This window comes from Botryllus schlosseri, chromosome 1 (genome assembly GCF_051294905.1).
Source record: "Botryllus schlosseri isolate E-star chromosome 1, Bs_hap1, whole genome shotgun sequence".
Taxonomy (NCBI): domain Eukaryota; kingdom Metazoa; phylum Chordata; class Ascidiacea; order Stolidobranchia; family Styelidae; genus Botryllus; species Botryllus schlosseri.
In genome coordinates, this window is record NC_137236.1 from 13,555,980 (window position 1) to 13,628,068 (window position 72,089).

Consider the following 72,089-nt stretch of genomic DNA (forward strand, 5'->3'; position numbering starts at 1 on the left):
GTGTACCTTCTGTAGTTGCGACGAAATTGTATAACTTAATACGACCCACCACATATCGTAGCTCTCGCAAGCCGTAGTTAATTAATATTCCCGCACTATAATTATTACGTAACCAAACGCCAGGTTTGGAAGCTGGTTTAGTGGCAGTATAGAGATCTCTACAATCTCTATAGTGCCAGGCATACAATATATCAGCCCGTCTGAGCCTGCGACAGGCTGGAAAAATGACTTCAAATTGACTTTCTGTACTCTCTTTCGATAAACAATCATCATATTTTCGTAATAGCTGTTCGATAAGCGCGAGGCACGAGGATAGTAAATACCATCATTACACACTCACATTTGCAATTTACTGTAATGCAAATTTTTACCCCTTCAAAGGTTATCAAAGTATGAACCGCAAAGGGTATATTTTGGGTCGACATGGTGCTATCTGTTAATATATATGTAATATTTATTGAATTTATTGCAAAAAATCCTGCGATAGTTTTTACATATTCAAAGTCACTGTGTTGGATACTGTAGCCAATAAGCGAGACACGCAGAAAATATAGCTTTGCTATGAGAATTCATGATATGATTTGTCCGATTGTTTTTTCTGGAAAACATGGTCGAAGACCGTTGGGATGAACTAATGTAGGGGTGAGCAACGAGCAAGCTCAGGCTTATGAATTTTATTCATTTCGAGGCTAACCCCTTCGGCGTCGGGGCACTTGAAGACGTAAAGTTTTGGCGAACAATCCGCTGGTAAAAGGCGGAGCCAAAAACAAAAGCTGCGCAAAACCTCAGTCTAAAAATGACCGATGCTGGATGGCCGAACCTTTCGAAATGGATTGGATATGCTCCGTTGTCGGCACAGAATGGTCCCGTTCTTGCAATCTGAGTAGACAGTAGTACAACCGCGATACGCAGAGGAATTTAATTCGCCCTAATTTTGAATCGCGTGCGTCATACATGTTTTGTAGAGTTGTCGTGGGTAGAATTGTGGTGTACGAGTTCTGTATGTCACACATGCCCCTAAAATCGTAGCACACAACTGTAATATCAAAAATTAATTCCTTTTCATGGGTGAGGCACGGGTCGCTAGATGCCACAAAAACTCAAATTTTGGTGGCCGTCTAAAAGCAACTTTACCGTTTTTTAACTGTTATGAATTCTCAAGTTAGATTTAGCTAATGAGTAAAACACACAGTATATCGTGAGTTATTTGCTCTTCTCATAAACTCGCGAGACAGAAGTTGGAGCAAAGTATCATAAGGTAGCGAGCTCTAATGTGCCTTGATCGTTTTGCACCATATGTTCCAAAGGCGGAAGGCAAAAGTCTCAACAGAAACATGTGGGTTTTCCATCCTTTCGACAAACTGGAGCCTCGCGGGATCTTTGTGTCAGCTCTCAAAAACGATTTCTGCCAGCAAGCATTTTTCACTCGCGAAAAATACGCTGTATGTTGGATAGGAGGGCAAAACAGATCATAAGACCTGGTCATCCAAGCACTAGTACACGTTCTTGTACAAATTCCCAACAACATTGTTTGGCTGAGAAGGGTTTTAGTGAAATAGTTGAAAGCAAAACTAGCGAATAAAGTTGCCTTTTTAATGAGACACTTGATAGCGTAAGCTATATAGTAGTCAATTCACTACACATCTGAACAAAATGTTGTTAAGTAGGCCTATCTTCATCTTCTTTATTTATAACAATTTTCGATTAGTTTGTGCGAATGAAATTAATTGTACAAAAAAAGTGCGAATGGAGTTCAAAAAGATTGAAAAGCACTGCGTTAGATGATTAAATTCCGAGACTTTATAGTAACTTGCTTTCGAAAAATAAATATAATTCAGATGTTACATAAGTTCCGAAAACTATGCAAGGCTATATTCGCCAGATAATATTATTATGTGTATTTGGACTTTGTATTTTAGCGGATAACATGAGCTCTCAGATAATATTCATCAACGTTGAACTATAGCCGCGGTTTTATGATGATTACGTTAGATCAGAGGTCTCAAACACGCGGCTCGCGGGCCACATGCGGCCCGCGAGAGCATTTTGTGCGGCCGCGACGGCATTTCGGAATTTCAAGTAATCAACAATATATTAAAGTGCCATATATCTTTTTTAGATATAAGAACTTAAAGTTCACGCAAAAACTACTATAAAAATCACTGAAATCCCAACAAACATCACTATCACATCACTTTTAAAAGCTACCATGCGGTAGAAGATCAGCTATTACGTCACATTTCTAGTTCATGATGATAAAACATGACCCGTTGATGATTCGCGACTGAAAATTGTGATTTGGTTTGGCGCGACCTTCTCGTAAAATTATTTGATTTCGGATTGACTGGGTGATTAAATAAAAATGACTCGAGTTAAGTCGGGTCAAACGCTGAAATCGGAGAAGGACTTGCGACTCGGAATGGTGACTTGGTAATCCTACGGACGCATCAATCTATGCAACTTTTATGGGGAATAGTAATATATCAAAAGGTCGTAGCTTGCGTTGCGTAGGGTATATAGATATTTAATCAGGTCAGTATGGCAACCATGGGTATTCTGTTACCCCAGTGACGTATATAGTTGGTTACATGTTGTTTTTTCTCTTCATCCATGTTATTATCGGTGGCGAGTAAGGTAGTACGCTCTACAGCTGTAGCACCAACGAATTCTTCGCCGATTGAACATTTATATTCCAGGGGTTCTTAACCAGGGTCCGTAGACCCCATCGGGGTACGAAGCACCATATCAGGGAGTAAGAGATGCATTGTAGAATTTGTAGGCCCATATGCTGTGGAATGTTTTCTTAGCCAATTTATTCAACTGGAAAATAGTATTCGCGCTGCGCGCGATTTTGTGAATGGGCTTTCTGATTTAAATAGGTACCATCAGAAATTGTGTTGAAAATGGACAGGGGCTACGAGAAATCTGGAAAGATGGAAGCACAAGGGGTACGATCACTAAAAAGGTTAAGAAGCAATGCTATTACTATGGCTCAATAATGAGTGTTTTTAAGTTGTTATTGATATATCTAAGGCAAAATCTTACGCTTATATAATTTGTGTTTGGCAATGACAGTAACAATAGCCTATACTTACCACGACGATATCAAAACCATAGGATTACAGGCTACACCGCTCGAATGCTCTGGTATCAGGTCAATCTTCAGTAGATTTTAAAATAGTCTACATAAAGTTGTTGCTCGTCATAGGTCCACTAGTTACAATATTATAACCCGACAGTTTTACGATGTCATGATGCATCCTCTCACATGATGTCTATAACTCGTTGATTAAAAAAATTCTGCCCGGCACAAAAATAATTTTATTCAAATATTTGAAAATGTGATTTTTTCCGTGTCAGGCGTTAATAGTACAATAGTAAATTACACTTCCACGATGTTTGTGGAATGCCTGTCTGCAAGGTCCCGTCAAATAAGGCCAATAAATATCCCTATCATTGATGTTGCGGCCCGCGGCGTCATCAAAACTAGGAAATTGGCCCGCGAGCACATTTGAATTTGAGACCTCTGCGTTAGATGATTAAATTCCGAAACATGATGATATATGAAAATTCTACGCCTCATCACTAATTAATTAATATAAAATGCGATTTTGAGCGCAGACAGATCGCGGTATCAATTGCCGAGGTCTCCGCATTTCACGACCTAATATGAACGCGCACTACAACTGAATGGGGGTGGCGAGATAGCGCAGTGGTATAATCCGCGGCTGCAACACCAATGGGTGCGGGTTCGAGTCCGACCGAGGTGCACTTCCGAATTCCGATACCTAAGTGTTGGAGGTTCACCTAGGTTCCTCCTCGCCACCTCATCCGCGTCAGCGGTGTCTTACAAAAGCCTAGAGGTCGGCCGTGCTATAAGTCGGCAGTTACGGAAACTGAGAAGAATATATTGGCCTGGTGTAAATGACCATAGTAGTCGACAAACACCATGAATACCCCTAAACAAACAACCTGAATAGGGCTTCATTCGAATACCTGCAAATTTACTTTGCATGTCGAGTATAAGGATAATTTAATCAGCACTAAAACGCTAACGGACTAGCCGCAGGCGCACAATTCTCGGCGTTATAACTAAACAAAGTTTTCGCTGCAGGTACGCGATTCCTAACTCGCAGTTACGGTTTCTACAGTTTCCACATTTTACGACGTATTTTCATTAGACGCATACAAGCGATTCCCAAGGTCGGGGCTATGGAAACAAATCAAGCATGAGTACGTGATTCTAAGGTCGTACCATCTCCAACCCCTGAGGCTATTACGTTCATCGCTCACCGCCAGACTATCGCCGTGGGTGTTTTATGTTCATCGCTCACCGCTAGACTATTGCCGTTTATATTTATGAGCAAATTTCGAGAACTATGATGTCTACGCAAGACTATATTCGCAAGATATTCTATTATGTGTATTTAGTGCTGTGTATTTTCATAATAAATCGCTTCCGAGAAATAAAAACACGACGTTTTTTGTAAGATGAATATCAATTTTAATGAAACAATAAAAAAGTAAAAAAGCGCGAAAAAATAATTTGTAAAGTAGATAGAAAATTACTTATTCATGACATAATAATAATTCTACTTGTACACATTTTCCACATTTTATACACTTTTAGTAGTACCCAACAGTCTCAGTTGTGAATAAAATTCGGAATATAAACTAATTGAATAATTCACGAAGTCCTGATACGCTATATCGGAGTTTAAAATATTACTCATCCACATGAGTCGAGATGTTAATTAACTCATGTTTTCAATACAACTGAGGTCCTATTCCATTATTCCATGCAACACTATGTTGGCAACAGGTCTGATTTGAACACACTAATTTCCCGAATTAACTTATCGCCCACCACGGACACTCAATGAAGAACACCCTGGAGCATTCTCATAAATGCTATTCAATTCTTGACATATAATATACTGAGCATATAATAAGCTGACAAAACTTATACTTGAGTACTCCGAAATGTGCAAGTACTTTACCTTTACACGACGTTTTTTTGTAAAATGAATACTAATTTTATTGAAAAGTAAAAAAACGCAAAAAACAATTTGTAAAGTAAATAGAGAAACTACTTATTCATGACATAATAAAAATTTTACTTGTATACTTTTCACATTTTATAACACTTTTAGTAGTACTTAACAGTTTCAGCTTTAAATAAAATTCGGAATATAAACTAATCGGAAAATTCGGTAATCAATTCCGCGTAGGATGCATACAAACGAGGAAAGTTACATCAACGAGTGTTAACTATGTGTATTATGTAGCTTGTAATTCATGCAAGTAAGTCGGACAAATTCGTCGCATGAACATAACGACATGAAAATTTTGTCGAGTAGATCTTTTTTCGGTATACTAAATTTGATATTGTTCCATACCGATTTGGAAGAGAGCACACTTAATTTCGTAATGTATCTAGATAACTACTTTTATTAAACTAATCGAAACATTCATGAAGTTCCGATACACTATATTTGAGCTTTTAAAAATTATTCATCACAATGAGTAGAGATGTAGTTAAGTAAATCATGTTTTCGATTTTAATCATTACCTCACTTCCAAAAACCAACAAAATAGATTACTTTTACTAGTACTTGAAAGTTTAATTTTTAGATAAAATTCGGAATATAAACTATTTGAAAAGTTCACGAAGTCCTGATAGGCTATATTTTAGTGTAAAAAATTATTCATCTTCATGATTCGAGATGTTAAGTAACTCATGTTTTCAACATGAGGTAAGCGCGAAGTACGCAAAATTCGATAACATACAAATACCAAAAATTGCGCTATCCTTCAGAGTTGATAATTTTAATTCTTGTAACAAAGATTTCTGTGCACAATTTATGTTTATCGTAAGTCCTGCACGTTCATGATTTCATCCGAGTTTGAGTTTCAGAAAATATTATACCGACATCGCGACATCTTTCAAAAACAAAACCACGGTCACTGCTTGAGAGACCTATCAATGTGATCACAATAATTTAGTTACTTCCACAGAAGAGTAGATATGTATTTGACTTACGTTCCACAAAGCTAACGCGAAAACAATTTACTTTACTAACTAGAAGTGGTGAGTTATCGAATGATTTCTCCTTACATCAAAACAACTAGAATGTGGAACTATATTAAGAAAACGTTCCTAACCCTTTGTACACCGCTGATAAATCGCACAAGCTACGAGTTTCGAGAATCGAGATATACATAGTCAATTTTAATAATAGAATTAGCATGCTAAACATTTAATTCTCACATTGAAAGTTGATACGCAGTGGTAGGACATAATAACAATGCACCATACCAAATTTCATCACACATTTCATGATGTAACACTTTTAAAACTAACGCATTTCTATACCAACTTTTGCGCAAATCTGTTTTTCGGTAGCGCAGCACGTACCTATACATAGTAAGCTTTTATAACGGTATTACCATGCTAATAATCAAATCCCCACCCTGAAACTTGGTACGTAGTTGTAGGACAATATGACAATGCACCATACCAAATTTCGTCAAACATTTTATGATGGAGCAACTATAAAATTAACGCAGTTCCATACCAATTTTGCCTTAATCTGTTTTTCGCTAGCGTGTACCTATACATAGTCAGCTTTAATAACGGAATTACCATCCTAATATGTGACTCCTCACCTTGAAACTTGGTACGTAGTTGTAGGACATTGCGCTTATGCAGCATACCAAATTTCGTCACACATTTCATAATGAAACAACTTTAAAACTAACGCAGTTCTATACCAACTTTTGCGTAAATCTGTTTTTCGGTAGCGTGTACCTATACATAGTCAGTTTTAATAACGGAATAACCATGCTAATATGTGACTCCTCACCTTGGAACTTGCTACGTAGTTGTGGGACATTGCGATTATGCAGCATACCAAATTTCGTCACACATTTCATGATGGAACAGCTTTAAAACTAACGCAGTTCTATACCAACTTTTGCGTAAATCTGTTTTCGGTAGCGTGGCACGTACCTATACATAGTAAGCTTTAATAACGGAATTACCATGCTAAGAATCAAATCCCCACCCTGAAACTTGGTACGCAGTTGTAGGACATTATGAAAATACACCATACCGAATTTCGTCAGACATTTCATGATGTAACACCTTTAAAACCAACGCAGTTCTCTACCGACTTTTGGCTGAATCTGTTTTTCCGTAGCGCAGCACGTACCTATACATAGTCAACTTTAATAACGGAATTACCATGTTAATAATCGACTCCCCGCCTTGATACACGGTACGCAGTTGTAAGACATTATGACAATGCACCATGTCAAATTTTGTTACCCATTTCATGATTGAACAACTTTAAAACTAACGCAGTTCTATATACCGACTTTTTCGTAAATCTCTTTTGCGGGAGCGTAGCACGTACCTATGCATAGTCAACTTTAATAACAGAATTACCATGCTAAACATTGAATGCGCAACTGTGTAGGACATCATGACAATGGACCAAATCAAATTTCATCACACATTTCATGATGGAACACCTTCAAAACTAACGCAGTTCTATACCGACTTCGCGTGAATCTGTTTTGCGGGAGCGTAACACGAACCTATGCGTAGTCAATTTTAATGACGGGATTATTGATTTAATTAAGTTTCAACACCTTTACAATGATTCGTCTTGCTTCCTATAACATCCCACTCGAAGCCCTCGTTATGAGGCTGTGATCTCGGTCTGAGCTATGTCTTGAAGCCCACCCGAATCTGCAAATTGTTTCGATTTATTCTGCCCGTTTTAATTTAAGATAAGGAAGCCCATTTCACTCAATGTATCGATGCCTACGGTACTCTACAAAATTTTCTGATTAATTCTCCCCATATTAATTTATCACAAGATAGATGATTTGACTCCTAAAGTACGAAATACTTGTTTGCTTGAGCTAAGCCGCAGCGCTTGGAGTGGGATTTTACGAGGTATGTGGACTCATTTCGAAGGGTTCTATGCCATAGGAGCTTACTTTACGCTCAAATTCGATTCCCACACATTCCATATAACTACTAACAGAACCATTGAGTACCAGCCTTGAAATTTTGTGTAGTACTAGATGGCATGTATACAATTTCATGCCATCCGACAGTACGACGGAGACTATCCAAATATCGAAAGAAGTCCTCTATTCTTTTTTGAAATATTCAAGGTTTCATCAGGACTTCCCTTTATATAAACTCCAGCAGAATCACTAATAACCTCTCAAGTTTACTCAATTTACTCTAATTTAATACTCGAGTACTAAATCCCTATTCTCCGCAAGTATGATAGAGGCTATCGCTCGATACTCAACGATTCGTAATTTTGCTGGAATACAAGTACAATTAGGGATTTAAAAGTAACTAATATAGGTGGTTATGTTTGTAGATTATTTACACTACTACATATCGGTTTTTCAGGAGAAACTACCTACTTTTAGGACTTTATATTTTAAAGTAGTTTGAGGTTACTTTTGTATCACCTTGACAAGTGCTATTATCAAAAACTGGTTTTACTAAACTCTTACACTTTCACTAAACTTCTACACTGAATCTTGTAAAGTAGATAGAAAAGGAAAATTATTAACACAAGGTAAGCGAGAAGCACGCAAATTTCGATTTCATACAAATACCATAAATTGCGCTAACTTTCAGAGTTGTTAAGTATAGAAGTACTCGTACTTCCTGAGAATACCCAAGTAGGTTTTTTGCCTACATGCACCAAATACTCTCAAGTCCTTATGATATTGGAGTACATCAACTTCGTGATAGCTACAGTATTAAACAGAAATAGACCTAGAGTACTAACGTTTTACTTACTCGGAAATGACTACTTCTACCTTATTCCTCGCTCGGAGCGAAATTTCATGTGGTTTTGGATAATATCCAAGAAGTAGGCTCACTTTGAAGCGTACTTCGTAAAACTCAAATATTGCGCAGTGAGAGTTCGCAAATTCTCGAAGTATTTTTGTTATTTTTATTGCGATAAGTCATTCTGCAGCGCGAAAATGCGTAGTAGGATATAGATGAAACTAGCACCACTCATCAAGACCACTGAAAACAGTACATTTCAACATTTAGTAGCAGTAAATTTCTAGTAAAGTACAAGAAGTGATGATTTCCGAGTGAGTTAAAAAGTAAGTATTGAAGGTATAGTTTACCCGAAAACCGAAGAAAACTCTGAAATAGAAGTAGCAGTGTAAATAGTTAATCACTCGATAAAGTATAGTGCAAGCAGATAAAACCTATACTTGAGTACTAAAAATGCACGAGTACTTCGCTATCGACTCCCTGCACGTAAAAAGTGACTACGGTTTAAGACTAGATTTACCGATACTCGGCGATTTCAGTTTTAGATAAAATTCGGAAACCAAGTAATTTCATAAACATAAGCTAATTAAATGAATTTACGCGAATGTACTATGCCGCGCTGATAAGCTTATTTATAATATACTCATCATGTTACAGTGATTTTTCTAGCGGAGAAAATCTTTTTAATGTAGTAAGCAGGCCAAAATGAAGATATTTGTTGAGCTGAATAAACATAAATAATACTCTAGACCAGTGGTTCTCAACCTTTTTCACCTCGCGGACCGGTAAAATTTCGAAATATATTATGCGGACCGGTAGACCTTACAAAATTGAAATCAACCAAAAATGTAATGTAGGCAACCGTTTTTCCGCAAGTGTGGTACTAGAGCACGGTGGCCAACCGTTTTGCTATTCACGGCCGCATTTTGATTACGTATTTGGCCTACGTCCGCATTCCAGGAAATAGTCATAAGGAACGCGAAATGCCCATTTTAAACTGATCATGTCCATTTCTGGTGAACTCCGGACTAATCTACTTGTTCACATCGTCATACTATACGCACCGAAATCACGACATAGTGATAATGTTAAGAATAAGCACTGGGAACGGTCGTGGTCGCGCGAAGCGCGAAAACTTTTAACGATTCACGAATGAATTTCGTCATTAATATTCGTAGTTCCACATGTTACTATCAAATATTTATCCTTTCTCAGCCAATGCGATCAGATTCATCGGTAGAGTGCATGGAGGGAGTGATTTTGAAAATTTAGGGCACAAATAAACGATGATGCATCTTCGAGTGGGCCAATTGTTATTGTAGTAGGGTTGCCATATTTTGGAATTCTTAAAAGAGGACACTTTTCCAAAATTTTCAGGCTTACAATACCGGAAAAAAATTGGTTACTTTACTCCGAATTTGTAGTTGGTTGATAAAAAAAGGTCATCACTTCCATTCGACTTCAATTTCACCCACTTTTACTTGAGTTTAGTGGTCTTGACTAAAACGAAAAAGAGGTCGTCTTTCTGGCTCAACTCCCGAACGACCAGCCTTAGCGTTACTTGAGTACTTATTTCCTATATCTCAGTCCAATTATCACATACATTTAATCAAAATTTTAAAAAAGATGGCATTTGGGCGTCCTCCGAGGACACTTTCAAAAAACTTCGAAAAGGAGGAGGACGTATGATAACCCTATGTCACTTTGTTGCGTGTTGTTATTTCTTGACCTCCTATCAGAATTGTCGGTATAGTGGAAAGATATTGGAATCTTTCAAACGACCAGAAACAAATTTCTTTCGTGAGGAGCGCACGATTCCAAGTTGGTATTTCTATATGGAGTGCATCATTTTCCTCCGCGGTTCGCATCTGTTTTGTGGTGCTCAGATTGCAAAGGGCGCTACAACTATATTAAAATCGAAAAAAGAATTCACATTGAATCGTGCGTAGCGTGAAGAAAATTTCAAGATTAAATAAAATATCTCAAAAAGGTAAGAGTTAATTCGTAATTTTAATTTTCTTGTCGACGGCCGCCAACACCTACTAATTGAATTGCGTGTCCACGGCCGCAAAAATTTATATTTCTACGGTCGCAGGTTACCCCCTCTGTACCAGAGAGCGACATTTTCAGGGTTTTTTTCGTAATTAAATATGTTTATGATGGTATTCATGTGATTTTACGGTGCTGAGTCGAGGTAAAATTGACTTGCCCAGATAAGCACAGGCTATAATTACGCGCCGAATGCCGTGGATTGTAACCGACCGCACCAACTCGAATAATATTATTCTCTTCGACAATATCCAGAGATGAAGCGTTTTGGAGTAGGACCAATCACCTTGTCCAGCTATGTTGTTCATCTCCCACTACTACCAGCCATAGCCTACTACGAGTGAAATGCGCCACACGAAACCACCCGGCAACGGCGATACCTGGCCTTCCACAAAATTATGGAATCGAAAACGAACGATTGTACGAATTATGTGGTTTAGCGAGTCACCGGAGACAGCTTGGACTTGGACAAGTCAAATCGATCATGTTTCCGGGCCTATAATCCTACCTCACGAAGTTCTGCATCAGTTCGAAATTTGACGTTTTATTATTTTACCAATGGACAAGCCTTCAACATCTTGCATCTTGAAATTAAGTTATAAAATCCTAATTTACCTTGCGGACCGGCAGAAATGTCGTCGCGGACCGGCACCGGTCCGCGGACCGGCGGTTGAGAACCACTGCTCTAGACTACTTTATCGGTACTTTACAGTTTCAGTTTTAGATAACATTTTCCCCTTTCACCTATTATTACAACTCCTCGCTATCTAAACATGTTTAGAATATATTATTTGCGATGATATGAACCCGTAAAGTACTCAACTAGCTTTTCGTAGAATATAGATGAAACTGACAACAGTCACCAAGACCACTGGCCCACTGAAAAAAGTACATTCAACATTTTAGTAGCAGTAAAGTCCAACTAAAGTACATGAAGTGATGATTTCCGAGTGAGTTAAAAAGTAAGTATTGAAGGTATAGTTTGCTCGAATACCGATAAACTCTGAAATAGAAGTAGATGCAGTGTAAATAGTTAATCACTTCATTAAATATAGCGCAAGCAGGCCAAACCTATACTTGAGTACTCCGAAAATGTACAAGTACTTCGCTATGTACCCCCTCCACGTAAAAAGTGACTAGGTTTTAGACTACTTTATCGGTACTTGACAGTTTAAGTTTTAGATAAAATTTGGTAAGACTTTAAATTTTCTAGTAGTTTTAGCTTGCGTTTGTATCACCTTGAAAAGTAACATTATCAGACATGAAAATGATATTATCACCTAATACAGAAGTTAACACACGTCAATGTTCTTCGGAATTCACGAGAAATTGCTTACTAAGAGAAGTATATTCTTGTATACACAATAGTGGAGAGAATATTTAAAATGTAGTAAGCAGCCCGATGGGTATTCGTTGAGTTGTATAAGCATAAAAAACATTCCCGCGCGCTCCTAAATCTAACTCTTCCTAACCCTATACTATAGTAAGACGCGCGCGGGTGACGGGGCAATGGGCGTCCTAGAAGCGTGGCAATTAAGGCAACATGGTGAAACTTGATTGGTGCGTACCAATTTGACCAACCCCTACTACTAATGTAGCCTACTAAACTAAAAGTTCACACGATTTCAAATTGGTATTTCTTCACTGCCATATTATTTTTCCGTGTGGGATGGTATTTGTCTTATGCGCCGTTGGACAATTAAACCTGTGTGTATTTTGTAGGACTATATATAACGAAGTTTTCGGTCATTATAAGGGAAGTGCCTTTAGGCCAAGGTTTTCTCGTCGCCGATCGTTCTGGCACACGTCTTAGAGTTGCATATTACATGGCCTAAAACTTTATGCATTGGTGCGTCGTGACGCGGTAATGACCAACGCCGATATGCCCATTTCTTTAAATGTTGTGTATTTTTTCTTGGGGGGTAAGAGTACCCAATAGTAAAGATATTTGCCACGTTGAAATCGCGCACAGCGCGAATTTTTTTCAGAAAGTTCCACAAATTGCCAAAAAATACTCTATAATTTATGCTAATTCACCAAATAATTTTGGGCCCCTTCGAGCTCGCCCCCCCTAATTGGGGGGTTTGGGGCGCGGTAGTTACGGCCCTGATTCTGCCATCGAAAAAAAACTTGATTGATAATCCTATTTGCGTGGAAAATTACCAGACCGATAGATTTCAACCGATGTGGTTCATTCCTTCATTTATGTACTTTGGAGTATAGTTTAATCAAAATCTGACCACCCAATTTGTGCCAACAGAACGAGTTTGTGTATAATCTACAATAGTACATTTTTCGCAAACCGTCTTTTCGCCATGATAGATTGTATTTTCATGGCGCTGATGCCATATTTGGTGATACGATTGTTGATATAGAATATTCTTTTCAATTCTCTAATACTTGCCGACGATTTCCGACGAGTGTTAACCGAAAATATTTTGGTTTGTTTCAGTATGAATATATTATATTATATACCGAAATTCTTGACGTCTAAGAGTCTTTGGCAATTTATCTTCTACCTCCAGGTTATTATTTACTCATGGTAAAAGCTGATCATGGCTGAAGGGGGTAAGGATGTCGCTTATTTGGTGTTTTTACACTTAATTTATACGAGGTAAAAATTTCATTCCAGCCTCTTGTATTCAAGGCACGGGTCGCGATGTCAACGTGACAGTGAGAGATCAAGCAACAATACAAGTGACTTTTAATCCAAGTACGTCAGATCCCAAAGGTGAGTTGGGTTAATGACTGGCGGCTCGTGTCAATAACGGGTAGTGGGGCAAGGGATCCACCCGATGTTTGTTGTCTAAATGTGGTCACCATGGTGTATTCCGACGTGGAAATGTGACTTCGTGGTGGTCATACACAGTTTATATGGGGTATAGACACTGGGCATGGTTACCTAGGCTAATGTATTTGAAATTATTCTGAAGAAAATATAGTACAGTATAGTCCACCTGCATACTTTAACGTTTGTATGAGTAGGCCAATTGTGCGCGTGTGGCGTGATTTAATAGTTGCAAAATGTTTAATGACGAGTTCATTGAAATCCGGAATATCCAGAATAACGACGTTGTGAATCGAGACCCCAGCTAAAGCATCGAGTCTATCTTTACACATCCAAATTCTAAGAAAAGTCTCGATGTGTTTCAATGTGCTGAAACCACGCTCAGGCTTCATGTTGTGATATGCGTAACCGCTATTCCGGAATAACTTCAATATGAGCCTGTAGAATCTATAAATAGAAATGACAAGGCTGGACGTTATTTTTTCATTAAATATTTCTTACTAAATTTTGGTACCAGATATTAAGATCATACCCTATGGCAGGGATTCTCAACTTCCCATGCACCGCGGGCCGCATTTGAGCAATAATAGATGCAACGGGCCGCAGATCATTTTTATCACGCATTTGTATTATTTGGTTCCCCGTCGGCTTGTTTCACCTGTCCTATCCTGATGTCTAATTCATTCTTATGAATTTAAAAAAAATAAGTGGACATACTTGGACAGTGTTCGTAATTCTGCATTTGTAATCACGTTCTAGAGCGAATTATACCAAACAACAAGTGTCTGTTCCTTCACATGCAATCTATAAAACAGAGTACAATTGTTGACTTAGTGAGAGTTTTGAGTCTGCATTTTGTTTACAAGCACTTTAGAATCCGGTTGCAGCTCCGTTGTAGCAGCTCTCATGTAATCTTCCAAATGTATGTCAGTTATACGGGTGCGCTCTTTTGATTTTATCATTCCCATGGCAGAGAAAGAGGCTTCACATAAATAAGTGGATCCGAAACAACAGAGAATCTTATGAGCACACAAAATCAATGCTATTAAATAGTATATTCATATTGAAATGAACCCGAATATTTTCGGCTGACACTCGCCCAGATTTATCAGAACACGTGCGTAACGCGATGTGAAAAGCTCACCCTTAACTCATCCACTTAAGATTGATGCTGATCGATCAAAGGCCATTAATTCTGCCATCGGCAAACATCTGTTGGATAATACGATTTGTGCGAATAATTATCGAGACGACGGATTTCGAATCGTAGGTCGAGGCCGTTCACAATTCCATTTGTGTGCCTTGGAATCAACTTTTATCAAAATACACCAACCAAAACTCTGTCAACAAAAGGAGTTAGTGTATCACCTAAAAATAGTACATTGAACGCTCTCTCATTCGAAATTTCATGTCGGTGACGTCATATTTTGTGATACGATTGTTGATATACAATGTTCTTTCCAATTCTCTACTAGTTGCTGACGATTACCCCTGACGAGTGTCAGCCGAAAATATTCGGGTTCATTTCAATATGAATATACTATTTAATTGCATATTGAAGTTCTGTACCTCCAAGAAGCTCTTCAAAATCAATGCTGGGTATAAATTCTTCGGTACGTAGGATATCCAGAATGTTTGAATGCTCTCCTCCTTTTGTCTTCCTTTGAGGATATTGTTGTGCTGCAGTTCGATCAGTTGTTCCTCAAATTCAGCCCTTTTTACTCCAAATTTTGCTGCCTCAACTGACAGTGAAGTTGTCTGAACGTTGCAAGAAAACGGATTTTCTGTGAATGCCAGCACGGCTCCCAAGTACTTAATGTCCGCGAATCGAGATGAAAATTCCGCCATCAATTCCCTGACGTAGGTGCAATAAGGGGTTGGTGAGTAAAATCCTGGTTGTTGCGACACTTGGGTCTCTAGAACAGGAAAATGCGTGAAATCACCGACCTCAAGTTGCTGCGCAAACAGGCTCAGTTTTGTCTCGAATGCAGCCACGTCATTCATCATCGTTGGCAAAATCTTTTTTTTCTCCTTGAAGGGTAAGATTTAGTGAATTCAAGTGGCGCGTTATATCAGTAAGAAAAGCTGCGTTCTGTACGAATATTTCATCTTCCAGTGACGCAAGTAAATCATGTCGATTTTTCTCTTTCAAAAATATGCGGACTGCCGGAAGCAGCTCCATGAATCGAGCGAGAACATTTCCGCGACTAAGCCACCTCACTTCCGCATGCATTGTCAAGTCGGTATATGCACTTTTATATCCTTCCACAAGAGAACGGAACTCTCTGTGTTTCAATGCGTGAGCAAGTATAAAATTGACTGTTTTCGTCTCGGAATCCATTGTTACTTTCAGCTCTCCACCTCTCAGCTTGCTGCACAATTGCTCTTGGTGCAAAATGCAGTGATATGAGAAGAAGTCTGGCATTTCGTTAATTTTTCTGAGTAGACCAATCAACCCTTTTCCCTTGCCTACCATGGACGGAGCACCGTCAGTAGTGACAGAAACCAGCTTTTTCAAGTTGATGTTTTTTCCTGGTCCTCGAAAGAAGCTCATCATTGCGGCACAAATGTCCTCGCCCCGCGTTTGCCCTTTCATCGGTATCAAAGCCAGCATTTCTTCTGCAAATGTGTCCACTTTGAGAAAACGCACCCAGATAATTAGCTGCGCAATGTCTGTGGAGTCGGTCGATTCATCCAATGCTAGACTAAAGTACTCAGCTCTCTCAACGTGATTAAGCAACTGCGATAAAAGATCGTCTGAGATTGCTTCTACTCGTCTACTCACGGTTGAATCAGACAACTGCAACTTCGAGATTTGCCTGGTGATGCTGTCCTTGTTTTTAAATTCCGAAAACAGAGAATTCGCATAGTCTGCCAGTGTTTTCTTGAAGAACTCACCTTCTGTAGCAGGCTTCTTGGCTTTGGCGATGTTCCAAGCAATTGTGAACGATGACTCTGTAACGTTGTCTGCACTATTGAGAATGCCGCGAAATACGGACCGCTGGGCTTGAAAACAAGCTAGCCACGCCTGGATTTTGTTTTTCCTAAGATCTCTATCAGGTGGATGAGTAGTTTTAAACTCCGGGTGAAGCCTTTCGTGGTGCCATCTTAAATTATCTTGCTTCATCACGCTCACTGCTCTCTGACAAATCAGGCACATAGGTTTGCCATTTATCTCGGTAAAAGCGAATTCATTTTTCCACGCAGAGTTGAAAACCCTGTGTTCGTCGTCCACCTTCCTTTTCTTTGTCGCCATATGTTCCAGTCGGTCGCGGCGAGTAGGCTACATCAGTCGAATGTGAATCAGCCCGGAATTAGCGTACAAAGTCGGAAATACGGCATTGTCCGATAATAATCGGAACATCGCAATAGGTCATTGTTATGATCATTGTGTTACGACGCTCTGATTGTTCTGAACAACGCATGTTTAAGACGTTGACGACGATTTTGCGATAGGATCCAGTGCCCTGAGCTGATTTAAATTTTTATTTTTGTGATCAGTGCGACGATAGCTTTCTGTCAAGGGATGGGGGGGAGATGAGCGAGCTAAGTAACTGAATTAAGGTGCTAGGCTGCCCTCGAAATAGAAAGTCAGTCATACACCCATAACTTTGAAACTAAGGAAGCGAATCTTTCCAAAATTTCGAGTCCGGGTGCTTTGGTGGACATCCCATTATTTCAATGATAGCATAATTTTCTCTTTAGTAGATGATCCTGATACAGGAAAACTTTTCAGAATTCATTCAGTACCGGTAATTATTCACCTACTTCACAATTTTCAAAATCTGGACACTTTAATTCATGCCTCATACCTCGATTAGTGGGTATATCGAATAGAGATGGACGAGTACGACTACGAAAGTCGCATATTAACACGTAGTAGCACCGAAATAATAATTTCGGTTTTAATCAATATGAGAGTTTCGGTTTTAATCAATAAGCCGCGGGCCACAGAAAATGCCTCCGCGGGTTGAGAACCCCTGCCCTATGGTGTCGCCAGAAGCATTACGAGATATTATTCCATTCGCTATAGCTATTAACTATTTTTGTGGAAATTGAATTGAAGAAAAGTCATTTATTTTCTGTTTATCACTAGTCTAGAGTAAACATATGCAGAGGACAGATGACGGTTGCACGATAATTGAGTTAAATTTGAAGTAAAACTGGGATAAGGGGGTCCATGACTGTCTAAAAGAGGTCACCGAAAACAAAAGGTTGAGAAGTACAGCACCAGTGGTTTCTACTTCGGAAAAAGATGTGTTGGAATATAAATAACGATTTACAGGAAAGTAAAAAGCACGTGTTCTAGGCTGGGTTTTGCCTAAAGAGAGGAAACTGTGAAGTAAAAGTGCGAGCAGTCTATAATCAAAGCGGCTCAAGGAAATAGTGCAAGAAGGCAAAACCGACACAGATAAATATATCAACATAAATTCAAGTACACCCCTAGCTTTTGTCTTTGCGACGCATTCGCAAGAGCTTGTTTGACTTACGCCGCACCACTAATTGTAGCTTTCACAATAACTATATCTCGCACCATCATTATTACGTACGACTGGATCGAAGGCGGGTATCAGCGAAATGAGAACGTCTGAGCCCACGATACGCATAATTTCCAATAACCATAATTTCGTAATAACGGTCTGCCCGGCAAGTTGTATGAAGATAGTAGTAAATACCATAGTGTCCTACAATGGTGCGGACAGGACACAAGCAAATCGCACGGCTCACTGCGATTGGTTTACATCACACTTTCCGTTTGGTTAAAGGCAATTTTGCGGTAATATTGTACAGGTTGGGCGAGGTAGGCTACTGATTGCTAAAATATAAATTTTATTCTTCTCGTGGTCCTGGAACCCTACAAAATCAGCCTCGAATGTTGCATTGTAACGGAGTAAGATATTGTGAAGCAACAAGTCCGTCTGTAATAATATGGCGCAGCTCAGGAGCAAGTGCGCACGAGGGTGAGAGTGTGAATGCTCATGCTCAATCGTTCGCGCAATAATGTCCAATACGCTTGCGGTTCACGCTGCAACTCACCTGCTTACAGACGGCATTGTTGCGTCGCAATACCAAACTACTTCGTCTCCACAAAAGAGACGAGGTATGAGTCATAACTTATGACTGTATACTTTCAAACTCGATTGCTGGGTGAAAAAAGGTTCAAAGTTACATTGTCATTTTCATCGTAATGGCTGTCTATTCAGGGCTTTTCAGTTTCGACTGAAAATGAAATCTGCTAATGAAAGAGACTGCTAGGAATTTACTACGATATGTCGGTATGTTTATCAACAATACACCTCGTTTCAGTTGTATATGTTCGCACTATCAAGCATATAGCACTACCACGCAATGTGCCGCGGCCGTTATATCATTTTCAAGGGTGCCACAAGCTGAAAAAGTTTGAGAAAAACCCCGTAGTGAGAAAAACGTAAGGTTAATTTCACAGATCATGGGAATCATTATCCAAAACTCGTCGATCCAAAAGATAATCCATGGAGCGAGAAATTTCAGGAGTGGGTGACAGGTGAGTATTGAAGCATTATGCATATATTACGCATATATTAATGTCGTTTTCAACGACGCGACGCCAAGTGGTAAAGCGTAAAGGTATGATCAACAGCCGGAAAATCAACTGGTTACGGGTTCGAGTGCGAAGTTGACCCCAGAATTCCTATCACAGTTTGGGAGGTTTATCTTGGCTCTTTCTCGTCATCTTATCTGTGTCAGGGGTTTCGTGAAAATTTCCGAAATTTTGCCGTGCTACAAGTCGGCGTGCACGAAATCATAATATAGTATTATCAGCCTGGTGTGAATGCCTATAGTTGAAAAACACCATGAATACCACAAACAAAAACAATATTGTAAGCCCCATATGTTATATACAATAACTGTAAATCTTTGCACACTTTTAGGACGTCACCTTAATCAATTCCTCGCGAAGATCAGACATTTTTCGTGGAAGAACGCCCAATACGGCCTAATGGAGTCTTATAAAGATTATTTGGAACCGGAAGGAAAGGAATGTCATCCACAATTAAAGACCGGATTTCAGTTATTTAAAGGAGATTATTTACCACAGGATGGATTCAGTGCACACGGAAACCCGAAAGAGGGATATTATATAGATTTCGAAAAGGTTTTAGAAAACATCCAGGACGAACAAAATATGTCGTCTGCAATCATTGGACAGCCAGGGAGCGGTAAAACAGTCATAATGAAACGTCTTGCACAGAGATTGATGATCGAAAATGATTGTTGCGAACCGAAACCGATGAAAACTGGCGGGAAGGGATTAAAACAAAATTGTGGGCAGTATGATTTTGTTCTTTATATGAATTTTAGAGATATACAAGATTCCGATGATGTAACTTTATATGAAGTTATATTTAGTCCCCTCGTTACCAAGGTGAATCAGAAAGAAGCTCAGTATGGTTTGAGAGCAATAATGAGTGGCAAAATCAAGGTAATCATGTTTTTCGACGGATTAGATCAAGCTACGTGGCTCCCGAGATTTGACCGAACTGTTGGCCATTGGGAAAAGGCAAACACTGCCACGATATTTGGTAATATATTGAAAGGTGATCTTTTACAAAACGTTCCTATCGTCTTATCATCGAGAGAACATTCCGTTGCTCTCTTACCAGAATTATTGAGACCATCATTCGTTGCAGCCTTAGTGGGATTCACCGAAGAAGATGCTAAAAATCTGTATTGCCAATTAATGGGCAATGATTCCGGTTTGGATTGGGATGTCATGAAGATGTCCAATCCTGGCATGCATTACATGTGTCTAACACCTCTGTTCTTGATATTCTACACGATAGCAAGGAAGTTAGATCCGTCTGAACCTCCGACCTGCGCATCTGGAATCATGGTGCTGGTCTTTAGGCAACTTATGGAATGTGAAAATACTCCAAATCTTGAACGTGTTAACGTCACGCAAATAATAGACAAATTGAAAAAAATGGCTTACCATGGCACCCGGGAGAAACGAGTGATATTTGAGGAAAAAGATCTAACAGAATATCAACTCGAATATAAAGACATCAGTGGCATGGTTATAAAAGCCCCAGGAGAAGCAATTCATGCTCATAAAATTTTCGAAGGAATGTGCAGATACTTTTTTAGTCACCAAACACTTCAAGAGACATTAGCAGCTCTATTTATTGCACAGATGAATTTGACCGATTTCAAACGACTCGTGAATTCCAAGTTTACGGAACCCCATTGGGCAGTTGTTCGGAATTTCACAAGCGGTATTTTGATGAACGAAAGGGTAAAAAGTAAACTCACCGATGACATCCTCAAATCAGGTCAGTAAACAATTTCCTCCAACACGAAAGTAATGTGCAATCAGTTGCACTTTGATGCCCACAATTGTTAACACTTTAAATATATCTATATAGAGGCCTATACCATAGATATACCTACTTGAAATACAAAAAGTGATTTACTGCGTGGCAGTTCCAATCAACGAGTTATAATTTCTAGTCTTACACGTCCGACTAACAGCAAAGATCTCGATAATAACCGCTGTCGTGAAATCAGATCGGTTAGTAGAGTTTTTTAGAATGTAGATCATTTCCTATTTAAATATCAGTCGCAAATGCATAATCCAAACGAAAACGAGATAGTAACGATCTAACGAAGATCGTATCTAGGTAATATTTTCAATTTGATTTAGCAATTGTTTTTGGCTAAATTTCGGCGCTGAATCAAAAAATGATACAACTTGGTCTTCACGTCAGGTTTTCGCCTTATAATCAGGCCGTGTTATTTTTTGTCATTTTGGGAATCAAATGGCAAAACTGATTAAAATAGAAAATTTAAAATGTCAACAATAAGGCTTTCTGAAAATATCGGTTTTCGTGAAGGTTTAAGAGAAAAATATCAACAAGTATTGAAATGAGTATGCATAAAGCGACCAAACAAGCGTGTAACACTAAATTCGTAAATTGAAGTCCGTAAACCCTTCGGAAGGCCGTAGTCTACCGTCCGAGGGATCTATGTTATGCGAATGAAACTTTCAGGGTTGAGGCAGAAAAGTCGAGTACTGAAATTTGGATCTGCGACATAGCCTAATTGGATTGATCAACCCGAGTAATAAATTATATCCAGCAATTAGGGATATAGCTCAATGACTATGCATATTCCTGTTGTCACCGCTCGTGAATTTTATTACCTCATAATAGCGCGACCCATGTTGCATTCCATTTATTTTCAACTTGTTAATGAAAATATCAGCATATAGTGCAATCAGTGATAGACATCGTCTCGTTGGACAAAAGGGATATAGTTTCATCAATGAACAATTGAACATACACACTTACACCACGCAAAATACCCCAGTCGCCAAGAAGTAACCCTAATCAATGCGTACCATACACATGCCTGAAAACATTCAGTTATTTACTGTTTTTTTTGTACGCCCGCTGTAATTTTTTCGTATTTTATTGCAAAAATAAATCACTCATGATTTCTAACCATTGGTTAGCGAGTAGCGTTTTACATCGTTAATTCGAGTAAACAAATATGAAATCCTGTCGACGCTAAAACTGCCCAAAATAAAATCTGAAAAATGCCAAAAATGAGCTTTTGGTTGCATAGTGAAGGCCGCTATCCAAACGTGTTATAGACCCTTTTGACTTGTTGTCGTGAGTATTGTGACCTATGTGGGTGCCGGTAATTTTGTAATCATAGTGAATCGACTATTGAGAATAGATATTGCAGAAGCAGTCAGTTTTGTACAGGGTAAATTTGGTATCTAACATCGTTTTTAATTTGGAATTAAATTTTGCTGTTCGAGGGCAGATTGTGGATACTGCATGTTTTTTGACATCTCTTTGATGAAGCGATTTAAATGGAGTCTATAAATCCGAATTCATGGCGACGCCAAATTGCCAGAAATAAATTATGAAAATTGCCAAAAATAAGCTTGTAATTCAAATAAATGATCACATTTAAAATATGTTGTTTTTGTAAGAAAATTTCAATAACTACATGCAATCGAAAAGTAACGCAATAATTTTCAAATAAACATTAATACTGAACTATTTGGTTGTATTAATATTTTTGAAATCAAGAGCTAGTTTTTGGGAACTGATTATTGCGACGGACTACCATTAACTTCACTTTCTCAATGCTCATCGTTGACTACTCCAATATTTCCCGGGAAATTATTGGCTATTTCAAAATGTATTTAGATGCTTATGTTGCAGACGAATTCGTTTTAGCTTCAAATGGATTCTAAGCAATGTAAATTATCTGTCCGTGTATTCTCAAGTAATCTCCACATTACTTCTAAATAATTTACAGACAAATTTTTTTCAAGTCCAAGATTGACGTTGACCACTGATTCAATCATTTTTGCTGATTTTCCGAATTTGTGGACCATCAAATGTACCAGCTTAAAATTTTTGTATTAAACAGGTCGGGAAAAAACTTTCTCTGTGTCAACAAAAGACAGATGTTAGATATTGTGATAGACAGTTACAGGTAATGGCGGAGGCCAGTTCCTCAGCACCCAGTGCTTCTTTCGATCTCGTGTCCCACATACACATATAGCAGTGGTACATGGGTTGAGTATAAGGGTCACATGTGCATCGGATTTTGAAGTCGACATATATTATCGAATTGTGCTTCTGATATTATAACAACTCAATTTTCACGAATTTCTTCACGAAGACTACCTGAGTGTACTGTACAATTTCTACTCTACAGTAGAAATGGCATAGTAGTAGGAAGGTATCGTTTGGCGCCCGCCAAAGCGACACCTTGTGATTCAGTGGTGCGAAAACTATGATGTCTATGCAAGGCTATATTCTCCGGATAATATTATTATGTGTATTTAGGACTTTATATTTTGGCGGATAATATGAGCTCTCAGATAACACGTTTTTGTGAATGTGAATTTGAATTCATTTGATTTATGTGCGTATTTATATCAGCAATAGCACTTTGCTAACGGAAACCAGTTATTGTCATGATAACCAAAAACTATGATGTCTATGCAAGGCTATATTCGCCAGATATTATTATTATGTGTATTTAGTACTTTGTCTTTTCACGGATATTGTGAACAACCCTGAACTAGGTGTGGTTTTATGATGATATATCAAAATTCTACACATCATCACTAATTAATTATTAAAAAACGCGATTTTGAGCGCTGCGACTTGATAATAATAATCCCTGCGCTTCTGATGCATGATTTTTTGTGATAATGACCTTGGTAACATTCAGATTCTGTAACGATTGTTTGGATATACATTATAGCAATGCCCCACTAAACTATGGGCGGTTATATTACTCAATTGCTCAGAGATAACTCAGCCGTCCATATTTTCAAACTTGATTTTATGTATACAAGTTACGGTCTCTGCAGGCTCCACATTTTACGACTTATTTTCATTAGACGCAGGCAAGCGATTCTCAAGTTCGGAGCTATACGGAAACAAATCACTGGCATGTGCGCGTTCCGAAGTCGTAATTACGATTCAGCCCTATTCATGTCACTAGAATAAGGGTAATTAAACCGACAGTGAAACGCCGCCGGCGTCTTATAACGTAATAATGTAAGCTGCGTCGGGTGCTGCTATAATGTTAGGAGCGAATATAGTAGAAAGTCCACGTCTGGACACCTGTAAGCAGGTGCGCATACTACCGTAGTAAAACGCATAACAGATTTCACGCGAAAGTCGATATTGCTTTGTGATGATTTTGATGTTGTTAGAGTATGTATGTTCACGAAGACTGCGATATCGCACGGATAAATACATCATAACTAATTATTCACTTGAATGCGACTTGATAATAAGAGAGAGAGAGATATGATATTCTTTCTCGCCTGCACCATCGAGATGCTTTGGCGACTGAGTTGCGATACGGCCCCATGAGGTCATCTAGTCTGCGCCCCCGTTTTTTTTCTCCTCCACGCTATCCGTGATTGCTGAGCGCCTAGCAGGATAACTGCAGGATAACTCGAGTCTTTGGTATGACCCGGCCGGGGATCGAACCCACGACCTACCGCTCGAGAAGCCGGACGCACAACCATTACACTATCTCGCTCGGTCCCTAGAATAATATAAAATGCGATTTTGAGTGCAGACAGATCGCGGTTTCGATTTCCGAGGTCTCCACATTTTCAGCCTTATTATCAGCTCGCAGCACAACCGCTACCTGTATAATGTTTGCATGTCGAGTATAAGGGTATTTAACTCAGCACTAAAATGCCAACGGACTAGCCGCAGGGGCCCGGTTCTCGTCGCTATAATTGAACGAACACCTTCGCCGCAGGTACGCGATCCCCGACGTTATAATGATAGGGACAAATTAGCCGCATGAAAGCGAGTCTAATGAATATAACGACTGACAACAAGTTAGTTGAAAAGTAAAACTAATCGTGACCTATGCAAGACGGCGTGAAACAGCGCTTTCGCGCGATTCTTGTAGTGACCACATTTCATACGATTCAGTCCTTTTCATGTCACTAGAATAAGGGTAATTAAACCGACAGTGAAACGCCGCCGGCGTCTTATAACGTAATAATGTAAGCTGCGTCGGGTGCTGCTATAATGTTAGGAGCGAATATAGTAGAAAGTCCACGTCTGGACACCTGTAAGCAGGTGCGCATACTACCGTAGTAAAACGCATAACAGAATTCATGCAAAAGTCGATATTGCTTTGTGATGATTTTGATGTTGTTCGATACCGATTGGGAAGATAGGACTCCTAATTTCCTAACTAACTACATAATCTCTCGTTACGTAGCCAGAAGCATAACGGAATATACGCAAAATCGGTATTGCTCTGCGATAATTTTGACCACTATGTTTTGATAATAACTTGCTTCCGAGAAATAAATAACATTCAATATACGTCAGATGATACTTTTCCTTGATATTCTATTATGTGTATTTAGGGATAATGCGACATCACTATGTTGGCGACAGGCCTGATTTGAACACACTAATTTTGCGAATTAAACTTATCGCCCAACACGGACACTCAATGAAGAGCACCCTGGAGACTCACATAAATGCTCCACAATTCTTGACATATAATATACTGAGCATATAATAAGCTGACAAAACCTATACTTGAGTACTCCGAAATGTACAAGTACTTTACCTTTACACGACGTTTTTGTAAAATGAATACTAATTTTAATGAAAAATAAAAATTATGTACTCAAGTAGGTTTTTGTCTACACGCACCAACTACTCAAGTGTTTATGACACAGGAATGATTCATTAAGTATAGCGCAAGCCGGCCAAACCTATATTTGAGTACTCCAAAATATACAAGTACTTCGCCATGTACTCCCTCAACGTAAAAAGTGACTAGGTTGTAGACTACTTTATCGATTTTCGAAGTTGCGCAAATACCAACCACAAACTTTGCTTGCTTTCAGAGCTGGCAACTAAATGCAAGACAGACTTTACGCAAAAGTCTCTATTCTGAAAATTTTATCGAGTTAATAGTTTAAAAACTTATACTTGAGCACTACGAAATGTACAAGTACTTTACCTTTACACGACGTTTTTTGTAAAATGAATACTAATTTTATTGAAAAAATAAAAAAATAAAAAAGAGCGAAAAATTACATTATATCCGGAACGCAACAAGAAAAATCGTATGAATTTGTAAACTACATATTCATGACATAATAATAATTCTACTTCTATACTTTTTCATATTTTGTAACAATTTTAGTAGTACTTAAATAAAATTCGGAATATAAACTAATCGAAAAATTCGGTAACAAATTTCGCATAGGCTATGCATACAAATGAGGAAAGTTACATCAACGCATGTAACTAATTGCATTATGTAGCTTGTAATTCATGCAAGTGTCGAAACATCTACACTGAGTCTTTTAAAGTAGATAGAATCGAAAAAACTAATCGAAAATATTTACGAAGTTTGGACGCGACATATTTGGGTTTTTAAAAATTATTCATACCCATGATTCCAAACACTTTTAACAAACTTATGTTTTCGACATAAGATAAGCATGAAGTGTACAAATTTCGATGTTGCGCAAATAACACAAACTTTGCTTGCTTTCAGAGCCGGCAACTAAATGCAAGATAGACTTTACGCAAAAGTTGCTATTCTGAAAATTTTGTCAAGGTAATGGTTTAAAAACTTATACTTGAGCACTACGAAATGTACAAGTACTTTATCTTTACACGACGTTTTTTGTAAAATGAATACTAATTTTATTTAAAAAAAACAACGGAAAATTACATTTTATCCCGGAACGCAACAAGAAAAATCGTATGAATTTGTAAACTACTTATTCATGACATAATAATAATTCTACTTGTACACTTTTTCACATTTTATAACACTTTAAATAGTACTTAACAGTTTCAGTTTCAAATAAAATACGGAATATAAACTAATCGAAAAATTCGGTAACCACTTTCGCGTAGGCTATGCATACAAATGAGGAAAGTTACATCAACGCGTGTTGAACTAGTTGTATCGAGTTATCTAATGATTTTTTCCTTACAGCAAAACAACTAGACTGCGTAACTACATTAAAAAACGTATCTAAATGAGCTCCAGGGCATTGTGATTATGCAGCATACCAAATTTCATCACACATTTCATGATGGAAAAACTTCAAAACTAACGCAGTTCTATAGCAACTTTTGCCTAAATCTGTTTTCGGTAGCATGTACATATACATAGTCAGCTTTAATAACAGAATTACCATGCTAATATATGACTCCTAACCTTGAAACTTGGTACGTAGTTGTAGGACATTGTGATTATGCAGCATACCAAATTTCCTCATGCATTTCATAATGGAACAACTTTAATACTAACACGGCTCTACATCGACTTTTTGCGTACATTTGTTTTGCGGGAGCGTATAGCACGTACCTATACATTGTCAACTTTAATAACGGAATTACCATGCTTAACATTGAATCCCAACTCGAAACTTGATACGTAGTTCTACGACATTATGGTAATGCACCATGCTAAATTTCATCACACATTTAATGATGGAACACCTTTAAAACTAACTCAGTCGAATACCGACTTTTACGCATATCTGTTTTGCGTGAACATAGCATATACCTGTACATAGTCAATTTTAATAGCAGAATTACCGTGTTAAACATTGAATTCCCACCTTGAAAGTTGGTACGCGGTTATAGGACATTATAACAATGCACCACACCTAATCCCATCACACATTTCATGATGGAACAACTTTAAAACTAACGCGGCTCTACATCGACTTTTTGCGTACATCTGTTTTGCGGGAGCGTATAGCACGTACCTATACATTGTCAACTTTAATAACGGAATTACCATGCTCAACATTGAATGCCAACTCCAAACTTGATACGTAGTTGTAGGACATTATGGTAATGCACCATGCTAAATTTCATCACACATTTAATGATGGAACACCTTTAAAACTAACGCAGTCGAATACCGACTTTTACGCATATCTGTTTTGCGTGAACATAACATATACCTATACATAGTCAATTTTAATAGCAGAATTACCGTGTTAAACATTGAATTCCCACCGTGAAAGTTGGTACGCGGTTATAGGACGTTATAACAATGCACCATACCTAATCCCATCACACATTTCATGATGGAACAACTTTAAAACTAACGCGGCTCTACATCGACTTTTTGCGTACATCTGTTTTGCGGGAGCGTATAGCACGTACCCATACATAGCCAACTTTAATTACGGAATTACCATGCTTAACATTGAATCCCAACTCGAAACTTGATACGTAGTTGTAGGACATTATGGCAATGCACCATGCTAAATTTCATCACACATCTAATGATGGAACACCTTTAAAACTAGCGCAGTCGAATTCCGACTTTTACGCATATCTGTTTTTCGTGAACATAGCATATACCCATACATAGTCAATTTTAATAACAGAATTAGCATGCTAAACATTAAATTCTCACCTTGAACGTTGGTACGCAGTTGTAGGACATAATAACAATGCACCATACCTAATTTCGTCAGACATTTCATGATGTAACACCTTTAAAACCAACGCAGTTCTATACAGACTTTTGGCCAAATCTGTTTTTCCGTAGCGTAGCACGTACCTATACATAGTCAACTTTAATAAAGGAATTACCATGTTTATAATCGACTCCCCACCTTGAAACTCGGTACGCAGTTGTAAGACATTATGACAATGCACCATGTCAAATTTTGTTACGCATTTCATGATTGAACAACTTTAAAACTAACGCAGTTCCATACCGACTTTTACGGGAGCGTAGCACGTACTTATGCATACTCAACTTTAATAACGGAATTACCGAGATAAACATTGAAAGCGAAACTTGAAGATTGGTTCACAGGTGTAGGACATTATGACAATGGAACATATCAAATTTCATCACACATTTCATGATGGAACACCTTTAAACCTAACGCAGTTCTATACCAACTTCGCGTGAATCTGTTTGCGGAAGCGTAGCACGTACCTATGCGTGAACAACTTTAGTGATGGAATTACAGATGTAATTAAGTTTCAACACTTTTACAATGATTCGTCTTGCTTCCTATAACATCCCACTCGATGCCCTCGTTATTAGGCTGTAATCTCAGCCTGAGCTATGTCTTGAAGCCTACGGTACTCTGCAAATTGTTTCGATTTATTCTGTCCGTTTCAATTTAAGATAAGGAAGCCCATTTCACTCAATGTATCGATGCCTACGGTACTCTACAAAATTTTCTGATTAATTCTCCCTATGCTCATTTATCATAAGAAAGATGATTTGACACCTAAAGTACGAAATACTTGTTCGCTTGAGCTAAGCTGCAGCGCTTGGAGTGGAATTTTACGGGGTATGTGGACTCATTTCGTAGGGCTCTATGCCATAGGAGCATACGTTACGCTCCAATTCGATTCCCACACATTCCATATAATTACTAACAGAACCATTGAGTACCAGCCTTGATATTTTCCGTAGTACTAGATGGCATGTATACAATTTCATGACATCCGACAGTACGACGGAGACTATCAAAATATCGAAAGAAGCCCTCTATTCTTTTCTGAAATAATCAAGGTTTTATCAGGACTAGCCTTCATATAAACTCCAGCAGAATCACTAATAACCTCTTAAGTTTACTCAATTTACTCTAATTTGATACTCGTGTACCAAATCCTTATTCTCCGCAAGTATGATAGAGGCTATCGCTCGATACTCAACGATTCGTAATTTTGCTGGAATACAAGTACAATTAGGGATTGAAAAGTAACTGATATAGGTGGTTATGTTTGTAGGATATTTACACTTCTACCTACCGGTTTTTCAGGAGAAACTACCTACTTTTAGGACTATATATTTTAAAGTAGTTTGAGGTTACGTTTGTATCACCTTGACAAATGCTATTATCAAAAACTGCTTTTGCTAAACTCTTACACTTTCACTAAACTTCTACACTGAATCTTGTAAAGTAGATAGAACAGGAAAACTATTAACATAAGATAGGGAGAAGCACGCAAATTTCGATGGCATAAAAATGCCACAAACTGCGCTAACTTTCAGAGTTGTTAAGTATAGTACTCGTACTTCTTGAGAATACCCAAGTAGGTTTTTTGCCTACATGCACCAAATACTCTCAAGTCCTTTTGATATTGGAGTACACCAACTTCATGATAGCTAGAGTATTAAACAGAAATAGACCTAGAGTACTAACGTTTTACTTACTCGGAAATGATTACTTCTATCTAATTTTAAAGGATACCTCGTTCGAAGCGAAATTTTATGTGGTTTTGGATAATATCCAAGATGTTGGCTCACTTTGAAGGGTACTTCGTAAAACTCAAATATTGCGCACTGAGAGTTCGCAAATTCTTGAAGTATTTCTGTTATTTTTATTGCGATAAGTCATTCTGCGGCGCGAAAATGCGTCGTAGGATATAGATGAAACTAGCACCACTCATCGAGACAGCTGAAAACAGTACATTTCAACATTTAGTAGCAGTAAATTTCTAGTAAAGTACAAGAAGTGATGATTTCCGAGTGAGTTAAAAAGTAAGTATTGCAGGTATAGTTTACCCGAAAACCGAATACTCTGAAATAGAAGTAGATGCAGTGTAAATAGTTAATCACTTGATTAAGTATAGTGCAAGCAGATAAAACCTATACTTGAGTACTGCAAAATGCACGAGTACTTCGCTATCGACTCCCTCCACGTAATACGTGACTACGGTTTAAGACTGCTTTTACCGATACTCGTCGGTTTCAGTTTTAGATAGAATTCGGAAACCAAATAATTTCAAAAACATAAGCTAATTAAATGAATTAACTCGAATGTACTCTGCCGCGCTTATAAGATTAATTATAATATACTTATCATGTTACAGCGATTTTTCTAGCGTAGAAAATCTTTAAAATGTAGTAAGCAAGCCAATATGAAGATATTCGTTGAGCTGAATAAACATAAAAAATACTCTAGACTACTTTATCGGTACTTTACAGTTTCAGTTTTAGATAAAATTTGTCTCTTTCACCTATAATTACAACTCCTCGCTATCTAAACATGTTTAGAATATATTATTTGCGATGATACGAACCCGTAAAGTACTCAAGTAGCTTTTCGTAGGATATAGATGAAACTGACACCACTCACCAAGACCACTGGTCCACTGAAAAAAGTACATTGTAGCAGTAAAGTCCTACTAAAGTACATGAAGTAATGATTTCCGAGTGAGTTAAAAAGTAAGTATTGAAGGTATAGTTTGGTCGAAGACCGAAAATCTCTGAAATAGAAGTAGATGCAGTGTAAATAGTTAATCACTTCATTAAGTATAGCGCAAGCAGGCCAAACCTATACTTGAGTACTCCAAAATGTACAAGTGCTTCGCTATGTTCTCCCTCCACGTAAAAAGTGACTAGGTTTTAGACTACTTTATCGGTATCTAAGAATTGTGGAGCATTTATGTGAGTCTCCAGGGTGCTCTTCATTGAGTGTCCGTGTTGGGCGATAAGTTTAATTCGCAAAATTAGTGTGTTCAAATCAGGCCTGTCGCCAACATAGTGATGTCGCATTATCCCTAAATACACATAATAGAATATCAAGGAAAAGTATCATCTGACGTATATTGAATGTTATTTATTTCTCGGAAGCAAGTTATTATCAAAACATAGTGGTCAAAATTATCGCAGAGCAATACCGATTTTGCGTATATTCCGTTATGCTTCTGGCTACGTAACGAGAGATTATGTAGTTAGTTAGGAAATTAGGAGTCCTATCTTCCCAATCGGTATCGAACAACATCAAAATCATCACAAAGCAATATCGACTTTTGCATGAATTCTGTTATGCGTTTTACTACGGTAGTATGCGCACCTGCTTACAGGTGTCCAGACGTGGACTTTCTACTATATTCGCTCCTAACATTATAGCAGCACCCGACGCAGCTTACATTATTACGTTATAAGACGCCGGCGGCGTTTCACTGTCGGTTTAATTACCCTTATTCTAGTGACATGAAAAGGACTGAATCGTATGAAATGTGGTCACTACAAGAATCGCGCGAAAGCGCTGTTTCACGCCGTCTTGCATAGGTCACGATTAGTTTTACTTTTCAACTAACTTGTTGTCAGTCGTTATATTCATTAGACTCGCTTTCATGCGGCTAATTTGTCCCTATCATTATAACGTCGGGGATCGCGTACCTGCGGCGAAGGTGTTCGTTCAATTATAGCGACGAGAACCGGGCCCCTGCGGCTAGTCCGTTGGCATTTTAGTGCTGAGTTAAATACCCTTATACTCGACATGCAAACATTATACAGGTAGCGGTTGTGCTGCGAGCTGATAATAAGGCTGAAAATGTGGAGACCTCGGAAATCTAAACCGCGATCTGTCTGCACTCAAAATCGCATTTTATATTATTCTAGGGACCGAGCGAGATAGTGTAATGGTTGTGCGTCCGGCTTCTCGAGCGGTAGGTCGTGGGTTCGATCCCCGGCCGGGTCATACCAAAGACTCGAAAAATGGTATCCGCAGTTATCCTGCTAGGCGCTCAGCAATCACGGATAGCGTGGAGGAGAAAAAAAACGGGGGCGCAGACTAGATGACCTCATGGGGCCGTATCGCAACTCCGTCGCCGAAGCATCTCGATGGTGCAGGCGAGAAAGAATATCATATCTCTCTCTCTCTCTCTCTTATTATCAAGTCAAGTTATGATGTATTTATCCGTGCGATATCGCAGTCTTCGTGAACATACATACTCTAACAACATCAAAATCATCACAAAGCAATATCGACTTTCGCGTGAAATCTGTTATGCGTTTTACTACGGTAGTATGCGCACCTGCTTACAGGTGTCCAGACGTGGACTTTCTACTATATTCGCTCCTAACATTATAGCAGCACCCGACGCAGCTTACATTATTACGTTATAAGACGCCGGCGGCGTTTCACTGTCGGTTTAATTACCCTTATTCTAGTGACATGAATAGGGCTGAATCGTAATTACGACTTCGGAACGCGCACATGCCAGTGATTTGTTTCCGTATAGCTCCGAACTTGAGAATCGCTTGCCTGCGTCTAATGAAAATAAGTCGTAAAATGTGGAGCCTGCAGAGACCGTAACTTGTATACATAAAATCAAGTTTAAAAATATGAACGGATGAGTTATCTCTGAGCAATAGAGTAATATACCCGCCTATAGTTTAGTGGGGTATTGCTATAATGTACATCAAAACAATCGTTACAGACTCTGAATGTTACCAAGGTCATTATCACAAAAAATCATGCAGCAGAAGCGCTGGGATTATTATTATCAAGTCGCAGCGCTCAAAATCGCATTTTTTAATAATTAATTAGTGATGATGTGTAGAATTTTGATATATCATCCTAAAACCACACCTAGTTCAGCGTTGTTCATAATATCCGTGAAAATTCAAAGTCCTAAATACACATAATAATAATATCTGGCGAATATAGCCTTGTATGGACATCATAGTTTTTCGTTATCATGACAATAACTGAATTCCGTTAGCAAAGTGTTATTGCAGATATAAATACGCACATAAATCAATTGAATTCAAATTCACATTCACAAAAACGTGTTATCTGAGAGCTCATATTATCCGCCAAAATATAAAGTCCTAAATACACATAATAATATTATCCGGAGAATAAAGCCTTGCATAGACATCATAGTTTTCGCACCACTGAATCACAAGGTGTCGCTTTGGCGGGCGCCAAACGATACCCATCCTACTACTTCGCATTTTTGGAGAAAGGCGGATCCTTTTGAGTAAAACCTTCTCTCCCTTTCCTAGGAGCCCTAGTCATTTTTGAATCCGCATGGATGCTAAAAGATTCAAAGAATTTTATTCCAAGCCACAAAGCCTATGCAAAATCATTTAACTTGCGTTGATGGCAGGGCTGTGGAGTCGGTAAATTTTACCACCGACTCCGGCTCTGACTCCGACTCCACATATTTTCAATATACCGACTACGACTCCGACTGCAACAGTATAACCAATTTACTTCGAAAATTATATGCCACGGTGACGGTTAAATGATTATCATATAAACAATAAACAAATGCAAACATCTGATTAACGGTGGCATGCAAAATTGTTTCATTGTGGCACCGCTCGAATTATTCACCATGCAATTAACGTGAAGGAGTACCTTTCTAAATATTCTTCCACTTTTTCATGTATAAGTTTTTGCCACATGGACTCTCTAATATCGCAATATGTATGAATCATTCAAACATGGCATATATCCAATCCGGTCTAATTGAAATGTAAATAAAAACCGAAGTGTATGTGGTGTGTATGAGTCAGCAACTAAACTGACTAATTTTCTCATTACACGCTATACTGATTACAAGGACTGCACTCTTACTTTACTACTAATAGACATTGGTCATTAAGGAAATTTAGGAAGTAGTCAAAGAGCATAGCCTATGTCTAGTCTATATGTACCTACTCAAGTATTCAAGGACTTGGATTTGCAGTCTTTCTTAATCATTTGTTCGACCTAAGCAGCTAAGCTACACTACAAATATTTTTAATTATGTCAAGTGAGAAGCATTGTTTGGTTATATTTACATCGATTTTAAAATTTAACAAAAGCAGCGGATGTATTTGCTCTATGATGGTAGTCTATAATTCCAAAAATGAACCAATTTGCGACTGCATCTTGAAGATGCATATTGTGATATTCTAACTGAATTGTAATTTGCAAATAATATCTAATTTTATGTATACCAAGGGTGACCAACCTTTTCGACCAAAGGGACACGATTTATGAATCATTGCGCGGGCAACTAAAATGTTGATAACCTTTTCGTAGTTGTCCGATAGGAGCGAACCGAATTAGGTAGCATTGCAAACAAGACTTCTAATACTACTCTTTGACATTGATAACAATTATGTCATGCAACTGTGTATAGTGTGCAGTCATGCCCTGGTAGCGCTATTTCAAAGGTAATGAATGAATTCTATCAATGAAGAAGTTATTTACATATATTGGGGGGGGGGGTCGTATCTGTATACCACTGGGCTGATTTGGCAAGGACAGGATTATTCGGCGTTTTATTATAGCAATATCGACGGTTTCGGTGAACATGCCTCTATCATTTTGTGCAAATTTTCCGTCGCCGACGATCTCGCTGCGAGCGCACAAGCGAAGTCGCATATTGGACGACACGTTATCTCGTAATTGCGAATATATTTTGACTCAATTCTGTGAATAGAGCGTGTTTATAATTTGCAGGAGGGGGCTCCAATACTAAAAAGCAAGAAATCTAATGACAATAAATCATGTAAAGTGCTGAGAAAAATTTCAAGTCAAATAAATATGCTACGAAATGTTCTACTTTATGGTCAATGGTCATATACGAAGATCTGCGATAAATGTGGCTGGCCCCTGGTTACGCCAATACGTCAGAACTGATGTTTTAGTCATCATCAAATTTTGCGGCCTGGCTTATCAAACTTTGGTTGGCCGAAGTCGGAGTCGGAGTCGGAGTCAGGGTCATTTTCACAAACTCTGACTCCGACTCCAACCAGTATTTTTTCCACGGCTCCGACTCCGGCTCCGACTCCAGCCACTATGGTGTTCACGACTCCGACTCCGCATCCATCAAACGAAAATTAGCAAAACTCCGACTCTAACTCCACCGACCCCATAGCTCTGGTTGATGGACGACGCTACGTCGCGAATCAGCTCCGTCATGAGGCCTGCTATCACTGTGATCTTCGTCATGATTCGAATCTTCGAACGTACCGCTGTTTGAAGTTACACTGAAACATCTGAATCATTGCTCGTGTAGCTGATAGCCGATATTATGATTATATTTCTTGCCAAATCCTGTAGTTTGCATTAAAATTGTCCTTTGATGATTGCCTTCCAAGTTAGATAAATGAGGAAAGCATCCATTTCGATCGATACCCGTGCCTTTTGCTCAAGCTCAATAATTCATTTGAACCTTTGGGTAGGCCTATGTAACTTATTATATGATCAGTGTGTCGCCGTGTGTATTCCTGACACGTATGGCTAAGCAATACGGCTAAAGTCGTGAAAAGTTGAGGATATATAGGCTGTATCCTGTAAAGAAAAACTTGACGTGAATGAAGCATTTTTGAGATCAGTACACCAAAATTAGCCAAAATCAAGTGAAAAATCAGAACCAACAATTTTGTCATTCAAAAAATTGTTCCCCAGTAATGTAATGTTCACCAGGCGATTTATAGTTTATATCATAGTGACAAAAACAAGGCATGAGTGAAACGCATACACACACACACACACACACACACACACACACACACACACACACACACGTATATATTTGCATGTAAATTTACACACGCATGAATATGAAACGCCGATAATGACCAACATCAGACGGTCACTCCCAAAAATGACCTAAATCAATACAATGCAACATTTGAGCATCCTTTTGTTGAGAAGACAGCTCATTCATCTCACCCAATTCTGTGGACACTATCTTCTCTTTTTCAATAAAACAGACGACTTGGCATCCAAAGCCGCATATCTCCTCCAAAGTTTCAAGGACCAATTAAAGGAAGTTCTACCTCCAGCTGAAAAACTGGATCTTTTGACGTCCCTGCAAGAGGCTGACGATTTTGATGTTATGAAAGATTATGCGACAGATCTCGACCTATCGCACAAGGCCATTACATCCGCCTCAATGAGCATGTTATGTTCGTTGATTGGAAGATGCAGTACCATGAAATCACTTACTCTCCGTAATTGCGGTATCGACAAGGATCTATTACTCGTTCTGGCCAATAGAACAGGGGATCTGCATATTAAGGTAACGTTATACTAGGGTTGCCATACGTCCGGATTTTCCCAGACAAGTCCGGAATTTCACTGGTCAAACTGCATCCGGGGGGTAATTTCAAAATACGCCTAGTCCGGAATTTTGAAAGCATTAATTAGGATGAAATTTGTTTTCGTAAATCAACTTAACCAATATTATTTTTAAGAAGATTTATGATACTTGGAAATTTATTCGCGCGTTGTTTCAAGTTTAATATAGAACCGCCGCCCTCACAACGAATGCAACAAAAAAAAAACATTATATACTGAAATAAGTCTAATTGTAATCGAATTTTAAGAGAACGGTGTATTCATAGATTCGGTTAAGGCCGTTTGAATGATTTGGTCAAAAACAGTGGTTCATACATGAGTGCCGAACCTCGGTATGCTAAATATTAGGGATGGTGTGAACCTCTGAAAGGTTCAGGTTCGTGTGAACGCGAACCTTTTTGAAAGGTTCTGTGTGAACACGAACGTGAACCTCGTGACGTCACGTGACGTCATATTGCTAATTCCAACCCTATCTTCCAATGAAGTGATAGCCTATATTAATGTACACGATATCTAGCGAAGACTGGTCCACATAATGTCACAATGCTGAAGTACAAATCGGCGTTTTAAACGTCGCTAAATGTATCAACAGCGGTAATCAAAGGATATAATAATTGCGTAAAATCAATACATTCCGTCGATTTGCCAACAATTTCGACGAGGACTTACCAAGGAATATAAGCTTACGCCTTAACGGTCTTAGCCAGACCAGACAATGTGTTCGGAGTCTGAGTATTGCTACATTGATATGGAGCAGAGTGTACAACGGGTTTCAATACTCGCTACCGATACCACAAACAACAACAAGTTATGCAGCAGTAGCAAGCACCTTAATCGCACGGATTTGGTTTTAATGATACAGTAAAGATATGAAGTCAAGATTGACCCCGTACGCCCGTTCGATTTTTTACATCAGAAGACGATATCAATGTCATTGATTGGTTGAATAAGCATCATTCGCTGACTACGTATATCGCTCGTGATGTTGTGTGATTGCGGGTCAAGCTCACAGCAGATAGTCACTAAATATTCACAAACGGAAAGCTGGTTATTCCGAGAAAATTTTTGCAACAAAGCAACAAAAACTTTTAAGGTTGTCGAGGTGCATGGTGCATGCTCGTTAAGCGTTGATTTTTTATGCTGCCGCAGCACCATGCATGGAGTGGCCCGCAGTTGAAATGCAATAAATTTGAGCCAAAGATCTTATAATGGAGTGAAAATTACAATTTACCAAAAGGTTCACAGTGCAGAACCTACCAAGGTTCTGTTGTGAACACGAACCTCTAAATTTCCGAGGTTCACACACAGAACGCGAACGTGAACCTCACGTTCACACCATCCCTACTAAATATGCCTGTGAATATTGTGGGTATTCGGCATACCCGCAATTTCATCATCAGCACAACCTTGTTGGTCAATTGTGCGGTTGGAGAGGGGATAAAAACCTGATTTCGTTGCACATGTAGATATGACGAGCACGAGCCGAGAAATTCCATCTCATCGTTGCTATGAATCGGATCAGCACATACTCGTTCTTTCGTGATCGTTTTTTAATCAGGTCGCGAAATTGGACAGTGTTATTGTGTATGCAATTATGCATGCGAATTGGAATTCATTCCTGCGCATGATCGTCATTCACTTCAGTGAGGATTTTCGAGCGTAAATAGGGGATGGCAGAAGAGTAGCCCAAAACGCCGTTACACTCAGCAAAAAATTGTCGCGGTGCGAGCTACTCGATGTGATGAAAGGACCCCATGGTATTTCATGTTGGAGACTATGAATTACTGATTTGATACGCGATTTCCAATTTGTAATCATCTGTTTCGTAAATTCATTCTGGATGTCTGCTTGATATTTAGTATTCCCGGATTATCGCGCACTGTGACTTGTAAGTGTGCATTGTGCAATGTGCATACTGCATAGTTTAATTCGTTATGGGCATGGCGCAGTGTTTAATTCGATTCGTTTAAGCGGGAAAATATTATATTGCGATAAACTTGATCGACACCGGATGGACTAGTAACGAGTGCGCCAATACCGAACGTCAAACCAGTGGCCATTTCAACAATTTGATACAAATAGAATTTCTATTGATGAGGTCGTGATATCAGCCCATATTGCTCTTACTACAGTTACAGTTGAATAATACACAGCAATGGCATGGAGTAAAGTGCGTTCTAGTGCAACTAAGTTGTTATCGACAATTGACAAGTATTCATAATGACGTCACAAGCCGGCACGGCGGCACCTATGTCTTCGTTGCTGCATCCGATGTTACTATGTTACTGGCAGTTGGCAGACTCTTGATTACTATAGATAACTCTTGATTACTATAGATAACTCTTGATTACTATAGATAACTAACCTACTGGTAAATTAGTAATCTATATAGATCAGGGGGCCAACCTTTTCGGCTAAAAGGCCACATGAAATCAACGAAAGAGTGCGCTGCCCACTCGCCGCGCCAGGCGCGTAAAAATTTCAAAGTATATATTATTATTACTTGGGTATATTGCGGGTCGACTGTATACCGCTTGCTGGGCTCAGTTTGCAAGGACAGGACTATTCGGCATCTGGACATATCGATATCGAAGATTTCCGCTAATATACGACAATAATTTTTTGCCTACATTTCATCGTCGACGATCTTTCTGCGAGGGCAAACGCGAAAATACTTTTCCTCGTAATTGCGAATCTAGTTAAACTCAATTTGCTGAATCAGGCGTTTTTTTTTTCATTTTCAGGAGGAGGTAGGCTAGGCTACAAAGAAAGAAATCGTGTGACAATTAAACACGTGAAGCGTGAAGAAAAATTTAACTACTCTTTTAGTTTATTGTAATGTAAGATGATTTACTAGAAATGTGAATGGACCCCGGATCTGCCAAAGCGTCGCAACTGATATTTTAGTCATTAACATCCCAAGTGTCGCGGCCGGACAAATCATATTTTTGGTTGGCCTTGCAAGCTCACCGTCTGAGCAATTCAATTTCGATAATATAATAGAATTTCGATGATATAATGGGAAGTTAGCTCGCGGGCCACATATGGCCCGGAGGCCGCGGGTTACCCACCCCTGAAATAGACAGAAACCTTCGATAGTTTTCAGAGCCGGAGCCGGAGCTGGAGCCGGAGCAGTGATAATAATGCGGCGCCGGAGCTGGAGCCGGAGCTATTGTATGATAGAAGAAAGCTCCGGAGCCGGAGCTGGAGCAATGCAAATTTACGACTGCTCCAAAGCCCTGCCCACAACAGGTCAACACGATCGACTTGACATCTCAGACTTTGAATACGACAACGTAAAAGACTGCAATACCTTATCCACGGCGGATATCAGATTCAAGCTCTTGAACAATCGCTCACTTACACTTATGCATTTCGATATTGTTTCACTTTCCAGCCATTATGATGACTTTAGTGACATCATCTTCCAGTTGGACTCAATCCGCAGTATCATTGGTATCTCTGAAACCAGACTGCCAGAGTGTCCCCCAACCAATATAGACCTCGATGGGTACTCATTTTTTCCCTCCCCATCTCCCCCCAGAGCAGGGGGTGTAGCCTTATATATCAAAACCTATTTACGATCCTATATAGTGGATTCTTATAAGTTGAATATTCCTGGCACTGACCAAGTATGGGTCGAAATTGACTCTGCTATAACCAGTGGCCACAGCATCATAGTAGCAGTAATCTATCGACATCCCAAGTCATCTAGAACAGACTTTGTCATGGCTCTTGATCAATCTATCAGGAAGTTATGCGCTGATAAGAAAACATTTTTCATCCTTGGGGATATAAATATCAACATTCTATCCCAATCTGCTTTTGAAAAAGACTATTCATTCATGCTAAACTCGCTAGGCACTGTTCCTATTATTACGCAGCCCACTCGTGTGACACACCATTCTGCTACTCTTATAGATCATATTTACACTAATCTCGATTCATATACAATATTTCCTTATGTTATGGAAAATGACCTCACTGATCATTACCCACTTGTTGCTGAAGTTCTAGTTAAATCGCCTGCAACTAATGCCACCAAGGTGTATAGAAGATTCCCAACACTTGAATCGCGAGACTCACTGTTGCACGATGCATTTGACAAATTTGATAATGATAACTTTACCCCCTCTCGAGACACAACTTCAATGAGCATATTGCATTTGATAAATGAGCACATTCCTCTTCAAAAATTGTCACGAAGGCAGCGAAAGCTGCAATTTAAACCATGGATTACTTATGGCATCGTACGCTCTATTAAAAAGAGAAATCTCTTGCATAAAACATGGTCCCTGAGTGGAACTGAGGGTGATAGAAAAAACATCAGTCATATGCCAATAAATTGAATCACATCAAATCAAAAGCAAAGGAGTCATATTATATGAATTGCTTCAGCAATCATTATGGAGATCAAAGGCAAACTTGGCGTTTGATCAAACAGTTAATTAATGTAAAACGTACTAATACAAATTTTCCACTTAATATCATCAAAGACGATGGCACCAAGATTAGTGACCCTTGGAGTATCTCACAATCACTCAATGAACATTTTGTTTCCATATGTGACAAGTTGGCCTCTTCTTGTGCCAATTACACTGATATATCCCCAGTGGCTTACTGCAGGTCAAGCTTAGATTACTTTTTTATAACTGACACAAGTGAGGAAGAGATCTATGAAATAGTTAGAGATATAAAAACGGGAAAGGCTGAGGGTCATGATAGAATTTCTACCGAATTACTAAAAACTCTCATTCCTGCAATTGGGCCCACATTAGCGTATTATTGCAACCAATGTGTAGAATTGGCCATTTTCCCAGCTGCTTTAAAAATAGCCAAAATTACTCCTGTTCACAAATCCAGAGCTAAAACTGACATGAATAATTTCAGGCCTATCTCAGTCCTTCCGTGTATTGCTATTTTATTTGAGAAACTCATCTATAAAAGAATGGTGACATTCTTTGAACGAAATCCCCTGATATCGAGCAGCCAATTTGGCTTTCGACACAACACCAACACAAATCAAGCCATCACTGATCTCATTACTAAACTCTAGGCTCTAACGATGTCTGCTGCAGTATATTTTTAGATTTGAAAAAAGCTTTTGACACGGTCAACCATTCTTTATTGCTTGAAAAATTACAGCGTTACGGTATAAGAGGTAAATCTCTGGAACGATTTCGTTCCTATCTTTCAAACCGCTTACAGTACATTGACCATCACATGACGTCTTCCTTTCAATAATCGAGACCGGTGTTCCCCAAGGCTCAACTTTAGGTCCAATTCTTTTTATAATGTACATCAATGATCTGCCAAATGCATCAAAGTTCCACACGACTCTCTTTGCAGACGATACGTGCTTATTTTCCCGCGATTCTGACCTAGCTTCTCTCCAGCATACAGTCCACTCTGAAATGGAAAACATTATCACTTGGATGAATGTCAACAAACTAGTAATTAGGGATGGTGTGAACCAGAGTTGGATCAATTACATTATTTCAGTTCAATTACAATTACAATTACAATTACTTTCATGAATGTTTCAATTACATTACAATTACAATTACTCCATGCTAAAAATATCAAATTACAATTACAATTACAATTACTCCTTGCATGCTTCAATTACATTACAATTACAATTACAATTGCTGCTGTTGAACATGTAATTGAATAATCATAAATTCAACCGTGCTCCTTGACAACCGTAGCGTCGTATTTAGCAACAATTCAAGTCTAGTTCAGATTGTGTAGTAATAAATGCGTTTATGTGCGTACATAGTATGCTATGTAAGATGTCATTGTGACGTAATATAAGCGTGTTTTGTATGCTCGGTAATTATGGCTCACGTAATTGGAAATGTAAAATGTTATTTACCTAATTTTCTATGGGTTAGGATTAAGGATAGGGTGCAGTATGTCGTTGAAAAAGTATTATAATATATGCACGTGTTGGATTTGCGTATATAGCATATAATTAAAGAAATAATATTATTTTTATCGAGGGACGTAGGAATTAGGATGAGGGGTAAAAACAAAACCGTGCTTTGTCAGATAAGACGTTGGTCTGGTTAGTTAGCCAGACGAAATAACGATGCAGCATCGTGATCTGAAATCGTATTGTGGATTGCCAACCCACGGATAGATGCGCAAAATGTGAGTCACGGATGAATGCACCGACAAACGTACCGCAGAGCCGGCTAGAAGCAGCAAACTTTGTAGTCCTAGAGCTGGCGATCCATGCGTCCAAATTTGATGCATCTGGTCTTTATCGTAATCTATTGATGTACTAATTCCGAAAATACAAAATAAAATCTCGTCAGGGCAATGTAACTGCTCCAAAATAGCCGTTTAAGGCCGACTGTTCTGAAAAGTGAGAGCGCTGCAGCAGCATGACCACAACAATTACCAATTATGCCCAGCGATTGTTCAGAACAATGCCGATTCCCAGACTTTCACGACTATTTTGGGATGGTGCCATTGCCTGGAAATATACTTTTATTGCGGAATCAGTGCGACACTGGCTTTCGATTAGGAACATACATATCAAATTTCGACGTTTGGATCGCCAGCTATGGTACTATCAATTCTGCTGCTTTTAGCCGGCTCAGCAGTTGGCTTTTCGGCGTATTCAATCGTGAGCCACGTGTTGCGAATCCATCCGTTGGTTAGTAATCTAAGAATTGTATACAATGGCAGCCGAGGCCAGCATAGCGGTAAAAATAAAAAAAACTTCGCCCGAAAGGGCGCAGTCAAGGGCTTCCGCGAATGGATCCACCAAATTCCTTGTCGACATTTAAAGAGAATGCATTATAAGTCAATTATTTTATGTTGTGCTTGTCCGGTCTCAATAGCAATTTAATGTAATTGAAATTGTAATTGAGCAAATTTTTTGTCAAATTACAATTACAATTACAATTACACAAAATAAAAATGCTTCAATTACAATTACATTACAATTACATTGAAAAATGTAATTACTTACATTCAATTACAATTACAAATTACAATTGATCCAACTCTGGTGTGAACCTCTGAAAGGTCCAGGTTCGTGTGAACGCGAACCTTTTTGAAAGGTTCTGTGTAAACCCGAACTTGAACCTCATGACGTCACGTGACGTCATATTGCTACTTTCAACTCTACATTTCAGTGAAGTAAATAGCCTATATTAATGAACAGTGTACAGTACATGATACCTAGCGACGACTCGCGCCACATAATGTCACAATGCTTAAGTACATATTGACGTTTTAAACGTCGCCAAATCATTGCTACGTTGATATCGATCAGAATGTAAAACGGGTTTTGTATTTGGTACCGACATCACCCCATTAACAAGTGATACAGCAGTAGCCAACAACCCAACCGCACGGATTTTGTTTTTATGACGATTAACTTATGAAGTCAAGATTGACCCAGTACGCCTGCTAGATTTTTTACATCAGAAAACGATATCAATTTCATCAATTGGCTGAATAAGCATCATTCGCTGACTACAGCAGTGAGTCACTAAATATTCACAAACGGAAAGCTGGATATTTCGTACAAATTTTTGTAACAAAGCAAGTAAAATTTTTGAGATTGTCAAGGTGCATGCTCGTTGTTGTGGATTTTTTACGCTGCCAGGGCCATGCAATGAATGTCGTACAAAGATGTTATAATGAAGTGAAAATTGTAATATATGAAATAGGTTCACAGTGCAGAACCTATTAAGGTTCGTTTGTGAACGTGAACCTCTCAATTTCTGAGGTTCACACACAGAACGCGAGTGTGAGCCTCACGTTCATACCATCCCTACTAGTAATAAACCCTTCCAAAACTCAGCTGTTGATTAGCAACAATAAGGCCCCGCCCACACACACGCCCACTTTTGCAATAACTATGCATGGCGTCACTGTGAAACCAACCGCCACTGTGAAATATCTAGGGATACACATTGAAAATGATATGTCTTGGAGATCCCATATCGAATTGTTAGTGTCGAAAGTTTCTCGTTCTTGTGGTGTGCTGTCACGGGTTTCTCGTTTACTTCCCAGATCAGTTCTAAGAACTCTATACTTTTCCATAATTCATCCTCACCTGTTATATGCTATTATTTTTTGGGCACAACTTTCAAAACGTACTTGCATGCCTTATCAGTGCAACAAAATAGAGCCATGCGCTCAATATGCCGTCTAGGGCCACGGGATAGTGTTCAGCAAGCATACAGATCCCTCAACATAATAACAGTTCCTAAAATGTGCTCTTTATAAATCGCAAAGTGGATGCATAGATACCATAATGACAATATTTCCGATGCATTGTTAGGCCTATTTCTTCTCCAAAAAGACGTCCATATTTATAATACCAGGTCTGCTTCTTCTAACAACTACTTTATCCCACGTGTGTCTTCAATGGCTCAAAGATCCATTGTCTTTTTAGGACCAAAACTATGGTGTGAGATTTCAACTGAATTAAAAAATATGTCATTTAACGAATTTAAATATCATTATAAAAAGCAGCTCTGGCAATCATAACCTGATCGCTATTGTTTAGTTTCTTCATTCTCATACCATTGAGAGTTTGGTACCGTTTGTACTGTTTACTTGTTATTTTACCAACTGTTTAGTTACTACTTGTTATTATATAGCTAGATTGACAGCATTGATATGCCCAATCATTAATTATAGATATACATATTATATGGGTTATGTGTAATTGGTATTGCATGTTGGCCTATATATGACTGTCTGTTTAATGTATGAGGTGACCAGCTGACTTGAAGACCGAATGGTCGTATCGCTGGCCACCATTTCATAGCATTACTTTCTTACACCTGGAAATAAACTTCTGTCTGTCTGTCTCTCTGTCCCCTGCAATAGTGGCCGGATGAAATCGTCGGGCGCTTCACTACATTTTATACGTCAACATCCACAAACTAAGGAACTATTTCAGTAGTGACACAAGTTCAGTATTTGGGTATTCATTTTATCCGTTTGATATAGGCATCTGGTATCTGGTCGTGCCGGCGCGAACAATTGTTGAAGTTCACGAGTAAATTCCGTCAGAAGTATTGGTTCGTAGATATGTTCCTACTAAATTTTTATCATTTCTGTGTCACGTGATCATCAGAGTTAGCGGTAAAGTGGTGGTGGTGGTCATGACTTCGAAAATGCATGCACGTGATTGTACATCACTAAGTTTTGTTCATTTCACACGGATAAGACTATTTATGATCCTAAATGCCGGTCCGCACCAGTACGTTGCTTATCTAGTGGTTCCTAAACTTTTATGAAACCAACATGAAAATGTTTCGTGGTCCACCTCAAAATTTGGTTAGCTGATTACTAAGAAAGGTCAGCACCTTTTTGGACCTATTTTAAAGCCCATCACGTTCAACATTTTCCCGATCGCCAGAAAAAGGGCTGTAAACAATTACCAGGTTGAGAACCACTGTCTTTTACTAACAGCGTACAAAAGGCCTCCGCTCTCTTATAATCAAACTTGCATCAGTGAATGATGGTTTTTTATATTTATTCTGATTGTATCTTTCGACGAGAGAGGATTATCCAAATCAAAATCAATATATGTTACACTAAATCGCGTGGAGAGCGAAGAAAAATTTCACGTAGCGTAAATTTTCTCCAAGCATAAATTTTCCCAAAAATATGTTATTGCTTTCGCGCAACTTAGCAGCGAACCTTTAAATATTGATTGCCACGAAATATCGCTCCGTGCAATAGTTGCGTCTGTGTGAATATCGGATTAAATCTATTGACATCCCTTCTAAAGATTGAGGAACTCGATCTCAGAGGTAACATATATTGGACTGATCTTGATGTTTGGAAACGTGGACTACGACATCTGGAGATCGCTACGTTGGTCATCGATGCCCCCTGCGACGAACAGGTATAGACGAGCCTTCCGAATAAATGCTCTGGTATTTCGTCTTTTTCACGATTTCAATATGTTTAGAACCAGACTACTGCCGAACATCTCCTCCGTGTGTTAGATGCATCAAAGCCTTCGGTTAGGCATTTCATCATTGACCAAATCAAGAGCATTCGATTGGATATCAAAGACGTTGAATCACTCAGCAAGTTTGATTTGAGTCAGACATGGGTACGCTATAAAGCTCATTTATTAATAACACATAGCTCCTCATTAATGATCTTCAATGATGCATCAATTCTAATTTATTAACCAGGATTGGTGCCTCTCACTTACATGTTACCTGGAAATCGCTTGATCAGCAAAATATATTCCAAAGCGCGTAATATGCAGATTTAGCCGCAATTGGCTGTGAACGTGACATTTCTGGTACATAGTAACTGAAAAATGTCCCTATCGAAGATGAGTATAAACTTGATTCGGATTACGTGAAAAAACGAAATCAATATGACTGAATTTGATTGCGATCTTAACCAGATAGAATATCATGAAAGAATTAGGACTTTGATCGAGATATTTTGGATTACTACGAAAACACGACTAGGATACTATAGGAATTTCGTCTGCGATATACTAACAGAATATTCATTTCAGATATTATACTTTCGTCCGAATCATTCAAACAACTAAACTTAATCGTCTTTCAGATCAACCATCTCTCGGTAAAACCTGACGTCTAGACATTTCATATTGACATTTGGCGAAAAGCATTTGATGATATTTCATTTAATGTGTCTCATTGCCTAGTCGAGCAGCCAAAACAACACGTAATATCAAAGAAATAGCATCGCAATGAGAAATATATAACCATTCACTTCCACATATACCAAAATGGGAAGATCGATGTGAAAAGTTGGACCGATGCAGCAAAAGCTACTAATGCAGTGGTTCCCAACCTTTTTCGTCTCATGGGCCTCTTGGCCGATATTTGAGCTAAAATTCCCCCCCACGAAAAAGTTGCCTGTGACTAAAAAAGGTGCTTTTTAACGCAAAACCATTTGTTGACTGAGCAATTAATGGCGAAACATATTCAGATATGTCTGAACTATATCGAATGCGAATCGCACTACACTTTGGTAAAGTATACAGTCAAATGTGACCTGTTTTTTACTGGTCAGGTAGCCGCTGAAGAAATATAAATCACCAAGTCGGCTTGCTATGGCCTTCAGTTGAATCGATGAATTTGGTATGTTTTTCAAGTTAGCTCATATGTTCGCTTAAAAAGTTTAAGAATTTCACCAGCGGCCTTGTGCTGAATTCGGCTCAACTTTTTCCTGCTTAGTAGCAGGGTTGTAATGACTCGAGTCATGACTCGACTTGAGTCAGACTCGTGTAACGATTTTCTGATGACTCGACTTGACTCTGGTCATTCTGTCAAAATGCGGAAATGACTTGACTCGACTTGAACTCGAGCCATTGCGCATCACTCGAACCAAGTCATATGACTCGAGACTCAGACGGCTAAGACCGACATTTCATTATAATTTCGGAAAACAGTAAAGTAACCTCGCTTTTGAGATTGCGTCTATTGGTACTGGTACTTTAAAATGCGACCAGAAACTGTTTAAAGTGAGAAAATTTAGTATATTATAAATGCGAACCATTCGATATCATCAAACAGAGTTATAAAAGTGGGTCTAACAAAACTTTAACTCAGTGGTTCCCAACCGAGAGAATTCCCCCCTTGGGGGGAATTTTGAATTTTTTAGGGGGGAATCTGGCTTTTTATCGGAAGATACACTGGGTTCGCAAGTCGTTTACATTTTTATGGTATAGAACTGTTAAGTTGAAATTAGTTCTTCACAACTGTACGTTTCTTTGGCGGATTTTAAGATAGGTGTATGTTACACCGATACCTGATACACCCCCTGATAAAGTGAGGCTCGCGAGACGATTTCGTCGGGCCCGCGACCACTTCTGGACCAAATTGCTACTAAGCAGGGTTCAACCAAGTCACAAAGCTCTGAGTCACAAGTCAACATCACTTTATAGTTGTGACTCATCAAGTCAAGTCGAATCATTTTCAATTCACCACCGAGTCCAGTCCGAGTCCAAGTCATCGAGCAGATGATCGAGTCCAAGTCATGGTATTATGAATCTAGTCCGAGTCCACGTCATTGTGTTGACTGCTCAGTTTTCAGTTAAAGCAGTGGTTCCCAACCTTTTTCGTCTCATGGCCCCCTTGGCCGATATTTGAGCTAAAATTCCCCCCCCCCCCACGAAAAAGTTGCCAGTGACTAGAAAAGGTGCTTTTTAACGCAAACCATTTGTTGACCGAGCAATTAATGGCGAAACATATTCAGATATGTCTGAACTATATCGAATGCGAATCGCCCTACACCTTGGTAAAGTATACAGTCAAATGTGACCTGTTTTTTAGTGGTCAGGTAGCCGCTGAAGAAATATAAATCACCAAGTCCGCTTGCTATGGCCTTCAGTTGAATCGATGAATTTGGTATGTTTTTCACGTTAGCTCATATGTTGGCTTAAAAAGTTAAAGAATTTCACCAGCGGCCTTGTGCTGAATTCGGCTTCACTTTTTCCTGCTTAATAGCAGGATTGTAATGACTCGAGTCATGACTCGACTTGAGTCAGACTCGTGTAACGATTTTCTGATGACTCGACTTGACTCTGGTCATTTTGTCAAAATGCGGAAATGACTCGACTCGACTTGAACTCGAGCCATTGCGCATGAATCGAGACTCAGTCGGCCAACACCGACATTTCATTATAATTTCGGAAAACAGTAAAGTAACCTCCCTTTTGGGATTGTGTCTATTGGTACTGGTACTTCAAAATGCGACCAGAAACTGTTTAAAGTGAGAAAATTAGTATATTATAAATGCGAACCATTCGATATCATCAAACAGAGTTATAAAAGTGGGTCTAACAAGACTTTAACTGGAAACTGAGCAGTCAACACAATGACGCGGACTCAGACTCTAGTCATAATAGCATGACTTGGACTCGATCATCTGCTCGATGACTTGGACTCGGACTTGACTCGGTGGTGAATTGAAAATGATTCGACTTGACTTGATGAGTCACAACTATAAAGTGATGTTGACTTGGGACTCAGCGCTTTGTGACTTGGTTAAACCCTGCTTAGTATCAATTTGGTCCAGAGGTGGTCGCGGGCCCAACGAAATCGTCTCGTGAGCCTCACTTTATCAGGGGGCGTAACAGGTATCGGTGTAACATACACCTATCTTTAAATCCGCCAAAGAAACGTACAATTGTGAAGAACTAATTTCAACTTAACAGTTCTATACCATAAAAATGTAAAAACCTTGCGAACCTAGTGTATCTTCCGATAAAAAGCCAGATTCCCCCCTAAAAAATTCAAAATTCTCCCCAAGGGGGGAATTCACCCCCGGTTGGGAACCACTGGTCTAGAGCAACATTTAATTTTTTTTTTGCGCTCGTACCACTGTGCATTTCCGTCGCAACTTCTGATAAGGGACATTTCATCACTTCACTTCTCACACAAACAAACACAATCTTTGCCTATCAAATGATGCCTTGAATTATGCAATTCACGACCGTAAAACGTATTTATTTACACCGGTCGGCCTACCATGCTCGGACTTGCATGTGCACCGAACTTTAAACGTCTTGGTGTGTCATGTTGCGAAATTTATATCCGACGACGAATGAACCTACGCCAGTAGGTTGCACGGCATATCCCTCACAACGGCTTCAAGTGATTGCAGTAATATACCGTTGTCTAATAATTGCGAAGACGAATTGACTCATTTCTTAAGTTTGGTTGGTTGAATAAGGGAAAATTGGTGCACCGACTACGAAGTCATTTCGCACCATGACTCAAGGGCCCATAATAAAGTCCACATTGTCAAGCAATCAGATGACTCGCCCGGTGGTATTTACAAATTCCACTACTTTTATAAACATTCTGGGGTCAGATAATAAATTGTCCAGTACAAAACATATGCCTAATTGGTCGGCGGCTCTTTTAAGTGAAGTTCGGTGGACGTCGTATCTGCTGCACTGGATCAAGAAGTGTTCGACCGAATATTTTGGAAATTAAATGATGAGTCGAGGAACGGTGCTGTATCGCGTCCAAAGCGCTTAGACCAGAGGTCTCAAACACGCGGCCCGCGGGCCTCATGCGGCCCGCCAGAGCATTTTGTGCGGCCCGCGACGACATTTCAGATTTTTATTAATTTGACAATATATAAGTGTCACATATCTTTTCAGGTTGTAAAGTGAAAATTCCCTCTTAAATTGCTCCGAAAGCTTACATTATTCATCAAACTTCACTTTCACATCAATTGCAAACGCTACCATGCAGTGGAAGATTCACTATTTCGCCACATTTCCAATTCATGAATTCTTGAGTTTGTGAGTTGGACTTGGACGCGACCTTTCTTAGAATTACTCAGACTCGGGCTAACTCGATGGCAAAATGAAAATGACTCGAGTGGACTTGGAGTGACTCAGAATGCCGTGAATTTGTTAGAACCATGGACGCAACAAACTAATCGCGTATCAGGGGAATAGTAATAGATCAGAAGGTCGCAGCTTGGTATTTTGCTAGCTAAGCAAGTACTTATGGCAACCATTGGCAATTTGTTGTTACATCTTGGGTCGCTAAACCATGTCATTAAGGCCACTTAAAGGTGCCGAGTACCGTAGTGGTACGCTCCAACGATGTAATAGCAATGGGCCGTTCGGAGTTCCGACATTTCAATCACTAGGACACATTCATTAATATATTTATATTATATTTATATTTTTTTCTGCTCCTATATTTGAAGATATTTGGCCATGAGATTAATAGCCTACTCAGAAGTATACCCGAATCCTGGATTGGAATTACAATGCTCAACTTAAAAATGTTTTGATATCAGATTAGTCTATATTATTAATCTGTTAAATTCAAAATATTCATAGTAGCTGAAAAATTAGAACCCGATAGCTTTTATGATCGCATCATACATTTGTCCACACATATGGTGTCTATATCTTATAATTAATGTACATCAAGTAAGCCTACAACAACAATTATATTCAAATAGTTATAAATGTGATGATTCTTCTCGTGCCAGGCGTAAATTGATACAGGAGTAAATCACATTTTGACGAAGAGTGTTTACTGTCAGTCTGCTGGATCGGCTCACTAATAATCGGCTACTAATAAGGCCTACTTGGAAAGACATTAGAATACCCCTATAAATGCTGCGGCCCGCGGCGTCGTCAAAACTGGAAAACTGGCCCGCGAGCACATTTGAGTTTGAGACCTCTGGCTTAGACTATCCGAAAGAATGGCTATACTATTATGACTTGGCGGCTCGCATAATCCGGAGACCCATTCCAGAGCTTTGTAGATCGCGAACAACTCTGCTGTAAATATAGATGTTGTTTTGGGCATTCGAAATTTCGAGGAAATGTTCAAAAGATTGACATGAAAACTACTACCACATCCGCTGTCCATTTTGGAGCCATCAGTATATATTTTTAAATATAAGTCATAGTTGGTTTCTACGTAGTCTTGACACTCACGTCCGAACGGTGAGTTAGGATGATGATAAGCCAAACTTCGAAGACATGTATCAACTTTTGCCGGTAGGTCAATCCATGGCGGAAGGGAAATTGGTCTGGAAACCGCAATGTCAAGTCCCCTTATGCTTGATATTTGAGTGTAGGCCTACATATTAAAAGTGGTAAACTTGATCGAATCTGGGAAAATTTCGTGCCAAGAGTTCTCGCATAGTGGCCGACATGGATGTGCTGGGTGAGATCGGACGTAGCACTTGTATATTAAGCAAGCTCTGCGGTGGCGAATGTGAATCGGTAATTCATTCGTTGTATGTTGGAGTGTACAAATCGGGGTGCTTTTCATTGCCCCGCAACAAATTCTCAAGGCGGCGTTTTGTATCCACTGGATACGGTTTGAATTGTATTTTTGGCTAAACATATATGCCTCAAAGCCATACTCGATCACTGACCTTATAAGTACTCTATAAATCGTTAATAAACATTCCTTGGACGCTCCCCAAGTGGTGCCACCTAGGAATAGTAGCAAATTCAATCGTGCAACGCATTTCTCTGCAACTACATTGGTGTGCGCTTTATAGGATAATCGTTTATCGAATACGACCCCGAGATATTTAAATTCATTACTGATAGGCACGGTTATCCCATCTATCAGTCGGATATCTGGTAATTTACGTTTTTTGGTGAATATGATAGAGGAGCATTTATTTGCATTTATTCGAAATCCCCATTTTTTACACCAATCTGACAACTTCTCCAATGACGCCTGGAGTGAATTGGCAACGTGTTCGATATTGAGACCAGTCTCCCACAAACATATATCATCTGCGAATATATTGATGCTTGATTCAATTTGATCAGGCAGATCGTTCATCATGAGGTTGTACATGACCGGGCTTAAAACGCTGCCCCGAGGGAGGCCGTTTTCTAGCGGAAATATGTCTGAGTAAGAAGTCCCCAGGCGAACCTGAAATTTTCTATCTGATAAGAACGACCTCAGCCAGTCTAGTACGTTTCCTCGCAAACCCTGACAGTGTAGCTTGTGGATTAGTCCATTTATCCATACCATGTCATACGCTTTCTCTAAGTCTATGAACACAGCTATTGCTGATCGCTGGTTCCATATGGACTTGAAGACATCGTCATGTAGACTCATGATACAATCTTTTGCTGAACGTCTACTTCGAAACCCGATGAGCGCGGGATGGAGTATTTTTTGCTATCGAGCCACCATTTCAATCTGTTATTGATCATTCGTTCGACACTCTTACACAGGGCCGTAACAGCACTTCGCCAGGCCCCCCCAAAACTTTGGTCTTGGGCCCCCCATATGATGATAAACCGAACGTCTGGGGGGCTTCGCCCCCCAGACCCCCCTCAGGCTGTATCCTCTACGCCGTTAGCCGCTGCTTATCATCTTACATGGGGCTCCGTTGACTGAGTTCGCTTTTCTCGCCTAAACGCGCGAAGCGCGAAAAAATTCTGTAATTCGTGATTGAATCGGTAAATATGATCGGGAATTGCATACGTAGGGGAGATGTGGTACCGATGGATCACTGGGACCGAAAATACTTTGAAAATTCTCTATGATAATTCCATGATTACCTCCGTGAACTTCTCTACAATTGCATGCTGGCAACATCTTTCCTCACATACAAAAAAATTCGACGTGCGCGAACTATGGGGTCTCTCACAGATGTTTTTGTTTTTGGGGGTGTAAAGTAAATTTAGATCGACATATAAATTTTTCTTTGCAACCTTCAACACGAACAAACCAGCAATCATTTTTATTGTGAAGTCTAGGGCTTGTATCAGGCTATATAATGGCACCTATTATTTTTTTCAGTACTTTCCTTGAGTGGACTTTTTTTCGATTCATGTACAAAATTAGTAGGGTGGGGAGGGGACCGATGATACAATAGCCAAATCAAGCAAAATAAACAAGCATACTAATCATGAAACAAATGAAACATGACTACATTCAGAAAATCTTTATGTAATAATTGTATATGATGTTTTATCGCTATAACGAGGTCTTTGAAAGTCACACTGTCGATTTTCGGGCAATATGTATGTACCCTCAAATTTATAAGTCCGTGCCTAAATCGAAACGTGATTTTATGACAACATTTGAGTCAATATTTACTCTATTATTTGACAGTTGCGACCGAAAATTCTTCTTTGGCTTGCTGTAGCTTAGATTATAATACTGAGCAAGAAAAGTTGTTACATCTGAGTTTTTTTAGGGTATATGTGTCATAGGTCCCCGGGTCGTGTGCCATTGGACCCACCGGGTGGGGACCGATGACACGTTCGAGCAACAAATTTTAAACGTACATAAATATTTTTTGAAAAGACCGATATTCATGTATATGCGCGCGATAGGTAGAGCTTGTATCAAAGTGCTGAGCCAGCAAAAGATCTGCTGTTTTCGGCTGAACATTTTTGGGCCAGCGATCATTTTCCAATTTTTGATCCATCGGTACCACATCTCCCCTATTGCTATCAATTTTTACCCTCTCTCTGCTCACCTAATCAGATTTACAGGTAGAGCTGAGTGAGGCGTGTTTGAATAGGTAGGACTAGGACCCCTCAATAATAATTAAACATCTTCGGGCGTATACCCATTGACAGGAACGAATCAGCACTTCGTCAGGCCCCTAAAAAATCTTGGGTCTTGGGCTCCCATAGGGTGATAAACCGACCCCCAATGACGTTCGCTTCACCACGAAATTAGTCGTAGTGTTTAGTGAGCCAGCGCCAAGCGCGAAAATTTTCGATAATTCATGATAAAATCGGTCAATAAGATCGGGAATTGCATATATATTGCTATCAATTTCTTGTCCTCTCTGTTCACGTAATCAGATTTACCGGCAGAGCTGAGTGAGGTGTCTTGGAAACTGTAGGGCCCGTTGCTATGACTCCGTAACATAATGTTATTTCGTGACCCCCTGTCTGCTATATCAAAAAATATAGAATCGCCCAAACGTAGGCTACTAAACTAAAAGACACACACGATTTCAAATTCGCATTTCTTCACTGGTATATAATTTCCCCTGCGGGATGGTATTTGTCTTGTGAGGTTCACATTGCCAAGACAGGAACATTCGGCGCCAGTCATTTAGGCAAAGTTTTCGGTCAGCATAAGGGCGGTCCTTTTCGGCCAAGGTTTTCTCACTGCCGATCGTTCTAGCACATTTCTTGGAGTCGCTTGTTACATGGCCTAAAACTTTACATGTCTTGGTACATCGTGGCGCGATAATGACCAACGCTGATATGCCCATTTCCATAAATCTTGCTTATTTTTTTTTGGGGGGGGGGCAAGAGTACTCTAAAACCAAGATACGTGGCAACTTGAAATCGCGCGCAGCGCGAAAAATTTTCGAAAAAGTTGCATAAATTTTCAAAAAATACTCCATAATTTATGTTAATGCACGAAATAATTTCGGGCCCCCTTCGAGCTCGCCCCCCCCCCAATTGGGGGGTTTGGGGTGCGGCAGTTACGGTGCTGCTCTTACATAAATTGCTCGTGAGGGAAATGGGCCTGTACGAGGAAACGGATTCTTTCGGTTTACCAGGCTTGGGAATTGGTACAACGATAGCGTGCTTCCAAGATTGTGAGCATTTGCCGGTTCTCCACGTTTCGTTTATGATGCCGATCAGTACGGATAAGCAATCTTCAGGCAGGTTTGCAAGAATTTGCTGACATAGCCTACTCTGTCGATACCAGTGGCTGTGCTCTTTCGTGTTTTGAGAACATTCTTCAATTCGACCATTGTGAATTCTGAATTGATATCGACCGGTGACAAGCTACTTTGCACTGCAGCCGTTGCTTCGTTTTCGCGGAAGGATTTCTCAATCGAGAGGCGTTGGTTTCGAAATCTCGGATCGTAGTTTTCATCGCTGCTAACAGAGCGAAATTGATTTGCTAGGGTGTTTGCGATATTTATGTCTCCTGTAAATGTAGCTCCGTTGTGCGACAACACGCTGATATGACTCGGCGAGATAGTGTAATGGTTATGTTTTCTTAGTCTCCAATATTGTTTTTCTGGCCTCTGCCCCGCGCCTTTTGAATAAGATTATGGCGTCTTCCCGGAATGTGAGCTTCATTTTTTTGAAGGCAGCTTTCTGCAACCTGATTGCCCGCGAGCAGGCATCGTTCCACCACGGCATCATGGGCTTTTTCCGGGACTTTGTTGTCGGGATACAGATTGCGGCTGTGGAGATGAGTATTCTGGTGAAATCTTCCACCGTCAGCGAGTTTTGGGCTGACCCTTCAAGTTCTTGGTTGCACAGAATGGCGAATTTTTGCCAGTTGGCACGTTTCAGAGCCCTCGATTCAACATGACATTCAGGGGTCCGGTCGGTAGTTGCGTCGATTTCATTAATGATGATATAATGATCGCTGCCCAGCAGGCTGTCAGTGACCGTAGTAGAAATTCGGTGGGCAATGTCGGGAGTGGCCAGCGTCAGGTCAAGTATGCTATGCCGTTGCGTCGCGTTGAGGGAAAAGTTCACTCGGGTTGGCACGTCTGTGTTCAGCGCAACCAAATCCAAACGATCCATCGCCACGTTGAGGTGACGACCGTAAGATTTTGTGCGAATGCTCTTAAACATCGGATGATGAGCGTTGAAATCACCCAGATAAATGCATTTATTACTGTGTTGGGCGAAGATACGGTAGAATAAATCTCGTGACATAGTTCTTACTGGGGGTACGTAAACGTTGTGTATACGTGTCCCTTCTACCTCTATTGCTAACACTTCAATTGGCGAGAAACCGTGGAGAGGAATTTCAACGAATTTAATCATATTGCTGATGAAGAAGCACACACCTCCACCATTAACGTCTCTATCTTTTCTTACGAGGGAGTAGCCATGTATAACAGGCACGTATTTGGACACTAGGTGAAATTCTTGGATGGCTATAATGTCGGGTTTCACAACCGAGTTTGTCAATAAGTGTTTCAATTCCTGTAGCTTGTGATATATACCACGACAGTTCCATTGAAAAATGGATAAAGGTGTCATGAAGGCGGCGATTTATTTCCCGGAGAATGTTCGTCGACTATATTGTGAGGCGGAAGAGAATCGTGGTGCGTCGCTTTCGTAAGATCCAACACGCCATCGGGTTGCGATTGTGTGGTGGGAAACCTAGTCAATTCTGAAGTGGGGAATCCGAAAATCCCTTCTGCTGATTTAGCGACTATTGCCTCTATGTCGAGTTGTTTACCTTGATTGAAATCAAGTAAAGTATTCTTCATAATATCCGCGATGAATTTGAAGAAGCTAGTTTTTGATATAGTGATCGTGTCGGATTGTATTGTGGCAACTGGTTCTTGCGAAGCAGGAGCCGGTCGCATGCATGTTGAGAGTGCCGCAGCTGGAAGTATCGTTTGATCCGCATAATGTGGGAGGTTATTGCTTGGCAATGGAGGAAATTCCTGTGGAGAGTGTATGTTTACTGTGGCCGTTCGCGTCTGTATCATTTTATTCGCCTCCCAATAATTAACCTTTTCGTTCGCCATAATGGCATTGGACTTGTACCTCATGTCTGTAGCGTCTGCATCCTGTGTAGCCCGCCGAGTGTGCTTCACCGCAGTTTACGCAGCGGGGTGCATTCTGACATGCCCAGTACTCATGTCTACCACCACATTTAGTGCATCGTTGTGTACTTCTACAGTGTTTTGCCCGGTGACCGAATCGGCTGCATTTGAAACATCTAACTGGAAGTGGCTTATAAATTCTCGTGCGAAATCACAAGAATCCTATCGGAACGACCGTTGGCAGTATTGTCGATGCAAAGCAAAGTAGAACCGAGTGGCTCGGGTTAAGTCCAGTACTCGAACGATATTTGAAGCGTCTAACAAACGTGATTTGGTGATCCATCAATGATTGCCTAATTTCTTCGTCTGACAGATCAAGAGGGACATCTGTAATTACACCCCTAGTCTCTTGCTGACGCGTGACAAACAACTCTGCTCGTACTTCTATTGGCGCTTTAGAGTCCCCTAGATTGTTTCAAGCAAGCAACTTTGCAACCTGACTTTGATTCGCGCATTTGAGACATAAGTCTCCTGAAGGGAGCACTCACACATCTTCATAAGATCCCTCGAGTGTCGCTCGTAAGTTGCGGTTTATTGTTATAGGGTTATATTGGCGAATTCCCTTGTTAATGCCTTTTATCACTACGGACTGGTTTGGCTGTGGACAATAATCTTCTGGCGGTTTATCCTTAGACGAAGGGCCGACTACTTCGCTATCCGCGCTGCGCTTTGTTGACGACGCTCCACCCGACATCGGGCGGATGGTATTGCTACCCTACTACACTATCGAAGGATGATATCTCTTTGCATACGCTAACTAACAGTCTTTTAAGAAGGCAGACCTTTCGACCTTCCTGTCTGATGAAGCACACACCTTGCTATCTATCTTGCCTGTACGCGCAAACCCGCGTAGAAGAGCTCCGCTCACGACGGCGGTCAGACATCGAATCATTTCTTAAGTTTGATTTTCATATTATCAGATCTTTTTGGGAAGATGGTGTCTATATTATAATCAAAAAGTTCACTGGCCATAAATTGCAAGTAATGCGAAGAGAATGTGCGAATTGAAGAAGTCCGGCCCTTAAAAACTATCCCACATTTTATTTGCTTTCGAATAATTTTGGGTTCTATATAGCCTATAATTCCTCAATGCATCTCGTACCCCTTGCTTTCGTGCTTTGTACACCACGGAGTCCGCAGACTCAATAGTAATAACTCGTGGTCTAAAGCAGGGGTCCCAAACTCAAATTTGTTCGCGGTTCAATTTCCCAGTTATTGCTATCGTCGCGGGCCCCATGATCAATCATAGGGGCATTCAATGTCTTTCCAAATAAGCAAGTAGGCCTTAATTGACGAGCGTAGAATGACATTCCACACCCATCGTAAAAGTGTAATTTACTATGCAGCAATTCATGTCTTGAACGAAAAACACTCACATTTGAGGAAAAAATAAATAAAATCGTTTCTGGACTTGCTTTCGAGGCGCGTCTGTACGCTGTGATGTTGGAATTGCCGCAAATGTAGTGTATTTAAGCCTTGCCGTGATTGTGAATCAAACGTATATTTTATAATTATAGGAGAGTTTAATGCCCTGACCTTTCTAGATCAAAGATCTTTGGGTACAACTTCCGCCTGGATCTTTGGATTCTGAGTGGCTTCAAACAATTCAGCGGATTCGATGGAGTGTGACTCATTGCTACGTCCTGCCTCCTCAGCGCGCTTACGTAATATTTCGCGAAAGGTCACTTAACATTCGCAGATTTTTTGATCGTGACACTCCATGTTATGTGGATGTGGATGTGAAGAAATGGCTTGAAGCAGCGAAGATGTTGAATGAAGTGGATGTCGTGAAAAAAGTGAAGTTGTACTCGGATGCTAATATCGCAGTTGGAATTGACGATATTAAATTAATCGTTGAGTCAAGATGCCTTGGAAAGGTACAGAAAATATTTTTTTCGTCTTATAATATGGGTAAATATTAGTAGAATTAATTTGCATGCAGAACAGGGGTTCTCAATCACCAGTCCATGGCAAGTTATAACTCCATGCCAGATGCTTGACACTTTTCCATTAATTGATAAAACAGCAACTTACAGATTGATTTACAGTTTGGAACGTATTTTCCGCATTGGGTTGTAGTAGAGAGTTCATGTTCTACATTAAGCGTACGTCACAATGGAGCAAGAATTGTACGAAACGGTTTTGGAAAAGTTACATGTGAAATCTACGGAGAATTGAAAAAACGTCGTTAAATCCCGACAGCGCAATTAAGAGACACATAGTATATTAGAGGGTGAAGAAAACAGCAAACCCGGATTTCTTCCAAAGGTTGCCGATCAAACACAGTGAAGTTAGTGTTCTTCAGCAAGAACTAAAATAAAACTACTTGTAAATATCTAATATGAAAAATGCAGCAATAAAGGCAGTTTCCAATATATTACATTATAGCGTACATTTCTCGCACATCAGTTTAAGGATAGTTTTTATTTTTGAAGGTTCAGCGGTAAGCAACATTTGTGTTGGAGTTCTGGCAGTCCGCGAGGTCAAAAAGGTTGAGAACCACTGGTATAGAAACGTACCTCATGTATCTGTCACTTTCGCTATCCTTTTCGACCAGGGTGGCGTAATCAAAATCGGTTCAAACTAGGGATGGTGTGAACCTCTGAAAGGTTCAGGTTTGTGTGAACGCGAACCATTTTGAAAGGTTCTGTGTGGACGCGAACGTGAACCTCATGACGTCACGTGACGTCATATTGCTAATTCCAGCCCTTTCTTTTAATGAAGTGATAGCCTATATTAATGTGCACGATACCTGGCTATGACTCGGGCCACATAATGCCACGATGCTGAAGTACATATTGGCGTTTTAAACGTCGCTAAATGTATCAACTGAGTTGATCAAATGATATAATAATCCCATAAAATAAATATCTTCCGACGCTTTGCCGACAATTTCGACGAGGACTTGCCAGGGAATATAAGCTTACATCTTAAAAGTCTAGGCCAGACCAGACAATGCGTTCGGCGTCTGATTATTGCTACATTCATATTGAGCAGAGCTTAAAACAGGTTTCTATACTTGCTACTGATATTACCCCGCAAGTTATACAGCTGTAGCCAACACCTCAATCACACGGATATGGTTTTAATAATACAGTAAACCTGCTATATTTGTTACATCAGAAAACGATATCAATCTCCTTTATTGGTTGGATTAGCATCATTCTCTGACTACATGTAGTGTATTTCGCTCGTGATGTTGTGTGATTGCGGGTCATTACCACAGCAGAGAGTCCCTAAATATTCACAACCGGAAAGCTGGATATTTCGAGCAAACTTTTGTAACAATTAAAGCAAGTAAAATTTTTGAGATTGTCAAGGGGCGTGCTCGTTTTGTTTTGATTTTTTATTCAGACAGCATCATGCATAGTGTTGAAATGCAATAAATTCGAACCAAAGAAGTAATAATGACGTGAAAATTGTAATATACGAAAAAGGTTCACAGTGCAGAACCTACCAAGGTTCTGTTGTGAGCGCGAACCTCTAAATTTCCGAGGTTCACACACAGAACGCGAACGTGAACCTCACGTTCACACCATCCCTAGTTCAAACCATTAAAACAAACCGGTCGGTGGTGCCGAGCGGGTGACAAAGTAGCTATGGAGTGTGGCAACGGCTCAAAGATACCGCGTCGGTAAACCGTTTCGCGGTCATTGTTTATAATCATAGTGACAAAAAACAAACGAAATTGCGTTAAGTAAATATATATATACATTATACGACCCCTTAATTGTGATTGTGAAGTACGAGCTGCAACCGAAATCTGACAAGGTATTGTGACAACTAAGAAGTTGATATTTTGATTCGGCCCTATTCAACGTTGGTTTACCGTTCTAGGGATAGCTTGCAGCTAGCTCTTTTGTCAATCGCGACAGGCACATTCGTATATTTTTATCTTCGAGAGGCAGTGCTGTCAGAGAAAAAGCACCTATATACGTTCCATAATATCGCAGAGGAATATTTCTCACGCGCGCGAAGAAATCTAAGGAAACATAGGTTGGGTGAAACACTTCAAAAATTCGACAACTTTACATCATAACTAGGGCCATTTTTATATGACCTTAAAAAATCAAATATATGACTTTATTTTTGGGAAAATATGACTTTATATGACTTTATGCGAATATCGTGTATTTTTACATGTAACCAACGTCACTCATGGAACTGACGGGTAAAACATGAACAACAAAACAGTAATACGCATCCATTTTTATTTTAAACCACTGTTGTAGTACAGTTTCATGTAGTGTGGAATGTTGGAGTCTTTAAAGGTACGATTTGGACGTAAAAATGACTTTAGTAAGGAAAATGAGCGCTCCACAGACCCTGATGTTGGTTGACACATCAGCAGTTTTGCATACAGCGCTGGTGAAATGTCTTGTCTTTGTAGCTCCATAATTTGTTTCACATCGTTTTTGTCCAATCGTTTAATGTCATTTTTGAGCTCAAGCGGATATTTTCCGAATTCGATGGCATTTAGATCAGCATGAGCCTCTTTGATAATGTACGTACAACTTTCCACTTTCACTATCAAGTTTGAAATATTGTTATAGTGGAGGCATATTTCTGTTAACTCGTCAATTTTGGATCGTTCACTGAATCTTTGACGCTAGCTCTTTACAATAACTCCTTCAGCTTCCCATGCTTTGAATATTTCTTTCACTTGTGGAAGTCTCTGAACTTCAAATGACGTCCCACTTCAGTGCACAGAAGTAAAACAGATTGTGTAGCAACACAATGGAATGTGTGACCTCATATTGCAATGTGTGACCTCGTAGGTCTGCGACTGTAATGTTATATAGGCTAACCTAACAGTTTGCCTTCGTTCAATCAGAAATTGCCTTACTTTCTTAGTGCGTAATTGCTTCAATTGACACTTTTTATTTAAAGTATACAACAATATGACTTTATAACTCAAATATGACCCAACCAGGAAAATATGACTTTATATGACTTTATAACTTTCTTAATATACCCATATGGATGCGGTTTTTGCGTTAAGATTGATTTCACGACTTACTGATGCATAGAAAAAAATATGACTTTAATGACTTTAAATGGCCCTAATCATGATCATAATACTGTTTCGTTATTAATGCGTCACAATAAAGATCCTGCAACTCAATTTGACATTCCACTACGACCGATTCCACGCTAACACTCACTGGTGCAACAAAAGAACAAATTATTCTCCCCGAGTTAAAAAATCTTGAAATCCTGACCCGAGTTCAAGATGTTGTTCAGAGATGATTTTATCTGTGTATTGCTTCATATTCTTGATACCCATCATTTTTAATGATCGAAGAGATTGAAAATGGACCAGCGGGTTATAGGTTGGTGATCCTCACATTATTGCGAGCATAACAGATATACATAATTGGGCGAAGCCATGGATCGAACTCTTTTATTATTTGTTTGTAACACTGCCGTGTACGAAATCATCATCAGGCACAATAATAATAATATGGCTATAGGTAACATTCAGAATTGGTACAGGAGAAGGCTTACATCACAATTACAAGTTTCGCTTTCGATGAAGTCCGTATACTTCGAAAAATGTTCAAGTTTGTTTTATCAGTTGTGATAAAATCTTCTATCTCGACCATACGGTTGTATCTACTCTGAATCTACTTGTAAACTGTCTTCCCGTCTTTACAATTTTGAGTGTAAATCAGAATTATTTCCGGCCTATCAAATCAGTTCCATACACTGATTGCATGTACACGTAAAATCAGGTAATTTGTTCTAATTGAGGGTGGTAACGCGCGATTTTGACGATTTTATCAAATGAGCAATTTCCCGTGGTCACTGGTCAGTGATCACTAGAGCTTGTGCGCCGAATATGTAGGCTACTCAACTTTCGAATTTACGGTACCACTTGATCTCTACACACGGGAGTTGATTTAGTGATTCCCGGCAGTAATAACTTGGCGAACATTTAAAGATTTCGAATATCGCCTTGAATCACAATTGGCGACTTAACAATTGTCATCAGCATTCGCGGACTTAAAAAACTTCGTGGGTCTCATGCGGCCTGTGTGCCAGCCTGCCAGGGTTAGTCTACTGAATGCAAATATTGGAGTGGTTCAGGTCAGGGCCACCATTCTGGGATTCACATCATAAAATATTTATAAAATAATATTTATAAAGGACTTCGCAGATAAGTGATTGTGATTATATGTGTTTTCGTTACGATCGTATGTAATTGCACTCTTTTAGTTTTCTGGTGACTGATAACTACGTTCTTCCGGTTATAGGTGGGCAGACTAACAATCACGGATTCTCGAGCTCTTTCACCGGAAAACCTGAATGAATTAGGTAGAATGATAAATATATTCGATGTTCGATACATTCTCCTTCTCACCGGTAGTCCCATGTTTCCTCTTTCATTGAAAGCCATCCAGGTTCCTGCTAAAATGAAGGTCAGTAAATTTGCTATAAAGGGAGTGATGTAGGTACCATATTTTTGTGGCTCAAATTTTGGACACTCTTTGGCACCTACTAGCGGGTTTTACAATGAGGTATGAACACATTGTCTGTCAATACGACGCTTTATCTATCGACTGCACAGGAGTGAAGTGGAACGTGGGTATTGAATTGGGCTTTCTCTAATATGAGCTATGGTGATTGCTAGGGTCTGCAGCAGATTTCTTCGTGAGCCGGAGGAAATCGCCAGTCGTGTGTTTGAAAGTCATGCTGTTAGGTCGGATCGGTTATCTGGTTGTATGTTATAATCAGGTCCGAATCTACATTTTCAGCCCTTTCTTCTCTCCCCCTAAAACAAAAACTGATCTTAGGTCCACCATAAAGTAATCGATGTCACTTCTTGGGGCTTACTATATGCATATGTTTGGTAAATTTTGTGAATAAATGATGTCAATAATATTGGTTTTTCCATGTATTATTATACAATTCACCAGCAGATTGCACATGTTCGCGACCTCATTTCCAATTTGAAAATGTTCCGTGGCCCAGTGTTGGGATCAAGTCACTACCTTCGAGTCACGAGTCCTTTCGAGTCATTGTACATTTTGACTCGAGTCAACTCAAGTCAATCGATTTTCGAAGGTGACTCGAGTCAAGTCAAGTCACTCGAATTTTGGAGGTCACTCGAGTCAAGTCGAGTCAAGTCAAGTCACGAGTCAAGTCACAATTCAAGTCAAGTTGCCTTTTCGAAGTATAAGGCATGCTTACGTCATTGCATTTTGCTAGCTGTCTGAAATACAGATTATGTGGTAATTGATTCTGGACCTATGAACGAATATAGAGCTAAATATAAACGCAAGGAAGGCGCTTTATTGCTAACATATACGTAGAAATGCTTAACTACGTAAGTAATTGCATGACCTCGGATTATAGTTACCAGCCAAAATAGAGAATAGAGAAACGAATTGATAAGATGCAATACATTACCCATTTACAAATTGATATGATACAATCCCATCCTGCGACGATGGTTGAGGACTACATAAGCTATATTGGAGTTCAATTTCAATAAAACAATAGGTTTGGCTAAGTTAAGAACAGAGAACAGAAATCGACATTTTGCTATTAAATTACTTTACTATACTAGTTTACGACAACGTAAGATGTAAGCTTCGATCACTTGGTTTGCGAACAATTTATTTGTGAGAGAATAATGGAGGCTCAGTAAAACGCACGATCATTGAATGATTGGTCGCTCTCATGGGTTAGCCTACACCAGCCTATCGCGTACAGTCCGAACATATGCAAGATGCAATTTTTATCGACATCGATTGCTTGATGACTCGAAATTGACTCGTGAATTTTGCTCCGAGTCACGAGTCAATCCACATTTTTGATACGCCAACTCAATTCAAGTCAAGTCATTATAACAAAGTGACTCGAGTCAAGTCAAGTCGTACGAAAAAGGTGACTCGAGTCTGACTCGAGTCATGCCAACACTGCCGTGGCCCCCCAGCTCAGTAATTGACAAGCAGATTATATTATAAGTGGTCAGCTTGCCCGGACTTACTCACGGCCTATTTTGGAAGCTGACTACGTTCAACATCTTCGCGATCCCAAAAATAAAGGCAAGCTACCCCTAGGTTTAGAATAACTAGGCCTGGTGACATGTTCGACTCGACTTGAGGTTAACTCGTCTCCAGTGACGGTACGCGACGTCTCCGAGCAGACTCGCAAAAGCGCCCTGTTTACATGATCCTTGTATTGGTCAGGTTTTACTGTGGACGACCGTGCTTCGCTATTACCTATTAATACAATATGTATTCGCAGTAAGTCTGGTGGTGGATAGTGGGCAATGAGCAAGGTCCCTCGACAATGTGTTTCGTCCAACCGGAAACGTGTCTTACCTCGGAATTGACGAGGAGATATACTGCTAATATTTGTCGGGGAAAACGATATTGTTTGGGCGATGCCTATAGCTAGGAAAACGTTTTGATTTTATAGGCAGCACATGCTGATGCGATGCGAATAAAAAAAGGTAATCAACACTTAAGTCACACGATTGTAAACCGCATGTCACCCCTTGGTTAAAAAGGTTGTTCCCCTGTGTAAAAATACTTCCTTGTAGAGATGATGACTAGGGCTGGGCAAAATCGAGTACCCGAGTGATTCGATTCTGAATCAAGTATTATGCTTCGAATCGAGTTGAGTATTCAAGTATCACTCATTATGACGTCACATCAAAATGTAATATGTCACAGTTCAAATATGTACCTTTCGTGCCACCACAAAGAATATAATGCCTGTTATCCATCACACTGAAGATACTTTGGTATTTCTTCGACCCTACTAGCGATTTTATTGCAGTTTGCGACAATGTTGTGGGTGGATCATGACTTCGGAAATATTTTTCCAGCAACGGTCGTAGCCCTGTACTATATGTTTCGTATGATGCGATACGGCCAATCAGTTTCAAGGCTTCCACAGTGGAAAATAGTATCGAAACCATAATTATCGTTGATAAAATAACTTTCGGTAACGAGAAGCGTATAATTTTAGTACTCGAAAAATACGACTTTTGCTACTCGACTCGAATCATTAAAATAATTACTCGATTCAGATTCGAGTACTCGAATCATTGTGCCCTGCCCTACTGATGACTTTGATACAGCAAGGGCTGCAGAGACTTTATGAAAGCACCTGGTCACCAAGGCGGCAAGATACCAATCAGAAACTTAACAATACGAGTAATGTATATTATAGGCAACCTGTCATGAAAGGCCATATAGATCACTGCTACTAAACTACTCCCCACAAATTCATTACTTAAGAAGTGCCTATAAAAGCACTCACAAAACAATCACATATGCTACCATGAATACAAACTAAAAAACAGTAGCATCAAAACTGGCAAGCTTAAAATCGTGAACACTGAGCACTCGCACGACCGCATCACATCAACAGAACATTAATCCACAATTAAAACAAAGTAGTCATCCCTGGACTAAAACATTAACACCGCCGCGCTGCATCAACACCAGCAGAGATACAAACCTCCGTATCGTATTCATATCATCTTCTCGAGAGAGTCACAAGCTACACTCTTTCGCACACGCCCCCACGACAGTTCCGCCAGTTAAACAGTCTCTGTGAAGTGAATCAATCCATCATGTCTTCAAATTTCCCATATCGATGCACAGCCGGTTCTTCAATCGGTTCAGGTAACCCTATTGCATGTCACAGTCAACTTCCGACCAATCTTCACACACCAGTACATCCCAAAAGTCTTCCGAACTGTAGTCTGTAGAAAAGGAACATTTTATCGTGCTCTCAATTGTCAGAGACATTGGTATGTGCCTGATGACTCACGACACAACAACTGCTGCAGAGACGTCACTGCCGGACTAAAGAGTAGGTTAACACCATAGGGAATCGCTGGTACTGTCATTATTGTCAATATCGAGCACGGCTGCTACACATGTACTGTTGTATTACCTGTATACCATAATGAGCATTTGTTCAATTTCAACGTAACCCCACTATCTCTTACCATATTTGCCCGATTTCCCCACAACATATGAAAAACACGAATGACGATGCCATGAACCTCCGCAGCAAAACCAGTGTCGGAGGTCGAAAAGCGCCGAGTACTTAAACCGTTAGAAAACCACCTTACACAACAGCTTGAAGCTCGAGTCGGCTTCAGGCAGTTTGCGTTTTTCTCTTCATCGAATACGAGATAGTAGGATCGACGGGTCAGCTTCAAATCTGACTAAAACCACCATGTAAATGCATGGGCCTACTGTCACTAAAGCATCCAGGCTTAACCAACTCTAGGAATATGCCATTATCTTGTATTTGCGATTACAATAAGATATTTTCAGTAAATGACGGTTATATTTATTCATTTCAGATTGCATGTTTTGCGACGGCTGTGGTCCCCATAATACATTAAATTACATTATATCCCGCACAGCGCGAAGGGAATTACTAGTAGCGTAAATCTGGTTAACAATAATAATTTTAATGTTGATTTACGAAAACAATTTGAGCCTACTTCAAGCCTTTAAAATTCCGGACATTCGGTCATATTTTGGAATTTCCTCCCGGACACAGTTTTTACAGTGAAATGCCTGACATGTCCGGGAAATTCCGACCGTATGGCAACCCTAGCGTGAAGTAACTGAATTACATTGCTTTATTCAGACCCGGGAATTCCATATCGTTACTGGAGGTGACGTGGAAAAGCTGGAATTTTTCATGTATCAGATAACTGATTCACCTGAGAAGGTATTAAATGAAAATAGTAACTTACATTTTAACTTCTCTTCAAAATTGCAGACCACAGTAGTCACAGTACATCCGCAGAATTTCATAATTATGGTTTATATCGAATGTCACTGAGATAGATTGCGAAACAATTTACATTATGAGTCAATGGAAACATGGAATCTTTTCGTCTACCTATTGTAAATTCTCAACAGTCTATTAGGGCGAGAAAAATAGCAATTTTAAAACGAAATCGATTTGATCAAGGATGACATACCTAATTAGAAACAGAGTGTAAACGTCAAAACTATCGCCCATGATTGGTCTTCTCAGATTGTATATCAAACATTATGTGTAGCTCAAGAGGGGTTAATGTACAACATGTGTTATAGAGATATTCAACTTTTTGGAGTCTCAGTTTGGTTCAAGCGACACTCCTTTCATTTATTATGACTGGTTGTAGCGGTATTATATTGGCAGACGAGGGCAAGCCGTAGCTGTTTTATATGTGATGCTGCTGCTAATGGAATTAAATACATCGAAAACGTAAATTAAGAAAGAATCCAATACTGAAAAGATTAGTATTGATTACGACGTGACCACCTCTAAGTTGACGGCTTCAGAATGCTATGCGAAATAGAATACTCAATGACATGAAAATACGACGGAAAATTCAACTCGGAGTCACGAGTCATTTAATATTCCTCCAATTTGGAGTCCAAGTCCAAGCTGTGTGACGAACAAAAGTAATCCAGGTCACCCAACGCTGTTGTTGATGCAGGATTCATCGTGAAACGCATTCTGTCTTGAGGACGATGAATATTACTGCGCATCATCTATAATCTTGTTGAATTTAGACTTATGTTATTCAGTTTCATTACCGACCGCACTCGGATAAGTTTTCCTGAATCGGACTATCAATAATGCCTTTGCAGATAACATATCTTACTCTGAAGCTGTCGATCACAAGAAATCTCCCAGGCATTGCATTCGAGATCGGACAGTTCATTGCTAAATACTCTTTTAAAGTTTTAGTCTTCAAAAATATATGGCTTGACGAACTAGTCGGAAAGAAGGTGAAATTGGGATTGAACGGTTACCAGGTAAGGTAATTTTTTATGCCAATGTCCATCGTAGACTGACTTGTATGCCAAACTATAACTGGGATAAACCACTAGGACATCGAAGTTTTCCGCCAAATGGTGACGATCATAATATTTAGAGATTACTTTGTATATATAAAAACACCCAATTGAGCGGTATGGTCAGAAATGCGACGTAGCTGAAACAATTTCAGTTGCGGCTTCATAGTCCACTTCCCCATCGTCCGTAATGAATCCTAACTACAAACCCATGACAGTCAGTACACAGGATACACAGATCCACCATGAGATTGGACTGATAGTTGGCGTTGATTAAATGGGCATCATGTAAATATGATTTGGTGTCAAATTACATATTAAATTGAGGAAAAATGTTGGTAGCAACCATTTTCCGCGCAGTGGGTTTTGGATCGATGACGCTATAGAGATAAGCTGGAATCGAAAGTACCAGTCGTGAAAATTCTTCACCTGCAGTTTGAATAAGGTGGCTTCGTGAGGAAATGGATGCTGTTAATAATTTTTCTCACTTTTTTTTAGTTTGAGACCACGTCATATTAAGAACGCGATGCCCCTAAATGCTGTATTTCTGGCATCGAACTATAGATAACTAACCTACGGATAGATGCGCATCACGTGATTCACGGTCGAGTGATGCCACAGTCGCAGATTTGTTGTCGCTTCAGAGCATGAAACGGCAACGTAATTGCTAATCCCATAGATGACGACCCGATCGCTCAAATTTAATAAAATTGATCTTATTTGAAAGCTACAGTCGCGCTAATTCTGATAATATACATCAAAATCTGATCAGGGCAAAGGAACCGCCTCGAAATACCCCTCAAAGTCTGAAAATCGGAATTGTTCTGAACAATCGCAACCACGCAATGACCATTGTTGTGGTCATTGTGCTGCATCGTTGCGATTGTTTAGAACAATGCCGATTTTCAGACTTTGAAGGCTATTTCGGGGTGGTTCCATTGCCTTGATGAAAATTTAATGTATATTATCAGAATCAGCGCGACTGTAGCTTTCGAATAATATCAACGTTAATAAATTTGAGCGCTCGGGTCGTCATCTATGGGATATGTTTCACGCTATGAAGCGACAACAAATCTGCGCATGTAGCATCACTCGGCCGTGAATCACGTGATGCGCATCTATTCGTACGTTAGTTATCTATAGTCGAACAGTGGCACGGTGATATAATACTAGATATTGCTCACTCTCCTAAGCATGGGAATTGAGTATTAATTTCTAGTCGGATCACAGCTGAAGTCCAAAACAACTGGTAAAATCCTACCATGAGGTCACTATCAATATAGGAACTAATTTGTTGTTTTTCTAATTATCATGTATCGGTAATAGGGCTACCTGACTAACCTCTTCTACATTTCATTGATCATAAGTTAATAATGTAATTTTCGCTAAAACGAATACTTCGGAGTAGTTTGGTAACTCTCGATAAGTTTGAATAAAAAACTTCTTGCACTCGAACTCTATAGAAACAATTACGACTGTCGCTACCCTTAAAGTACTGAATCTATTGCTCTTCGATTTTGTCACAGGTTGAATGGAAGGTCGCTGATTACATCTGCTTCGATTCAGAGTCTTCGAAGACTTCAGAGTCTTCGTAGTCTTCAGAGTCTTCGGACGAAAGTGACAACCATTACTGTTGTCCGATCTTTATGCAATTCATATGAACATTTGAATTCGCGAAATTATGTCGTATTGATGTCACTGTATATGGTAATTCCGCAATATATTATCGAACTACCTTCTTGATGAACTGTGATATTCGGAGAAAAATAGAGCCCTTATTATTATTGTGGCCATTTCATGTGTAATCAGTTGGGTGCAATATTACATAACATAACATTGTTGAGTTATTATTTTTATCTGAACAAGTCACACACAATGTACAATGCGATAAGACACAATGCGATGTCATGAACAGATAGGAGGATGTCGAACGACACGCATCAGTAGCGATCCTTTACTCTAACACCCACCTCGGCCTAGAGTGCCCGATGTCACAGTTCTATTCGATGTTGATCTTCTTTGAAGCCAGGACCCTTTCCACTAGTTCTTTCCATTCCTTGTGAGTGCTTTCTTTCGTCGGGTCTTTTACTGGGCTTTTTTGTCGCCGTAAGAGTCATACGATCTAGATCAGTGCTT

General features: G+C 39.5%; 2 protein-coding genes across 3 annotated transcripts; both read left to right on the forward strand.

Moving 5' to 3' along the window:
• The first annotated feature begins 13,008 nt into the window (after positions 1-13,008).
• Positions 13,009-47,761, forward strand: LOC145442454 (NLR family CARD domain-containing protein 3-like). 2 transcript variants are annotated; one of them, XM_080320378.1, is made up of 6 exons: positions 13,009-13,610; positions 19,580-20,980; positions 36,696-37,003; positions 46,835-46,951; positions 47,018-47,164; positions 47,641-47,761. In XM_080320378.1, the coding sequence occupies exons 2-6, from the start codon at positions 19,648-19,650 to the stop codon at positions 47,671-47,673; spliced, it is 1,938 nt and encodes a 645-aa protein (XP_080176504.1). In that variant the 5' UTR covers positions 13,009-13,610; positions 19,580-19,647; the 3' UTR covers positions 47,674-47,761. The 2 variants fall into 2 exon arrangements, with proteins under 2 accessions (XP_080176504.1, XP_080176496.1); XM_080320370.1 differs by lacking the exon at positions 13,009-13,610 and having other exon boundaries at positions 19,475-20,980.
• Positions 47,762-59,639: 11,878 nt separating this feature from the next.
• LOC145437496 (uncharacterized) lies at positions 59,640-70,415 on the forward strand. Its single transcript, XM_080314760.1, has 4 exons — positions 59,640-59,993; positions 64,374-64,538; positions 68,749-68,832; positions 69,747-70,415. The coding sequence occupies exons 1-4, from the start codon at positions 59,883-59,885 to the stop codon at positions 69,921-69,923; spliced, it is 537 nt and encodes a 178-aa protein (XP_080170886.1). The 5' UTR covers positions 59,640-59,882; the 3' UTR covers positions 69,924-70,415.
• Positions 70,416-72,089: the final 1,674 nt, after the last annotated feature.

Coding starts and splice junctions, on each gene's coding strand:
- LOC145442454 (XM_080320370.1), top strand. CDS start 19,480: ATGCCTATAGTTGAAAAACACCATGAATACCACAAACAAAAACAATAT. Junction 20,981..36,695: donor CGATGACATCCTCAAATCAG/GTCAGTAAACAA, acceptor TCAATAAAACAG/ACGACTTGGCATCCAAAGCC. Junction 47,165..47,640: donor TTGATTTGAGTCAGACATGG/GTACGCTATAAA, acceptor ATCGTCTTTCAG/ATCAACCATCTCTCGGTAAA.
- LOC145437496 (XM_080314760.1), top strand. CDS start 59,883: ATGTTGAATGAAGTGGATGTCGTGAAAAAAGTGAAGTTGTACTCGGAT. Junction 64,539..68,748: donor AGGTTCCTGCTAAAATGAAG/GTCAGTAAATTT, acceptor TGCTTTATTCAG/ACCCGGGAATTCCATATCGT. Junction 68,833..69,746: donor TAACTGATTCACCTGAGAAG/GTATTAAATGAA, acceptor ATGCCTTTGCAG/ATAACATATCTTACTCTGAA.